Source organism: Alnus glutinosa, chromosome 4, assembly GCF_958979055.1.
Source record: "Alnus glutinosa chromosome 4, dhAlnGlut1.1, whole genome shotgun sequence".
In the NCBI taxonomy this organism is placed as follows: domain Eukaryota; kingdom Viridiplantae; phylum Streptophyta; class Magnoliopsida; order Fagales; family Betulaceae; genus Alnus; species Alnus glutinosa.
In genome coordinates this window covers 1,950,895-2,021,407 of record NC_084889.1, presented here as the reverse complement: position 1 = coordinate 2,021,407, position 70,513 = coordinate 1,950,895, and the positions used below count along the sequence as shown (strand labels likewise).

Genomic DNA, 70,513 nt, shown 5'->3' with positions numbered 1-70,513 from the left:
CAAGGGGTGGCTGGGCCACCCCCGGCCACCCCCAATGGCCTGGGGAAGGCCACCCCTAGATCTACTAGGGGTGGCCGCGCGCCACCCCCGCGGCCATTGGGGGTGGTGCGCGGCCACCCCCATTGGCAAGCTTGGCCTGCCCTTTTTTCTTGTTCTTTTTTGTTTTTTTGTTTTTTAAAAAATAAGTTTATTTATTTATTTATTAATAAATTTATATTTTTTTATTAAGATGGATACGTGTCGCCATGTTATTGGCGACACGTGGCGCTGACGTGTAGGGCTAACAGATTCCGTCAAACTGGTGGACGGAAAATCGACCAGGGAGTAAAACGTAATTATTGTAATCCACAATGACCTCCCATGCACTTTTTAAACCATATGGAGTGAAAAATAATTATGGCATACCACATAGATCAACAATACAATTATTCCTAATAAATATTGCTTTAGACTTTTCAATAAAGATTAACATATATGTTTATTATTGTTATCATCATCATCTCAGATGGTCTTGCCCAGTATCTTAACTTGAAAACCACATTAAAGAAAAGCACAACATGAAAGTTCGTGAGTACGTTTCTAGTCATTATAGCTCTCATAATTGGTTGCTTAATTTAAGGATACTTACTGCTTTGCCCGTATTAACTTTTTTTAAAAAAAAATTATTTTATTAATGTTAGCTTAATTATTAATCCTCTGTTATTAAAAAGAAATGAAAATCTTCATCGGGAGAGTTTGGTGGCTCCAAAAAGTCCTGACCAGAAATCTATATATATATATATATATATATATATATATATGGATAATTACACTTTACCCCGATTTTATCTACGGGGTGATGATTTACCCCCGAATGTACCAAAATTGTTAGATGACCCTCTCGAACTTGTCAACGTGTAGCAAGTTATACCTTCCGTCCACTCACCCGTCTGTTTGGACGAAAAGTCGATAACGTGCGTTGCAGGTGACCTTTTAACCAAAAATCATTACAAAATTGCCCACCTATTAAACTCAGCGTTTCGGTAGCCGTTCACGTGAAAATCGTCTTCAAGCTTTCTATGATAGGTGGAATGGTACGGTTTTAGGTATCTCAAAGTCGTGTTCAGACTTTCTAGCCCCTTGACCAGGCTCTTACTGCACAAGAACTCCTCTGCGTACATCTTCTCCACCGTCCGATCACCATCGTGCAAGAAAACGTGAGTCTTACCGGATCCCTTCCTGTTCCTTGCCATCACAGTCGCCGAGAGTATCACACTTATCCGACCTAGCGCCTCCGCGAAGTACCCACGCGGCGCATCGATCATGATCAGGTCCCACTCCCTCTCGTGAACCTCTTTGGGCAGGTTGTCTAGGGCCAACACGCATCGAGTGTTGCCATGGAGTATCGCATTCCACGGCGAACACTGCCCCATTCTATACTCTGTAACTTACTAGGTGGAATGAGTACGAAAGCTTAATAGGTGGAATGAGTATGAAAGTTTGATTGGAATGAGTACGAAAGCTTAATAGGTGGAATGACTGCAGAGTGGTTCCATATAGAAGCCGAGCAGCAGGGCCTCGATGTGGCCTAGACCGACGATATCCAGTCCTTCCTCATCAACTCGCTCTCCGAGATGCCCAAGAGATCCAGTAGAGGACAAAGAGATTCAGCTCATTTAACCCAAGCAAAGAATCAACCCAAAACAAAGCAGGAGAACCTGCAATGTGGGCTTGAACAAAGAAGAGGAAGAGAAGAGCCCAGAAGCCCTAGGGTATATAGGTAGTTGCTACGTGGCAGTTGACTACCTCATGCACCTTAAAGAACATAACTATGTGGCATTTGATGATGATAAAATCAAATTTACCAAAGTTGGCCAATAAGTATTGTTCCAGGTTGCACCAAGCAATGATAACAAGTGTCAATTCTTCTCCAACACAGCAGTAGGTTCAAATTTGAACTCTCCCAACATTGTTACCACCACTGTGAGCCTAATTGAGTATGAGCATGTTCTTCTAATACCCAGGTTTGGGACTACTTATCACATAGAGGTGATCATGAGAGTTTTTGGCTTGCTCCTTCAATGGCTAAGGAAGTAGCAAATCCTTAAAGAAGTGTTGTACTCTTCGTTGAAACAATGATGGCGTTGGAAAGAAAAAGAGGATGAGAAGGTTGAAGCGAAGCTGGCCCAGGAAAAGGGTGTTGCTGTCACTGAAGTCGAGAGAAACATGCAAGGGACTGGGTATTCGAAGGGCCGAGCTGGGGGCGGAAGACTTGGACCGGACCCAGAGTTTTTTCTCTTGTTAAAACATGCAAATTGAATGTGCACAAGGAGGAGAAGAATCTAGAAGTTACAGAGTATAGAAATGGGCACGAAAGCTTAATAGGTGGAATGAGTACAAAAGTTTGATTGGAATGAGTTACGAGTCCTTCATGAAGATCAACCAAACCCAACAACATTGGTTCATATCACAAATCTCAGAAGTCAGGGTTGAACAAGGACCTCTGTTGTGGTTGGTTTGAACAGAGGTAGATTAATGGGTAGTGAAAAACAACCATGGAGACGTACTCTGACTTGGCAAACTTGAAAGCGAGGCAGAGGCATCCAAAAAGAACGGAGACCCAGGAGTAGGCATCGCAGAACGTGTCCAGTTCCGAGTAAAAGCTTAAACCCCACATCTGCTTCCTTAATCCAATATATCATGCTCGAGTTGCTATAGTAATTTGGCAGTTCTTTTTTCACCAAATCTATGGACTAAAGATATTAATGGACGAAGGGCTTGACAGTGTCTTCGTTAAAACCTTGATGGGTTCCAACATGTACATTTGAGTAACTTCATGTGAGATCAACTGCAACACTCGGGTCACTATGGATAACTCGCTCTTAGTGCTATTCGCATATGCATTTGCCAGTGGGCTTGACACATCACAAGCAAGAACAAGAAGGACGTTTTTTTTTTCCTTTTCATTCCGCCGATTCACGTCAGCCCACTGCCCACTCCTCAATTTCTCCGGTGGCTATATTGGTTGCTGGTACCTCGCAGAGGAAGAAGACGTTCTACCAAGAATGAAGATGCATGCTGCGCGGGGGGTTTGAACCAGATATTTGGTGGGTTTGAACCATATAAAGGTTGATGGGGACAAGGGTATTTTGGGAATGATTTATGCTTAAAACGTCACGTGCAACACATGTGAACGAATTTCCATCCAAATTGACAGGTGAGTGGACATATAGTATTTATTGCCACACGTTGACAAGTTCGGGTGGGTCATCTAACAATTTTGGTACATTGGGGAGTAAATCATCATCCCGTGGATAAAACAAATGGGGTAAAGCGTAATTATCCCATATATATATATATTTAGGGGAATACTAGACATCTCAATTTTTTTTTTCAAAAGTTTGTTCTCAAATGATGTGTCACAATCTCATGGAATAATGATACATTATTTGGAAACCAACTTTTAGAAAAAAAATAAAATAAATAAATATTTGAGATGTCTAGCATTTCTCGTATATTTATATCTATTGAAACTGATTACACGGTATTAATAAAGTTGATGCCACGTAATCAATTTGTCATGTCATAGGTACGATGGAAGTGTTACGTGTTGAAAGAATAAAGTTTTTTTATTATATTTAAGGGAAACTTAATTCATAAAACCTTCTTGAACTTTCCGATTTAAAACTATTTTCAAAGTTTAAAAACTCTCAATTTCACATTTTAATCTTTGAATTTGTTGCAATGTCCTCCCTCGATTAAGTTTTTCTATTAAATCCTAATAGATGCTGAATAATTACTAAAATATCCTCACTTTGTTTTTTTCTTTTCATTTAAAAAAACGGGTTAACCTGTGGGTCTGGGGTGACTTTCCATTTAAATAACCGCAACCGGTTGTGGTTAACCGGTAATCGGTTTTCATAAATTGTTGATTTTTTTTAGTTTTTTTTTAAAAAAAAAATAAAAAAAAATAAAATCAATATTAGAGAATCTTTTATAGTTGATTAGAATTATTTATAGTTGAATCACATAATCTTTTTGAAATATACATACATAATTAATCGATTAATCTTTTCTAATGCTTCATGTTCACCCTCTACCGCCTCCCCGAACTTAAATCCCCTAGGGGCAAGAGTCAAGGACTCCCTACAGAAGAAAGGGGCCACTATGTAGGGCGGCAAGAGTAAGAATAAAAAAAGTTCCTCTCCTGGAAGGGGTAGGAAAGGATAATCTCCTTTGTTGAGTTGTGTTCTCTCTCCTTTTGTAGTTCCCATATATTTTGGTTGTTGGAACATTAGGGGTCATTGCCATAATGGACCCCATGAAACAGAGAGAAGCGAGGAAACTAATCAAAGAGCGGGCGACCGCGTGACAGTTAGTACTAAAAGAGGATGAGAAGAGAATTAGGTCAAAAACTCATAATTAAGTTATATATTTTTAATTATTTACATTTTTTCATTTGTAATATATATATAAACCGGTTACCTGATTATTAACCGATTTCCTAAAATCCTATAACCGGTAACTGCAATTGGAGTATCCGGTTATCCGGTTGCGGTTATTTCTGATTTTTTGATTATCCGATTAGTAGTTGTTGGGGATTTTCAATTATTAGCAGTTAATAACTGTCCCGCTTGTACACCCCTAGTGGTGACATAGCGTGGGTCGCAGCATGACCCACCAGGTGACCCAGCAATGATTGCTGAGACCAAGGTTGGGTTAACTTAAAAAAATTAATGATTTTTAATTTGAAATTAAAGGTAAATTTGAAATTTAATCAAAATTTCAGGGACATAAAAGGTCATTTCATCCCTTTTGCCATCTGATTTAACGTCAAACCCTAACGTATGTGGGACATTGAATCAAATTTGACATTTGAGGGGTAAAATTGAGAGTTTTTTTTTAACCTCGAGGAGACAGTTTTAAATCAAGTGAAAGTTTTAGGAGGTTTTGTAAAGTTTCTCATTATATTTAAGAAAAATAAAATAATGTAAATACAAAAAAAAAAAAAAAAAAAAAAAATGTGGCCAACTACCCCCAAAACGAGGGTGGTCAAACCACCTTCTAAAATCCTATCAAGGGTGATCGGATCACCCCTTCTTAGTATTTTGAGGGGCGGTGAAACCACCTCCAAGATGGGAAGGGTGGTTAGACACTTAGACCAAGATGCTTTTCGCTACTAATTCAATCTATTTGTACTGATCGAAAAGCCTCTCAAATGGAGGTGAGCGAAGAACACTAGAAAATAAAAGATTCATCGCATTGCACTGAATCAATGATTCTATTATTGGGTAGTCGAACCACCCCCTCAAAGACTTTGGGATGGCCTGACCTCCCTCTGGGTTCTTTAAGGATGGTCCAACCACCATAAAACCCTTTTTCAATTTAATTTTTTGTGAATATAATAAAATGTTTTATAATATGTGGCACTTGTGACATGGCAAACTAATTCGTACCATTGATTTTATAAATGTCATGTAATCAGTTTTCAAAAGAAGAATCGACTTAAAAAATGCAAATTACCCAATGAATGAATTGTCAATATTTTTTTAAAAACTGATAGAGTACATTAAAATCGCAAGAAAGCAAGGGATTAAATCTGAATTTTCCCTATTATGTTTGTTCAGAAGTGAATGTGGCCATAGCTTGCATGAACCATTAATGGATTATTCTAGGTTTTTTGTTTTAACGGAATACACAAAAGTATATATCTCCGCGAACAAGATTCACTATATTTTAAGTGAAATTGAGAGAAGTTATTTAATGGTTTAAGTTTTGAGTAATTATATATGTTTAACTCTATGTCTTCTTTGTGTCCTTTTAAAATTGACGTGATTTTTAAAATTTTTATTAGATCAAAATTCAATGGTAATTTTACACACACACACATATATTATTAAAATTGCCTATCTTTATTTTACTTGGAAGGGAGATGATCTTTATGGTAGGAAAGAAATAAAAAATTAATCGGCCCATAAATTATCCACCCTTTTTTCTTTGCATTTGAATCCTCTTCATTTAGTAAAATTTTAGAAATATGAATATAAAAAGACAACTATATTCTTAAAAATCCACAAACCGAAGAGTCTTGTCCATTTTCTTTGGGCAAAGAATAAGAGAAATAGAGAATCCGGACCGGGCATGACTTTTGTGCAAAATTTACAGAAAAGAGCGATAAATTCCGTCGACCCGTCAAATGACTCAAATCTGTTGATCCAAAAGTTCAGACTTTAGATGCATGCGCGGTTAAGGCTGTTTTAAATGGGGGAGGCCTCATGCCCTTACACTAAGACCCTTCTCCTTTTCATACGTCCTCAGGGATCAACATGGTTTTTGGATCAACGCTCTTGATTTATCTAACAGGCCCTGCATTTGTGGCCCACATACAAAAGGTAGAGTCCTTGGCTCCTTGCCATGGCCCATGCCTCGTTGTAATTGTATGCCCATTCTTTTTTTTCCTTTTTTCTTTTTTTAATTTTTATTTTATTTTTGAAAAAAGAAAAAGAAAAAAGATTCATCTAGTTACCATTGATTTAGGGGATAAACTAGACACTTGATCCCAAATATAGTTTATAATTTTGTTTTGATTTTTTTTTTTTCAATAAAGTGGCGATTCATCACATTTCTTATGATATTTTATTGGGCATTTTATTCATATGAACTTTATTCTAATTTTCACATAATAAATAATTCAAATCTTTATATATATATATATATATATACTTTAAGAAACAAAATTTATAAATCAAAAAACACTTTCAAAACCATTATCAAACACGATTTTTAAAAAATTTCAAGATAACTTATGGATAGAAAGGTCTTACTATAATTTTAATTAGATAATTCAAATGTTGATATCTTAATTTTTATGATTTTGAAAAGGTTTTAAAATTTTTTTTAATTCATTTTAAACTATTTATAAAAATAATATTTATATTTTACTCCAAAGCACCTTTATCCCGCCTCGTCGTACTACAAGCTTAAATACCCACTGTTCTGTCCTGGCGTTTCCACAACACCTCCTCACCACTGAGAACCAGTTTACTCAACTACGAGTCCCGTGCGTTTCAAAGCTCGCTCCCTGCGCGTGGGTCTAAGATTCCAATTCTTCTTCTCAACACAAACATTCACTGTTTCCCACTCCACTGCGTACAAAGTAAAGTTCTCAGTGTCTCTCACACATTTTTCACACTGCTCAGGTGCTTCAATCTCTCTCTCTCTCTCTCTCTCTCTCTCTCTCTCTCTCGCTGAAATTGTGCTTTCTCTCTCTTTGGGAAGAGATGGGTGAAGGAAAGGGCTCGACCCTGGTGCACCTTCTGGTGGTGGTTCTAAGCTTGTTAGCCTTTGGGTTCGCCATTGCTGCTGAGAGACGAAGAAGCACAGTAAGCAAAGATTTCAACTTTACTTTCAATTGTTACACCTCTTGTGCTGTAATCGCAGTTGGGTTTCTTCTCATTTTTACATTGATCTCTTTCCCAGTAAATTATTTGCCTTTTTTTTTCCCTGAATGGGTAAATGATTTGTTGGGTTTCTGTGATTTGTTCAAATAATAGAGATCTGTGTGTTTGTGGATGTGTTTGTTTAGTTTTTTGGTTCCTAATATTTCTGAATTAGGATTTAGTGTCTCATTTTCCTTTAGGAATTCGTCTGTTGCTGGGTAGCAAAAAGGTAGCTTTTCGTTTCGACGGAATGTTCTCTGAATTTTTTTTTGGATGAATGATTGTTCTCTGATTCTGGGGTTTACTGTCACCACAAAAACATGTGACTAGTTGAGCGATTGAATCTTACAGTGGGTTACGTAGTGACAATAGCCAGTGCTTGATGCAACATTGTTAGCTACTAAAACGTAAGCTCAAAGATAGTATAATCTCTCACACATCTGTCAACTGTCATTGAGAGAGGTCTTTGTATATTAACAATTTCATACACGTGCAGCAACAGGTGCTTTACGAGTGATAAGATACAATTTCAAATTTAAATGTTATCTATGATTTAATCCTTAGATGTTTGACTTATCGTGGGTTCTTGGCTGTTCAAGCTTATCCCTTTCTTTCTGTTGGTTCCATTCCTGAGTTGAAGACACACACTCGATCATGCGATCTGTCCATCCTACTACATTCACTGGGGGGTGGGGTTGTCGAATTTTCGTTGCTTTGATCCAGAATTTTCCTCTGTTCATGGTTATCACAAACTGTCTTAAGAGCTACAAACCCATTGGGGTAAGATTTTGGGTTAAGGTGGTATCCCCACATGTGGTATCAAGCCCTTACAAAGGACTACTCAGCGTGTTAATTCTCAACTTGCATAAATCCAAGATCCTTGTAATTGATTGAGATTCTCCAAATAAGAGGTCTTTCCTACTCTTAGCTTGCTCCTACTAAATTTGAATTCCTTTCAATCCGGCATTTCATTTCTGAAATCATCCTCACATTAGCTCACTAAAAGTTAATTGATTAGTTCATACGTTATTTCGTCCCTTGATTTATGCAAGCTCCATTGAAGTTTAGGTGTATTCTGTTGTACCGTGGATTTCCTGCAACAACGGGGCAAGAGCTAGAAATATGTTATTGCAAGAAAAGCATGCTTCTTTTTATTATTATTCATCTACTCAAGAGACTTATACTTGGAGTGCTTATGATTCTTTAGTAACCAAATGAAATTTCATGTGAAACGTATGTATTTAGTTTGGTAATGATGTGGTTCATTGGGACATTATCTTCATCATGTTGGTGCATGACTGGGAGGTGGACTCAATGTCTTCTTTCTTCAATGTCTTGTCTTCAGCTAGGGTGGGTTGGGGACGAACTGATAAGGTATATTGTATGCCCTCGAAAAGAAGAACTTTGAGGTTAAATATTTTTACAAGGTTCTTCTTCCCAACGTTGATTACTCCTTCCATTGGAAGAGCATTTGGATGTCTAAGGCTCCTTTTAGGTTGGCTTTTTCTTTTTCACTTGGACAACATCCTTGGGGAAAATTCTCACATTGGACAATTTCCGCAAGCGTCACATCATAGTGATAGATTGGTGTTGTATGTGTAAAAGCAGTAGGGAAACTCCAAATATTCTTCTTTATTGTGATGTTGCGAGATATTTATGAAATATGGTATTTAAGATGTTTGGACTAGAGTTGGTTATGCCTAGATGGGTGGTGGATTTCATGGCGTGTTAGAAAAGAAGGGTTGGTCAAAATGATATCGATATTGTTTGGAATTTAATCCCTTCCTTCTTAATGTGGTGCATATAGAGAGAGAAAAGAACACTTGAAGCTTCGAGGATCGCAAGAAAACGAGCTTGGATCTACATATTTGTTTTCTTAATTTCCTTTTTGAGTGGATCTCTGTTAACGCCCTTCTTATTGTCTCTACTCTGCATATTTTTGTACTTTTTTTTCTAGTTCTGGATTTTCTGAGTGTTTTTCTCTTGTTCTTCCTGTGTACTTACTTAGGTTGCGCCCCTTGCGCTTTCCAAAAAATATTTAACTTGGTATAGTGTAACAACTCAAGGAAAGTGCTAGCCATATCTATGCTGTTACTCCAAAAAAGACTAGTCGAGTTACAATAAGGCTCCTTAGAAATCACTTAAAAAGTTCAGTATCAACTAGTAACCCATGAGCATCTTTTTTTCTTGGATGAATAAAACCCTTTATAAAACCAAACAAAGCTTTACAACACTTCAGTCAAAACTGGAATCAAAATCCCAGCAGGGATAACAACCAAACCCCAACAACTCCCAAAACAAAACCCCAAAAAAACAAGAGGCAGAACTCAAACAAGAACCAAATGCAGAACAGCAACCAGTTCAAACAACCAGCTCAACCCAAACAGCCTACAAGGAAAATCTGGCTATTAATTTCACTTTAACCCCCCAACGTATCTTAGAAAGGATCCCGTCTTCGGTCTTAGGAGCCCGGCCATGAAGAAGGGCATTCCGATTCAACCACAAATTATACACTGCAGCAGCAAAACAAAGTCTCCTAGCCGTGGCTTGCAGCTGCTTACCTTTCATGCACCTTAAACTCCATTGAACAATCGAATCTCAAGAAATTGGGATATCAATCATCCTACACTCAGCCATAAGAGACCTCCAGATTCTTCTACTAAAGCTACACTCAAAAGAATAAGTGGTCACGGGACTCTTGGCTAGCATGGCAGAAGAGGCATGGACTGTCCCCACTATAGTCCCACCCGCAGAGTTTTTCCTTAGTAGACAAAGCATCATGGAAAGCAAGCCAAAGAATAAAAGCATGTCTAGGAATAGCAGCAAAAAACCAGACAATTTCATGCCAAACAACCTCCGGTTTCTTAACCCTAGGCCTCTCCCAAGTTTCAGCACTAGAAAAAACACCACTCTTAGTGTCCCAGACCGGTTGATCAACCTCACCACGATCAATTTTAGGCAACCGGCTTTGAATATCAGCAATAGCCTCCGATCTAGCAGGAGGCCAGGACCAATCCCTACTCTTGATAATAGAAGACAGCATAGGACCAATAGAAGGACCAGCATCATACACAATTCTATAACCAAAAGTATCAATCAATCTACCTGTTGGATGCCAGTAATCATGCCAAAGGAAAATGCTACTCCCATCGCCAATCTTGAACTTAAGGAACTGCTTGGCAAGACTCCTAAGATTCAGGATTTTCCTCCAACTCTAAGGACAATATTGAGGGATGGGAACCTCCCAAAAGCTCCGCCCTTTCAACCGGTTGTGCTGAATCCAAGCAACCCAAAGAGAACCAGCACGAGAGAAGAGATTCCAAACATGGTTTAGCATAGAAACCTGATTCCAAATAGCCAATCTTTTAAGCCCAAGACCTCCCTCCTTCTTAGGCACACAAACTTTCTCCCAAGCCACTTTAGCCCGAGCCTTCTCATCCTTCCCATTCCATAAAAAACTTTCTAGAGTGTAACAATCTTCCCTACTCAAATCCCTAGTATTCTCGTTAGGGCCTATCTCATGCAGCCCAAAGAAGCGGTAGCCACATCTATGCTATTACTCCAAAAAATCTAGTCAAGTTACAATGTAGCTCCATAGAATAATTTATAAAGCTAACCTTACTTAGCAAGCAACCAATGTGAGATTTAACACTAATGTGAATCTTTATAACCCATCCACTAAATGTAGGGAATTCATTTTCCCAAAGCGGGACTAACTTGATGGGGTGTCACACCTAGGTCTAGACCTAGCAAAGGTAGCTAATTTTCCAGCAAAGCAAAATCAAGGTGAAGCATCAACTTCACCAATAGCCAGATGTTGCATTTCGGATTTGTGCTTCCATAGTTTCTGGCCAAAACTTCAAGATCTGGTATTTGTTTGTTTGATGGTTTGTACTTACTAACTGTAGACCTCATAATAATGATTCTCAAGTGTGGGGACGCATTGCCATATTGCCATGTTCTATAAATATCTTAATACGTATAGACATCTATTTGCTTATTTCCATCCTAGTGATTCATGGAAGTATGTGTCAAATGGTAGCATAATAGCATCATAACTTCAAATCGAATTTGCAGTTGATGGCAACATTTTATACTTATGACAGGTGCAACAATGTACTGGATATGGAGTTGTTTGTAAAACTTTTTATTCAGTGATACCAAAGCAAGTAACTGAGCATTTCTGGGATGGGTAGTTATTTAAACATTAAGTAGGGACTAGTCTTTTGAGCATTTGCGAGTGAAGAGTGGAAGCATGTTGGCATCTGCACATATTCATACATACTAGCAACAAACTAAATTTTGCCCAATGTGCTTAAGCACTGCAACTTTAGCTTACATTTCAATTATTATCTACAACTTCTTACTTGCAGTTTAGCAATGCGTACGCACAAACTATGCTTTGTCGGACAATATTGTTAATTTCTTGCTGATTTTTTTGACACTTCTGAATACTACATGCCTATTCATTTAGCTAAGATGCGGCATTAAGACGATTTTTCCCTTCGAAACAGGGCCATACGGTACCAGATCCTCGAACAAATGAAACTTATTGTGTTTACAACTCAGATGTTGCAACTGGTTATGGGGTGGGTTCTTTCTTGTTCCTTCTTTCAAGTGAATCTCTACTTATGGGCGTGACAAAGTGCATGTGTTTTGGGAGACCTTTAGCCCCTGGTGGGGACCGAGCCTGGTCTATTATTTATTTTGTCTCCTCATGGTGAGAATTCTGGTTTACCTAGTTAACACTTGCTCTCTTATTCTAGTAACACCTGATTTAAAAGCATCATCTTTTCAGTTGCTTCTGGACTATTTGGCTAATGTGTTTTGTGGCTGATACAATCTCTCTCTCTGGATTATAGTTCCTTGGAGGAGTTTTGACTTTTAACTCCTCTATTCCTGCCATTATGATAAATCGCTGGAGCGTACTTCTCCGATTCACATGATGTTCTAATTGCATATTATGCATCTCCAGGGTGACTTTTCTGGTTGCGGAAGCATGTCTAATTGCAGGGGCGACGAAGAATGCTTACCACACTAAGTATCGGTCAATGATTTATGCTCAGAACTTCTCATGTGAAACATTGCGGAAAGGCGTCTTCATTGCTGCTGCAGTGTTTGTGGTTGCATCAATGATTCTCAACGTGTATTACTACATGTACTTCACCAAGGCAACTACTACTCCAGTGGCCCATAAAGCAAATCGAGCAAGCTCAACTGTTGGAATGACTGGATACGCATAGAACATCATGTAATGAGACCAAATAGCGTCTAAGTTTTGCATGGTGATGTTGTATACGTGTTCCATTGCCTCTCTGATTGTTATACGCTATTTGACTGAACATTGTGCGTATCTAGTGATAGATGTGCTGTTATGGGTCCTAGTTTTGCTGAATGCATGGTTCAGAGAATCAGAAATATATCATGTCTTCTAGAACTGCGTTTTCAGCTTCCTGATGATTAAGTAAATGGATTTATATCCAAAATGTCAAGGAATAAATCATTTTCCTCATATAAAACTGCAAAGGTTTTACTGTCAGAACATGTTATTCTGAGTTGTTTAGTTGTAGAATTTGGTTTAGCATTGAGTTGGTATAAAATGCAGGTTCAATAGATGGCTGGAAATGGAGATTTGAAGACTTCGATCACTAATTGGGTTGCAATTCGATCGAGTGAGCCAGTGCGATCAATCCTTTGAATATATGTAGCATATTGATCTTGAAAAAGTGAGGAAGAGAGTTGAGGTAATGGGTGAAGAAGGGCAGAGAGAATGAGGATAAAGGATAAAGGATAAAGGATAAAGGAGAAAGAAAAGGGAAAGAGAAAGAGAAAGGAGGCCAATGGAGGAATAAGTGAAGGAGAAAAAAGCAACAGGTAATAAAATAAAGAACAGCAAGAGAGGATAAAAGGGTGGTGGTAGAAAAAGGCAAAATGGAATAGTTAAAAGGCAATCGAGATGATCGAATACAAAGTCCAAGTAGAAGCTGAAAGTTTTTCACTTTATTGCCGGCGGAGGATCAGGATTCAGAGTCGAGTGGGGATCCTTTTTCTTTTTCAGGGACACACCAAAACAAAACAAACTTTCTGATGCTCTTTATGCGACCCGGAGAATAGCAGTTCCAACTTCCAACTCCGAGGTCGGTCACAAACGTTAACGATTTTCCTTGTAACAGCGAATGGCCTCACGTGGACTACTCTCTCTTATAGATTTTTATTTTTTTATTGAGAAATATTATAAGCACTCACACTCACGTACTTTCAAATTTACATTCTTTGACGTGATATTAAAATTATGATTTAACGATCCATTTAAAATTTAATTGAAATTTTTAGTGTCACGTCGTTTAGTAAGCATTTGGGAGGGTATAAGTTGGAGCATTTGTAGCATTTTTCTTTTCAAATTATAGCATTCATATGGCCTCGTTAAATTTTAGTTAAATGATTTTTTTTTCTTTTTTAGTATTTTAGTTACTCACATTTTCAAAGCATTTAGATCATGTTTAGGATTACGTTGAAAAATAGAGTTTTTCTTTATGGAAAAGGCTTGAAAAAGTTTTTTTTTTTTTTGAAAAAAAAAAAAATCATTTTCAAGCTTCTCCCAAAATACATTTTTAAGCATTTTTTGGAGCAAAATACTCGGAGAGTATCTCTAACAGCATGGCTAAAATACCAAATTCTGTAAAATTTAGTTAATAAGGGCTTAAAATCCACTCTAACAGATTATCTTCAAAGAGTAATTCTACATATTATAAAAACACCACACAAATATTTATCAAAATTGAGGTGGCAAGGTTTTAGTAACTCTTTGATCAGCTTTATAAAATATTTTTTGAATTTTTGTGTAGTATGTAACCATTTTTTTTTTTTTGTTTTACGTAGGAGTAGCTTATACGCTAACATCTCCCTTTCACATCAACAAGTTTTTTTTTTTTTTTTAACTGATTATCGAGGGGTGTTGTAGCCGTTCTCATATGAATGGCTGACCCATCCCTTGGGGATAAAGGAGTGGTGGGTCACCCCAAGTGAACTTCAAGGAGTGATCACATCATCTTTAATACCATCGAAGAGGTCCCAACCACCTTTAATAAGGAAAATTTGCTGGTTACGACCGATTGGCCAGATTTAAGAATCTGCGCCCCCATCGCGTGGTGGTCGGAGATGATATGGACCACCAAATTTAACAACTTTGTGAAAATGATATTTTATTGACTAACATTGCCGTATCAATTACTATTTACTCTATTGGCATAATCGCTAATACTCTATGATTTTTTAAAATACTCTTATGATTTTTATTTTTTTATTTATTTTTTTGCCTGAAATTACCCAACGCGGAAGGCATATCCCTAATGAATTCGAGGCTTGAGTGAGACACGGGGAGTTACCGTACGAACAACAAAATTGATTGTTCTTTGTTTTTAGTCGGGTCGGATTTTCATATTGAAATGACATTTCGTTTAATGGGTGTCCCCTCCCTCTCGTAAATTTACAAGGACACTGATTTGACAATGCTGTTTGCTTTTTTATATTCAGAACTTTGTATTGTTTGGCCGTTTCATCTCAAATTTAATCCCAAACGAGGCAAGCAGATCCAACTGCATGTTCTGTGGAGTAAAATAATTCCATTCCCCCCATAGGATCCTACTTCAAATCAAATCTTGAGATATCATTTCATTGCTTATAAATTAGATTTTGTAATAAAGTATTTTTACCATTTTGAGTTGCTGAAGGAGTACATTGCAATTACAATACTAAATTAGTAGAATGCATTAATCAAATTGAAAGATTTTGAAATATTGTAAATTGAGTAATAGATCGAGGAAAATAAATTCTATTTCTTCATAAAATTTTAACACCCTCCAATCACATGTTAACAAATTGTAAAAAAAAAAATCATAAAAAAGTTGTAAGTATAGTATTTTTCAAAAATTAAAAAAAACAATGCCATTTTATAGGGGTGTAAATCTGGCTGGTAACCAGTAAACTGGTTTGGTACCTGGTTGGAAATAACCGGTAACTGGCTACCATGAATCGATTATCGGTTTTAGCATTTTAATATACCTGGTTATAATCGAAAAACCGAAAAATGGAGCATATGTATTAGGCATCTTTGTAAATTGGAAATTAACCTTGAAACACATGTATCACTAATTGTTAAGGCCGAAAATCACTTAACAATTAGTGATTAGTAATTTTCAATAACTAACTACTCTAAAGTTGGTTATCGATTTTAGCTAATAATCAAGAATCGGCTCCGAATTTTTACCCAGCAATAGAAGTAGCAAGTAATTTCATTAGTCTTCATCTATAAAAATGTATGATGTTGTATAAATTGAGTAATCAGAATCATTCAAAAATAAAATTATATTGTAAATTGCTTTGTTTTGTAAAACTTTAAATACAAAACATTTAAATATATTTTTATCTTTATGTCACGTCAAAATACGTTTTCAATTAAAAAATAAAAAATTCCTTTCAAAACACATCAACAAGCATAACTATTTTTATTTTTTTTTTCTTTGTTGTTTTGTTGTTTATTGGTGCAAGCAGAAGGATCCAGGTTCTGGCCTGTGGGAATGGCGGATGTCGGTGGTCTCCGGTGGAGTTGTGCTTTAATTCTAGATCTATAAGCCTCGGCTGGGTGTTCGTTGACAGGAGCTCTTATTTTGTGGTCGTCGGCCTCATCTGGTTTCGGTAGTCACTCGATGGAGCTGTACAGTTCCTTCCTGGAGCGGCGCGTGGCCAGCACGCGCAGGGGAGTGTCCTCCCTAGATTAGCGCGTGGCCAGCACGCGTAGGGGAGTGTCCTCCCTAGATTAGCGCGTGTGGGTCACGGTTTGCATATCCGGCTTCGTTTTGTGTCGATCCGGGCTTTTGGACGTCGTTCGATGCTGGAAGGGTTCCCGGAGTAGGTGCGTGCTTTTCATGGCCTGTGCTCCGGTGGCGGTTCTCATGGTGCTGTTTTTTGGTTTCTTCTGTTTGTATTTGTACATCCGTTTCTTTGTTTACAGTCTACCCTTTGGGTAGCTGCTTCAAGTTTGGATTTTTCGGACTTTGTAGATGGAGTTTCTTTAGCTTCATTTACTGCTTTGGCCTACGGCCTTGTGGTTGCCTTCGGGCAGTGATTTCAGCTTGTATTCTCTTTTGAGGTTTCTTTTATGCAATGAAGGTTTATGGAGATTGTTAAAAAAAAAGTTAATGTATAAACTGCTTGAATGTTTTTCCTTTTCACCAACCAAAAAGGATCCCACGTTTATGCCACATTACTTTAAAAATCTATCTATCCCATCATGCCTTCGAATAAGTGTCATCTAACAACCTCAAACTCTCTTTAAATATATTAATTAATCCTTTTCATCAACCAGAAAAGATCCCTTACGTTTATGTCATACTATTTTTATTATACGACGCTACCAATCATAAATCAACCCTTATATCAATCTTTATTTTAAAAAATAAAATATAATTACTGATTAACAATACCAAATCAATAAAATAAAATATAGTATATAAAAATTTTCTATTAAGGATTTGTCCTTCCATCCCATGAACATGCCTTTGAATAAGTATCATAGATGCCCATCAAAGAATTACACATGCAATGGCTCTCACAAATTCACACCAATGATTTGAATTTTGGAACTCGAACTCGGTCAATGGCCTCCCATTATATTAAAATTATTAATTAAAGATTAGGCATTAGAAAATCACAACTCTTTCAGACTGCATCCAAAAATAGATACCTATATCGTACGGGTTGCTTCATATATATACGTTTCCCTGTTACGGACGTCAACATGCACAACGTGTCCAACACCGGCGCGAGATTCCCGGCCGGCCTCCTCGGCCATCCCCTGTTTGTTTCCCTTTCATGTCTTAATCTTAATTAATTCAAAAGCCGGACATTGCATGTTAGTCCACACATGCCATTGGCGCGTTGTTTTGACCATCTTTGCTGGGTGGGCCCGCGTCCTTTGTTAATAAATTCAAGGAATACACCTCAGTCCTCTCAAAGGCAGATAAGATAATCCTAGACTCGCGTACGAGGCGCGTTGATTTTCCTTCCCCCACCTCCTTAACCGTGTCACCGACATGAAGAAGCTTTCTTCAAAAAATTAAAAAAGACATGAAGAAGCTCGTGCTTGTGTTTCGTAGGCAATGGCAGTTCAGTAACTCCACAGAAACCAAGGGGCCAAAGTAGAGACAATGCTCTTCAAGCTTAGTTAGGGGTTCTATAGGTCCCAAGGCTAATTTTATTAAAAAAATTCAAATTTATGTTTATTATTTTAACATTAATCAATAACCTTCTAAAGGTAATAAATGCTCAAATTTTAAAGATTTTAAGTTATTTTATTAAAAATAATTTTAAAATTTTAAGAATCTTATCAAAAAATTATTTTAAGAAACCTACAAATTCATAATTTAGTACTATATAATGTAGGGAATGTGGACTTTGGTCATTTATTAAAGTAATAATTAAATGATTTAATTAATATTTTCTATTAAATTAAAATTTTAAGAGAAATGGTAATTTTGCTCAATCCATCAACCTACCAAGACAAGAGCATCTAAACAGCTCCACTGAATTCTTCCTAAGCCACGTCAATATCGTCCCCACGACTCTTGGCATGAGGCAAAATATATGAAGGGGATCGTGGGGCGTGTAAAATATTTGCACTAGGAAAATCTCTAATGAAAGCCGTGACAGACGATTATGGCAAAATTTGTTATAAAAAAGGTAGACATTGGGTAAAAAATGAATTTTGTCTCATTCCTTTTGACCTTTATCTTACTTTCCTAACTGTCATTTTCTTTGATTCATATTGACTTAAGTATTGAAGTTATCTATTGTGGGCTCGTTCTAACAAGCTCTTTTGCTAATTTCTCCTCTCATTTCAAACGTTTATGATCATTATCTCGACACATAGTCAATTGTTCTAGCATATAAAAACATATAGTAGCGGTCGAGTTTTACATTGGGATTAGGATCATTTTTTCATTTCAAATGAAATGAGTATGAGTCATTTAATTGTCACATGGTAAATATGTATGTTATATTGTCCAAAAAAGGACCATATTCATTTACACAATGCCGACTCAATAGAATTTGAGACCTAAAGTTATAAATTTAAGTGATGCATTTCATCTATTTAAATATTTATATTAATTTTTTACTTTATATATATTTTTTATTTAAAAATTGTTCTTCCGGCTTTTTGCCTTGAATTTTTTTTTTCCAAATGACATGTTGAATTCATCTATGTTGCAAGACTTCAAATTTTAAAGGATGACATATTGTGTGTTGAGCTACATATAATTTTTTATTTTTTATTTACAAGTAATTTAATTTGCACAAAATGAAATTTACTTTATTCTAAACATTATTTAATGAACGAATTTAACTTACATGCTGGTTTTAAGTCCTGGAGAAATTATGAGTTTAGTTATTGCTTCAAAACTAGTGTTATTGATGTGACTTTTCAATATCTTAAGATTCAATTTGTTGAAATTATTTTTTTTCGATTTGGCTTAAGTACTAAAAAAAAAATATTACAACATATCAATTGAAGTTTTTTCAATGGTTCAAATTAATATAAAGTTCTCAATAAGAAAGAGAGAATGAAATTAAATATGAACAATTGAAAATAATACAACACATATACTCTAATTTTTTTTTATATTAATTAATAAAAACTTAATTATACTAATGTTATTTGAAACCTTATTTCACTAGGGTGCGACGTCGGCCTAATTTTTCTAGGCAATAAGCCAACCGTGCCTTTACATTGATAGTGTTATTTATTAGTTTGTATTTCTTATCAACAGATTTCATTTGCATTGGTTTTAAAAAAAAAAAAAGCAAAAAAAAAAATATTAATTAATATTATATCCAACTGTAGTATAGATAAAAGATGCATTAAATATACAAAACATTTTGCTTCCCGTGTGTGTCTATATATATATATATATATATATATAAAGAAAAAACACAAAAACTGCAATAAGATGTAATTACATTTGAGTAAATGTGTAACTTAGACAGCAACTTTGTCGATTGTAATCACGTGGGCCACAGTGTGGGGTCTGGGGCTCCATCTATCACACTCTCTCCCCATGCCCATGATAGCCGTCACTTGTTTGCTCTCATAAGTCATAGCTTGGAGAGAGAGGGAGAGAGATAAACACGGTAAACAGCCTGAAGCCTCATTTTGTCAAGACCGCCAGCGAAATCTCTTGAGAAGAGGGCATCAAAGGCATTTGAAGAAAAGAAAAAGGCTCTTTTGATAGGTTTATGCGCGTCTCCTTGCAATGTCTTTTGCTGGCAGCAGGAGACTCATGTCCTCTACTACGGCGGTGCTGTTGATCGTCTCGGTGTTACAGATTTGGGTCTGTTGTGAGTACCCATGCCATGCCCGGGCAATTCGGATACTGCCGGGAAATGGAATGCCGGCGAACGTCATAGAGGAAAGCCGCCAGCTGGGAAGTATAGATAAGAAAAGCAAGGAGGAGCTGTTCCGCAAGTATTTCAATGCAACTCCTTTTGGTCTCAACAAAACTGACAGTGGATTTGAGGAGAGTAAACGAAGAGTACCCAGTTGCCCAGATCCTCTCCACAACTAGTAGAATTTTCGTCTTCACTCTCTGTTTTTTTTTTTTTAAAAAAAAAGAGATTTTGTTGAATGTCATCCAAAATACCCTCGTTTTTCTCACCATTTTTGTGCAAGTAGTTTGATGGTTTCGTAGTTTATGGGGGAAAACCGGGGGTATTTTGGTATTTTAATTCCTTTGATCTTTTGAATGGAGGAGGAGGATATCCAAGAAAATGGACGATGATGATATGTATAGTAGTGGAGAGTCTAACTTTACAGTGACCACAATGGTACTTTCTATTGCTAGAATCTCTGTATGTACTTGCTTTAGATCCTTTTTGGTTTAGCTTTTCTCTTGAGAACAGGAAGAGTAGCAGACAGTAAAATTAGAAGCAGAGATTCATATCTTTTCACTGCAACAGCACAAAGAAGTTGTTTTTATCACTGCTCCTGCGCCTGTATTTCTTGTTGTTGATCTTGTTATTTGATTGGTAGTAATATATTATATTGTTTATACCAGTTTGAATGACAAGTGCAAGATTCGTGGCCAAAGATTTATATATATTGCTATTCTCAAGTATATATGAATATGATCAGCAGAATTCTGAACTTATTGAATGTGCAGTAGCTTTGGTATCTCTTCAAGTTAATTATACGAGAAATTTGTTGATTTTACTTTCCGAAACTAGTAAATGTGACTGTTCACACCTTCTCTCTCGTCTTTCAAAGCTAGCAAAAACTAATTGAAACATCCCATATGCTGATCCACGTTGATCTGACCATCCCTGCGCTGCCTTCACATATATGGACTTAAATAGTAAGTTTCGTTGACTCGTAATAATAGAATAGTTGATTTAGACATCTCTCTCTCTCTCTCTCTCCGCCCTTAAAATTGCTCACGTTGATGAGGACGGAATTCAACTAGCTAAGCTTTACTCGTGTGCTTAAAATAGATCAATTAACTCCAATAAGTGGAGGCTTAATTTCTTAGCTTATTAACACATTAAAAAAATGGTGCAGAGAGAGTATGGTGAAGATACTGATTCTTAGTTATTTCATGAAGTGGGGTACTTCTGTTTAGAAGAGGACCAAGAGGATTTGATAAACAAAATATCTCCGGGCCAGCCCGGGTTGAAAATGAAGACCCGAGAACTCGCAGCTTGGACCAGTGTAATCATTTTCAAACCACGAGCCCAGATCGGGCCATAAGAACTAACGTGCTAGTACAACAGCTGCTTTAATTACAATTCAAAACGTGGAGCAGGAGATAGCAGCCGTAGCTTGCCAGCAGGCGAAGAATCGAAGTGATGCTCAGCCATGGCCATACCCTATCAGTATGCAGCACCTGACCAAGACCATACCCCATTAATAGGCATTTCACATAAGGGAAGACAACATGCAACTAATTTAGGTACATTAGTATGATCATTTTCACTATGTACAATTCTTGTAACAATTTTTTTCCGAACTTAAAGCATCGAAGATTTCTCAGGCCGACATCGATCCCTCACACGTCTCCAATCGATCTTACTGATTTTTGCAGGTGTCCGTTGCTCAAGATTGACAATACCATCAACTGCAAGATTCATCGATCTATAGTTTAATTAACACAAGAAATGTACCTTTTAAACAGTTTAAAAGTGGTTGAATGTTAGATGGAGTTTACTCCTTGTTCGTTTTTGCAAAATGGGAAACTTTTTACAGTGTACAATTTATTGCTTTCTCCAGGCTCCAGTAACGTTTTTGTCTGGATATAAAAAGGGTGAGAGAAAACAAAATACTATTGAGTGCAGAGAGAGAAAAGGGAGGTGGAATAAGTGAGAATTTGATAGGTTTAATATATTAGGGTTTTGTTGTTTGTATTTAGTTAAAAACTGAGTCTCGTATTCCGGTCATTTGGGCGTTTGTAAGGATGGAGAAACAAGCAGCGAAACCTATGTGAGAAAGCGCCACGTATTGTGCGGCGAGGAAGATGTGAAAAGCTGCCGGTGATTCGCAGCCCACTTACTTTGTCTGCTAGCATTTTGGATTTGGAATCAAATTGACTCTCCCCCTTCATTCTCTTCATAAGGACAATTTAGCTAAACCAATGCTTACATATTTATTACTTCTGTTTTTTTTTTAATTTAAATATATACATACATACATATATAAGTGAGATTGCATTAATTAAGAAAAACAATAGAAAAGGAGGGGTGAATTTTGAGGTAGTCTAGTGAATGGGCTGTACTACTATAACTACAAGTGGACTAGCTAGGTAGTCCTTTAAACAAAGTGCAACTATTCAACTAAGAAAGTGTGTAACAATAAAATGTACTTTGAGTTTTGATTTTTCTCACATTTTATAGTGGCACTTTGTCCTTAGTTATTGATTGGTAAGTCAATAATTTTATAACTACTATGCTCCATCATATCTGGAGTTTGTTTGCCCAAGCTGGGTCTCTTTGGGTTGCTTGGATGGAATCTAATTGGCTTAAAGGTAGAAGTTTTTGACAAATTCCAGTTCCTAAGAGTTGTTCTTGGAGCTGGAAAAAACTTCTGCATCTTAGAGAAGTTGCCAAGGAGTTGTTGAGTTTCAAAGTGGGAACGGGCCATAACATTTCTCTTTGGTTTGATGCATGGCACCTGGATGGTAGACTGATTGATAATTATGGTTTTCGGGCTGCTTATGATTCTGGCCTTAGTCGGAATGCTTGTGTCTCCACTGTTCTACACGAAGGTTCCTGGAATTGGCCCCCTGCTAGATCAGGTGATCTGGTGGCTATTCAGGTTAGACTTCCGGATGTTAAAATTGGAGAAGCGGATGTTGCTGTTTGGAAGTCCAAGAGTGGTGTTTACTCTTGTGGAGAAACTTGGCATTTTCTTAGACCTAAGTTTCCTTAGGTCCCTTGGTGGAAGGTTGTATGGCATCCCATGGCTATTCCTCGACATGCTTTCATATTGTGGCTGGTTTTTAGACAGGCCATTGCGACTAAGGAGAAAATGTGTGGCTGGGCATTTATGGGGCATACCTTATGTAGGTTCTGTTTTCATGTGCAAGAATCGATTGATCATCTTTTTTTCCAATGTGGCTTTAGTCGCCATATTTGGCGAAACCTTATGGCGGATTGCTCAAGTCCTAGTCCTATTGTTAGCTGGGATGATATTGTGTTGTGGGCTTGTAGTCTTAAGGGTAAGGGGCTGCACACCACTCTTTGTAAGCTTGGTTTGGCTGCAGCTGTTTATCACATTTGGAGGTTGCAAAATGAGTTTTGTTTTGGAAATTCCCCCTTGACAGAGGAAGCCTTGGTTGCTCGGATCAAATGGGATGTTAGGACTAAGGTGTTGACCCGAAAATTCAAGAGATCTCCTCTTGATAGGCAGCTTTCGGCTTTATGGATGTTATAGCCTTGCTGTAGTTTGACTCAGTTGGTGCTTGTTTTTTTGGTTGTTTTGATGTAAGGTGTTTTGTGGGACTTCTCCTTTTTCTTGAGGTGTAATTGTTTTGTGTTTGGTTATAAAAGCTTTGATTCATCCAAAAAAAAAAAAAAAAAAAAAGTCAATAATTAGGAGGATTTTTATTTCTTATGCAAGTCATTTCTTTTTCGACATAAATTTTCTACAAATTAATTTGTAGTAAGAGTGACGTGTCATTTAAACATGTGAAAAGCATATGTTTTTTTTTATTAATGCTATTAAAAAATCATATGAGAACCACATGATATTAAAACAACATGTAATTCTCACATGCTAAGAGACACATGTATGTCAATATTATATATATGTTATATAAAATTTCTTACAAACCAGTTTGTAGAAATTTTTTATCCTTTCCGTTTGGGGCGTATGCAAGCGGAGAGTTCCAGTGCGTATGTTGCTTGGTGAGTCCAAGTCTTGGGCTTGGGTCGGATCTGCTTCTGGGCAAATGGGCCTTCGGTTGGGCCCAGTAAGCCTTTTCTACATTATGGATATTTTAAGGTGAGATTTAGACTTTATATGCTTACAGCTTACATATAATTGTAAGGGATCGCAGTTAAAACTATAGCAAAAACTCTGTAGTGGATTACCATAGTCTCATTTACATAATTGGGATGAATTATCAATTCCACATGACCATATATTCACCAAAGAGTTTCAAAAATGAGACGTTACTGGTCATGTGGGTAATTGACAATTCATCACAATTATGTAAACTGGTTTGGAGTTTTTAAAATATAGCCTGAGACGAAGGTAGACAGCAATATTCCTCGTCTATTAATTGCTTGTCAAGGAAGCACATGGCTTGGTGGCTGGGCCAGCGTAGAGACTAACGAACCACCCTTGCGGTCCACTAATGATTGATTGATTGCTTTGGATTGAACCCTACCTGAAATTTGATACTCATTATTATTAGATAAACATAGAATTCAGAAGACGGGTTTTTTCTTATTATTCATATGATCAGATCGATCACCTTAATAATTTATTTATACTTGGAAGTTAAACTAATCCAATTCAATTATAAGCATATTATTTTTCAGTTTTATCTTTGGGTAGTTCAGTTGGTCACTTCTTGTTGTTGAGTTTGATCTTGAGATGACTTTTTGGATTTATCCTTGGATGAGTTGGACATGGTGGTGACCGAAGAAAGGGGGACAGTGAACACTCCCAACAAAGTACCCAATTAAACAGTTGTTGGCCCTTGCGATAAGAAATGATTTGAGCTCTCTTGTTGCTTCTATAGTGTTAATAACTTTTTGACAATTAATTAAGATTAATTGGTAAAAAAAATAAAAAAATAAAAAATTGAGAAACATATTTATCGGTGAAATGTAATAAACATTTGTCCTAAAAATATAATCTGTTTAATTAAATACCAATAAAAATTCAAAATTAAGTGTCACATTAGTAATTCTTATTAACACAAAATATTAAAAAATGAGTAGCATTAATTTCCTGCCCATAGATAAGATAGCTCGTGCTTGCTGATTTGGTTGTATTGCCTCTGGATGCGGACTTTTCTCAAATACATTCGTTGTAATTCTCTATCGCTCGGCAGCGTAGAACCGAGCTTGAAACCCCAAGAAAAGAACCCTACATATATAACGAGAGTACTTTAATGTTTTTTTGTTCTTTACGAGTGCAGACAGAGGAAAAGACAGCACTTGGGTCTTTTAGGCCCAATGCTAGTCTAATGTTTTGGTTTTTTTCTTGCATGCTTAGAGTAGACCAAGACTCAAATTCTCAATCACACGTGCATATTGAAGAGGTCGACCAACAGATGAAGTCTCAAAAACAACCTCAACAGACGCAGCATTTGAACGTGGATAAGGAAGTAAAAGCCATGCCAGGACACAAAGGAAGATTGTAGCATTACTCCTTGGGATAATATATGCAACTGAAATGATGACATAACAATATTGCACAGATATACACACAAATATTTATACGGAAAAATACACATATTAACTCTATTTAATTAAATCCTATCAAAATTTTAAAATACCCATATGTTTATTTTTTAAAAATAAAATTATAAATTTTTTCAAAGATTCATACATGGATATTTTTATAAATTCTATTAAATTCTAACCAACACCTAAATCCTAGCATTTCTTTCTTTCTTTCTTTTTTCCTTAAAAAAAATGGTATTTTGAAAATTTTGATAAGATTTAACGGAAAATCTTAACAGAGAACTCCTAATTGAGACTTTTTAAAAAATAAATACCTTAAATTGAGACGTTTTGAAGTTCAGATACATCTGTCAAAAAATATGAAAGTTTGGTACCCTTAAGTAAAATTATTTCTAAATTTTTTGTAGGTTTTAATTAGATTCATCTATCACTTGAACATCAAAGGCAATCGGTTTGTCATCTGCCGTGTGTTTCTCATTTAACACATCGGTATTTAAAAATCTCAATACCGATGTTACCTCAGCAAATGCCATGTCATCCATTAAAAAGAAAAAACAAAATCATATAATTTCTGCTACAAATCTTCTATTTTTTTTTTTTTTTTTTTTTTACCCGTGCTACAATATCTTCTAGATTATGTAATAAATGAGCTAAATCTCATTTTGCCTCGGACGCTGTTCTTTATGTATTTAGACCATTTGGTGCATGAAATACGAATTGATCGAGCTTCCGCACACGAAGAATCTACCATGACAAAGTCGGGTTTCCATTTTTTATTTTTTATTTTTTATTTTATTTTATTTTTTTTCTTTGAATTAAATTCCTTCGGCTTCGGACTCCCGCAAACAGGGAACACAAATTTGTCAAATTAGGAAGGTTTTTACAAATTACAGCTAGCTTACAAGCATACGCGGTGAGCAGAGCGTCGTATTTCATTTGGAATGCACTTATGACCCCTCCCCGGCCCACCCCAAAAAAAAAATAAAAAATCAACCCTTTTGGTTGTGTAAATTTACAATCACGCTACTCTTTCTTTTTGTTTGTTATGCTCGGTTTGTTTAACGTAAAATATTTTTTGTTGTAAAATATTTTTTAGAAAAGTATTTTTCGCAAAAAGTATTTTTCTGTATTTGGCACGTAAATCGCAAATATTTTTATATTTTCATTTAATCATATTAATTTATAAATCAATTTTCCTTCACACCATAAAAATATTAATGTAAAATAATATAAAAATCATCCGTGACGAAATTCCATAACTGACCAACAGGATTTCGGTTACTGTTGCCGGATTCCGACGATAAAGGCAAGAATCCGGACAATTTCATCGAAATTTGAGCTGGATGAATTCTTGCGAAGGTAGTCGGAATCCGGCCAGAACGATTGGAAGCCGACTATTCTGGCCGGAATCCGGTCGTTCTATATTCTAATAAGTAATGATATGTATTCTAATGAGTAACGATGATGAGAATGATGAGAAGTTGATTGCCTGACCAATCTCGGACTAAGAATGCTTATGAGAGAGAGATTGGAGGTAAGTTTGGAGACTTGTAGAATAGTTCAGAATGCGTGTGCACACACACACGGACAAAATATTGTCTTCCCTAACATGTATATATGTAGAGTGTTTCTTCTTCTTACATGAGTACTTTAGCGAGGTGTCATGATCCATTGATGGGGGTAGGACTTGGCTAGGCGTGGCATTTGATTAACATCCTCTAGTGAGGTATGTTCTTTGCCAAGTGTTGGTCACTGGTGTGCTACGACCTTGGCAGGGTAGTGACATTGAATTTCACACTTCATGCGACCATTATCAGGTGTGCTGCATGTAGTGCTACGTACGTTTAAGTTGGTAGTATTAAGGATGGTGCCTGATTCCTTGCCAAGATCGAATATTGGTACAGGTGGAATGAGGTGGCAAAGTGATTATTCCTAATTACAACGCGCTTACCTTCGTTCTTTGATATACGTATGGCCGGCCCGTGAGCTTTTGTAGTTCGGCTCTAATTGCTTGGCCCTCATAGGTCTTTTCAGCTTGGGTCCAGTCGGGTGGATGCAGGTATATCATTATCCAATTATTTATATGATTGAAAGACTTGTAAAACTTCAATTTTTAATTCACCATGCATATACTATCGATCCTGATCAGTATTAATATTGTTCTTTTCTTTTTCATATATAGGGAATACTCAGTATATATTGTTCGGTATATATAATCCGGTGATTTGAACCTATTTTGATGTGTTTATTAAGTCCCTTAATTAGAAGAAGGCCATTTGGATACTGTGGAAAACAAGAAGATCAGGTACACTTGCAGAAAGGGCAGATTTGTAATAACAAAGCTGCATGTGGGGTTGTTGTTAAATGAAGAGAAAGCCAAAAACAATAAAAGCGGTTTTACAGAAAACCTACCAAAAAGGAATAACATGGAAATTAATTAAGGAAACCACAGCGTTCACCTCTGAGATTCTAATATCAACCTGACCTACCGACTACCACTGCTCTTAAATACTCCCCTCTCCAACTCTCCGCATCCCAACATCTAATCACTCTTTCTGAAGAGAAGCAATAGCTGGCCATGAGGATGAGCTGCAATGGCTGCAGGGTTCTTCGCAAAGGCTGCAGCGATGACTGCACCATTAGGCCCTGCCTTCAATGGATCAAGTCCCCTGATTCCCAAGCCAATGCCACTCTCTTCCTCGCCAAATCTTATGGCCGTGCCGGCCTCCTCAACCTCGTCAATGTCGGCCCCCAACACCTCCGCCCTGGTAATAAATTAGCATTTTTGTACGTACATGCATGTATTCACTATTAGTTAGCAACTTGGTTAATTAATTAATTAGCATTTGTGTTAATCGGTATTGTTCGGATTGGTTTCAGCTATATTCAAGTCACTGTTATATGAAGCTTGCGGTCGGATTGTTAATCCAATCTATGGCGCAGTGGGGTTACTCTGGTCCGGGAACTGGGCCAAGTGCCAAGGCGCCGTTGAAGCTGTCCTCGCAGGGTCACCGATCGTGGGTGGTGATGAGGCTCATCTCAAAGCCTGCGACATACGCGGCGTGCCCAAGGAGGACTCCATCTCCGCCGCTTCTCGTGAACTTCACAGGGTTAAAACCCGGGCAGGGTTCAAGCGGTCCGTTATCAGGTCCAAGCCCCAAGTTGGCTCGGTGGTTTCAGAGCATGTCAACGCGGGGCAGAGTAGTCATGACTCGTGGCTGGGAAATGGGTATATTAGCCAAGAAAACGAGAGCATGTTATCGGTTGAGACCGTGGAGGCCTCCCCGGCGAACCGCTCCAAACGTGAGCCGGTTTGGGAATTTCACAGCCAAATTGAAGATGGTGAGGTTGGCTTGGAACTGACTCTTGGGTTGGCGCCAGTTCACGCCCACTAGCATGCACGGCTGAGGGATCGAGTGACTAAAGTCCTGTCAATTTCTTTGGGACCGACCACCTACTGTGACTGTGCTGAGGTTAATCGGCGGCTCAGAAGTCGGAAAGTTTTCTAAGTGGACTTATAGCTTTAGGTTTCTTTATCTTTCAAATTTAATGGGAAGAAAAGAGACTTTTGGCTTAATTGATCATTTTAATTTGTCTCAGTCTTGTTTGCTTTTCTTTGAGTTTTTGTTAATGTAATTTGAAGTGAGTTTTGTGCGTATGCATAGAATACAACAAGAGATATATATACACACATGCAAATGGTTTCTGGAGAAAACACGCTGTTTTCATATCTTCACCCTAAAGAGGGAGAAGATATCATGATGAAAACAATTCCTCGGAGATCTCTCTGTTGGTCTCTTCCTCCAGCTTCTTCTGTTGTGGGAAGTGATATATGAACGTATAGATTGTGTGAATTGAAGGATACTGCCAAACAAGCACTCATTAATGTTTTCGTTGGCATGAGTAGCCCACGCGGCAAGCATCAGGTAGTGAGGTAATTCCACGTAGAGAAGTGGCAATGGCAATGCAGATGTTTCAACAGCTGCCATTCATGCACGACCCTCGGACTTTGTGAGCTTTCAGGTTTCATTGCATGTATTCCCTTAAAGTTCAGGGCTACATATGATTAAGATCTTGTACAATTTCAAAGATTTCAAATTATGAAATTTAAGTCGTTTTTAAGCATTAAAATACTTTAAAAATACCACATATAATAAAAGTGGCATATTACAGTTAAAAAGTTAATTAAGAGCAGGAGTCGTGATCTGGCCAGGAATTCATGAACTTTGGGAGTGTATTGCAAACATATATAACTTCTAATTTTATAAAGGCATGCAGTAATATTGGACAACATACGAAATAAGTACAAATAGGTCATTTATCAATTGATATATGTAAGTTTAGACAGGTTTTACCCTGAATCTCAAGTGATAAAAGTGTAGCTAGGGAGCAATCAGGATACATTCGAGATCGAGTAAGAGTTAAATTCAAATAAACAAGTATCTTCGCCAACTCGCCCAGCCGGGATTGGTTTGAATAAGCTCGACTCAAATTTGGTTCATTTAATATGTGTATATATATATATATAACCTAGCCAGCCATTTGTTGATACAAAATTATATTTATATATATATATATATCAAGTGGAAAAGTCAATAATGGGAGAGTTAGATGGTATATATGAAAAGAGTGTTCCATTCTCAATGTCATACCTTTCTATTGGGTATTGGCCCATGTAGTGGGTTCTTAGACATTGGTGGGCCTTTCTATTGTGTGAGACTCTTTATTAATTGGGCCCCTAAATTATTTATATGCAAAATAAGATTAAACAAATTGATCTTAAACTTTTATTGCACAAATCAATTCGGCTTGATAATATTCCTTTTTATTAAAGGGGACCCCACGTGCATGTCAACCACGAGCAACAGAGACAAAAGGCCGAGTCTGTAGTTAATGTATGGGCCAGTCGTCTCATGGTCATATCCCATCTGTCCTTTTTTGTGACGATAGTTATAACTTTCATTAATAAAGAAGGGTACATAAGACCACCATATTTTTGTACATAACACACCATTGTAAATACTCATACACTAAATCACAAAAGACTCTTAACCATTACAGACAGTTGATAAAAATAAAACCTAACCAAATAGAATGATGCATCGACGTTAACATAAAATTTTTTTTGAACAGAGAGTCGATCACACATTCTGAGCTAAAATCAATAATTAAGTTGATTACAACAGAGCAAATTGCCACATAAACAAACAACAATACAAACAAATAAAACAAAGTAGGAAGCACAACCACAAATCCACCTTCGGAAAAGCCACTGTCTCCTTAGGCACCCAACAGCAAGACGTACACCATTAAGTACCGGGCATCACCCACTACGGCAAAAATAGACGGTGCGTGACCGTCACGCGCAACGAAATAAAGACAAATAAAATGGGCGCATGTTGGCTATGCGCCGAGCACAGAGAAACACCATGGCTGTAGAAGGTGAACCCGAACAAGAAGACAACGTCGAAAACGGCTGAGGGATCTGGCCTCAAAATAGGAGGAAAATAATCACACAGCCAAATCTCACTCCGTCGACACAACCAGAAATGGCCACTCCTCTTCAGCACATCTAGAGAGATCCTTCCTGCCAGTAAACCACAAAAACAACAAACAAAACAACACAACACTCCATAGTTCTAAAAAGGACTAGGAGACTAAACAACCAATACCGGATCTTGTTTGGCGGGACAAAACTCCACAACTCTAATAGCTAGGATACTCTAGCCTCCACTAGGAATAACTCAAGGAGGAAACAAAACCCTCCATTACCCCTAAAGGCTTGGAGAAGAACCAAAACCAGGAGGAGGGAGGCATCAAACCCCCCCCTCCCCCGGCCAACAGAAACCACAGTGGAGACGAGCGAAAAGAGCGCTCCCATCTGTCCTTCTGAATTGTTCTTTTTCCAAACAACTTGTTGGATATTTGTGGGAGAACTTTGCATCGTCTTTCCGAATAGCCTTTTCCATGGAACTTTGCATTATCTATTTTGTTCCCTATGGAACATTTTTTTTATTTCTTTTCATGACCAAAGCTATGATTGTCGGTTCTCGTGTTTTTATCGAATTTATTTACCTTAGTACTTGTTGGGCCAAAATATTGTCTTCGTGTGAATTAAATTAATTAATAAACCAAATAACAAGTCAAAGAAAAATCACACATTAGTAATTAATCAAACACCAATTAAGAAAGCAACACATAAGAACACGTCAAATTTATGCTCAAAACTTGACTTCGATCATAACAATTAAATTGAAAAAATACAACTCTCTTAGCTTATAAATATAATTAATCGCACGACAAGCCACCCTAACTGGTGAAACTAATACTGCATAATATCTCCAGTCTTAATACTTCAACTTCCTATAATTATTGTACTCAACATTACATGATCAACATCTCCATCTCACTTTGATGCCAACGTGGAGAAAAGTAGTATAGTCACGGAGCTCATGTAGTACTTAACTAGTGGGAATCCTCTTCTTTTAGTGTTGTGGGGTAGATTGGGACCTGACACAAATTCAGACCCAGATGGGCAACCCTACGACAATCTGCTATTTTTGCATGTATTTTCCATTTGCTAACTGAGAAATAAACAAATCCATGGAGAAAGAAAGAGACAGAGATTCATGAATGAGAAATATCAATTTATTGATTGGATCCTTATACACATTCCAGTTTATTAGCGAGTGCAAAGCAAACTGGCTATGTAGGCCGGTTACAGTTACTTGGCGAGTAAAGGAAAAGCAGGTCCTGCAAAGGATGTCCTCTTTACGAACCTCCCTTTCATTCGAGGCCTCTTCTCCGCATTCAACTTCCGAACCTCGTATCTTATTTTCTTTGAGAAGAGCCGCGTTCTTCGTTTTTCTCTGTACCTCGATACTCTTGCTTCTCTCCCCCCGTCAGCCATTGCCGGGCTTCCCCCAGTTCCCCCAAAATCTCCGTATGGATGATGAAGTCCAGTGCCCTGAAAGAGTCGCACAAGTATCTAGTTGTTAGTGTCAACATTTTGATATTAAACGGACAAGTACCAAGCAGCGAGAGAATCACTGGCAGAATTTGCCACGAACATGTGTGTATATATATATATGTATGTACGTATAGGCATGAATTCAGAGAAAACGTACCAGGCAGTCTGGCCAACATTCATCAGGGTCAAAATCCGGACGTTCACCGGAGGCCCACGGAGACCCTTGGCTAGCCCATGCCGTGATGACGGCCTCATAATCCAGATTCAACAATATCTTCTTCTTCTTCTTCTTCTTTGCATCGTCTGCTGCTAGTCCCCCACCATTAATCTTATTAGCCACCACCTTCTCATCTTCGTTCTCACACGTGGCAGGAGAATCGTAGTCAAAGCTCAATTCAAACGGTTCCCTCATCATATCAATCTCAGTATCATCGACCCGGCACGCCGCCGTAACAGCTTCCATACCATCTTCTTCCTCAAGCTTGACCCTTCCACTGCTCAAAGAACCCTCCTCCTCTAATTTACAATCCATTAGCCCCAACCCTTCCATACCAAAACACTCATTCTCAAACCCCCTACCCAGTAAGCTCTCGACATCAGCAGCAAACTCAGCAAGATCCATGTCAGATGGAAGACACCCATGTAAGTTATCCACATCATGACCATAATTATTACCCAACGAGACCTTAGACTCGCTTCCATTAATAGCACTAGTTTGTCCCTCTGCAACCGCTTCATCTTTCGAAGTCGCGGTACTCGAGCATAGCTCAGCAAGAAATGGATCGAATATCGGGACCCTATAAAGAAGCTGCTCCTCCTTTTCTTCGTACGACGTCGTCTCGTCCGCACCGACTTCCGGCACTAGAGAAAATGGGTTTCTTACAGACTCTACTTCGGATTTCGGTGTTTGATGATTCACGGGCTTTCCGTGTCGTGGCGTCCGCGCTTTTCTAGTGAACCCTCGGTGCCATGATGGTTCGGAATCTCCATCCAAGGATTTGAGCGATGCCGTTTTCAAGCGAACCCTGTCATGTCTACGCGCTAATGGGTTAGCTGAGTGAACAGACAAGTCACAAGCTTCGCATAAGAAAGCATCGTCGGCGGCACAGTACCACCGAGCCCGTTTTCGTATACAGCTGTCGCAGGCTCTAGCCGTCTTGCCGCCGACGGCGTTTGCCAAACTCTTGTCACAAATCATCACCAGCACAAAAGAGTCAGAAAAAAAATGTGTTGGGAGTGAGTGAGATGAAATGGTGCAATTATTTCGTTGTAGGGTGGGGGATGACCCACAGGCAGCGCTTTTGCAGTAGTATTTAACAGGCAGGGGCTCTGGTGTGGGATTGCACTTTTGGGTCCACAACAAGGCCTTATCTGGTTTCTAATTGGTCGAAGTTGGAAAGTCTCATCCTAATCTATGTCTTCTCATTGGCTGCCTCGCTAATCAAAGGGATTTCTTGCGGGGGCCAAATTCTCAAAAGGATGAGCATGAGCGCGAGCGCTAGCGCTAGCTTGATTGATTCCGTATCTCACACGCCCATTTGTCCACTTTTTTCCTCACTAAAATTTCGAAGGAGACCCATTTGTTGCTTTATATCGCTACTCCATTGTCCACGTTTGAAGTTTAGAGTCGCGGGTGCGGTCCCCAATATTCTCCATCTCTATCCCTCCCTCTCTCCTTGTCTATTTAACTTTTGGCTCTTCTCCGATAAGTAATTTTCTTGTAGGGTTTGAAGGCACTCCATCGAATCTTTCCACATAAAAAAGGCCTCCGGGGTGGTCAGACCGCCCCTGGCCTCCACTTTTTGTTGGGGTGGCCGACAACTCCGACCCATGTTTTGTAACTTTTTTTTTTTTGCCTAAACTAGTTTTTTTTTTTTTTTTTTTTAAAAGAAAAAAGAAAAGGAAAATAATGATTTTTTCGATAAGTATTTTTAAAAAAAATTATATTTTGAACAAAATATGGTACAATATTTCCTGTCAAAAAAAATTGATATTTCTGTTGTCACCTAAGGAAGAAAATGGATGGTCACGGATTAATTCAAATGAAAGTTGGAAAATAAGCCACGTTGTATAGCTATATTAGCACCATTTGTTCAGGTCTTTGTTCCAAAGTCACGATATGAGATTTTCTTTCCAATTAAGGCCATGTATGATAGAGTGAAATGATGATTATTTAGGAATAAGAACGTGTATTATTCGGAATAGTAATACTATTTATCATTTTCTTAGCTATACTATAATGATGTGGAATGGTTAATTCATTATTGATTTTTTTTTCTTCTTTAATTAAGATTGATCTGAGAGTAGATATATTGCACATATCACATCAGTTGAAAATGCTAAATAGCACATAAATTGAGCATGCCACATCAGTTAGGAATGTTAGAAGAATGCTAGGAGAATGCTAGATAACATATCTAATGCTAAAAACTACATTTCTATCTCACAATGCTAATGTGACAGTCCTAATTCCAATCAATGGGATTCTTTTTTAGTTAGAACTGGTCCAAATGTTAATTAAGACTGCTAGTTTATCACGTTAATATTGTAGGATAAAAGTGTAATTTATAACATTACTCATTCCTAATAAAAACTATGATTTGGGTCAGCTCATAATAATTCAACAATTCCTATAACGGTCAATATTTCTCTTTAAAGTGTTTGAATAAAAAGAACTAAAACACTAGCCAATATGAAATATGTATGATAAATAGGTGTGAAGCGTGGTTAGCATTACTCTATAAGAAATTTGGGCCAAATATAACTCAATTCCCGGTAACAATAATAATAATAATAAAAGAAAAAGGTGATTCATGTGTTATCACCAAACGAAGTAATATGAATTTCATTTTTAGTTCATTGTATTGTTAGTAATACCCGTGCCAATCCTTAAGAATAATCATTCCAATGAACCAAATATATAGCCTTTGTTGAAAAAAGAATTTAAAAAATCATAACGTACAAATAGATCTGAACAATCCCTATGCCACCAAACTTAGGGTGTATGGCAAACATTTGTGATTGTGAAATTTTTGTAGTAAAAAACTTGAATAGTAGTAAAAAGTGATTGATGTGATATAAAATATATAAAAATTTGAAATTGTTTTATAGAAAAGTAAAAATGTTTTGTTTTCTAGTGAATTTTTTTATTTGAATATTAATAAAAAATTTATTGATGTGATATAAAAAGCGGGAAAAAAAGAAAAGAAATAATGTTTTAGATTTGATTTTTTTGGTAGAAGTGAAAAAAAAAAATAGAAAGAGAGTTGGAAATGTTTATCAAACACCCCCTTAGATTTTCCAAATCCCATTAGAATTAATTGACTCTTATATCGATCATGATTTGTTTATTTTCATTGCCGAGAAAATGTCATTTTGGATTTTATTTCTGAAGTCTCTATGCCTCATCTCAATTGCATGACTCTAGCTAGGCAAGTTGTTCAATTTTCTGTCTTCTTTGACGTGTCTGTTGGCATTAAATTATAATAGACATTCCGATCATTAGGTAAGAGTTTTGGACCGATTAAAAGTCAGGATCCTATCCGTTCTAATCAAAATGGCAAGAAATTATTTCATAATTTATATTAGATTTTATATTTTTAATTGTACGTACGTGTATAAAATAAAAGTGAAAATGAATTAAAGGCAGGAGCTTGACAAATAAAAAAGAAAAAGAAAAGCATTTATTAGGTACCCATGAGCATTCTGGAAGAATGATATTATAGTAGATAAAGCTGTTGTGGTGGAGACCCCATCATTTCCTGTCACAAACCCATTAAGAAAATTTTGGAAGCTTTCATATGAAATATTTTTGACATATCCCTCGGCCTGAAAGGTACTGACCAGCCGTAGCCATCCACCTCTCCCCCCGCCCATCTCTCTCTATCTCTCCAATCTCTATTAGTATAATTTCGAATCTCATTCTTAAAATTCGTTAAAAACTTCTTTTTCACATTATTTCCAATAAATCTGCTATTGGATGACTTTTCCATTATTTTATAGTTAAGAAAAATGAAAAAAATAGTTCATTATCTTTATAGATTTTTCACGATTGGACTAGACAGTAGGTATTTACAAAATAAGAGAAAAAGCAGCCATCAGAATAGCGGCCGGAGAGCCTCTCATAATTAAATCAGTAAAAAAATCATCATAATAACAAGAGCCGGAGAGAGTTATAAACAATGACAAAGACAAGAGAGAGGTGGGCGGTGGGGGCGGTGGCCCCCCCTCAACTCTTAAGAAAAAAAAAAATTAAGGTAAAACAAAAAAAAAAAATTAAGGTATTTTTTTTTTAGATGAATCAAATTAAGGTTTTTTTTTTTTTTTTTTTGCCTATTGACCCTATATATATATATATATATATATATATATATATATATTTTTTTTTTTTTTCTTTGGCCCCTTCCCTTTTATCATCTGTTCAACTATTGTCAAAAAAAATTTCTTTAATATTTCATGGGTAGCAATGGACATGCCTGAGAAGGTAACAATGAAAGGATTTTTACAAAGTTGTAGAGGCTTTGTTCAAAGTAAACGAAAATTGTTTAGTCAAGTAATGCATTGGAAGAAGACAAGTGTAGATTTGAGGAGTCACAAGCTTAACTAAGCTCGATTTCTTAAGAATGTGTGGAAAAAATAACTGAAACCTTCTTTATTTTTATTTTTTATTTTCTGAATCTTTGGACAATGGTTTTCTTTACTCTTTCTTTCTTTCTTTTTTTTTTTTTCTAAAAACTCTTTTCACTTTTGCTTATTGATTTTTAATTTGAATGGAATAATAAAAATATCAAAACTGAGTTATGTTTAATTTACTTAAAATTTGCCTTTATATATATACTTTAACCCCTACTTAAAAAAAAAATTTATTTGGCCCTCTCCCATTAAAATGTCTGGCTCCGTCCCTGTTATAAATGTCATGTAGTAGGCTCTTAAACTTTGATAGAGTGAACTTTTTTGTGGGATAAACCTTTTATTAATTGGGCCCATGAGTTATTTATATTGGTATCAAAATTCTTACAATAATTACAAAGTATTGGGTAATCTATATATTGAAGATAAGTACCATAATATAATGTATTCAAATGCCATTCAATCTAAAAACTTAATTTAATGAGTTTTGGTCTAATCATATTATATTAATTTTGTCACTCACACACACACATAAATGTATGATATTAATTTACAAAAAAAAAAAAAAAAAAAAAAAAAGGTATGATATTTAAGGTTTGGAGACTAATTGGAGCATATCAGGAACTGAACTGAACTGAACCGCAGCTTTGAGGGCATCAGGCCAAAACCAACAGAGTAACAGATGGCATGAAATATTGTTATAAGTCAAAGAAAAGAAAATATCAATGTCGAGATATTTTGTTTTGGCAATGATATTTAGTACAATCTCATTCAATTCCAGGATACTTCTTATATAACCTTAATTGTGAGTTTTGATATGACATGCATTAGAAACAAGTTTTAACGTATTGTAATTTTCTAGAAAACTAGATTTTGAGAATTGGATTGATTTTCTCTTTGTCGATTTCCAAAATGATTCAGCATCCACACGTTGGATTGGGCTTCTTCTTTTAAAACCTGTAAAAGAGAGAGAGAGGGGTTGTCAGTAGGCCGTTGATCCTCTGACTGTAGACACTCCGACTCCCAAATCAGTGTTTCTGAACTGAGGGGGGAAAAACAATGTATTGAGGGCGAGGGAGCTCCTTCTAAGGGAAGGAGCCCCCTCTCTAGAGAGTGCAGAGAGAATGAGTTTAGGTTCAGAATAGTTTTATCGAGAGGGAGGAGACCTTATAGGCCTTCTTGGTTTATTCTGGGCCTTTGTGGCCACGGGCCTTCCTTGGGCTCAAATTATGTTGTTGAGCCTCCTTGGGGTCTTAGCAACAATTAGTCTTGTATTTGATTGAGTACTGAAAAAATCCTGACCCACAAATTTATTGAAGAGACTGAACCAAAAAAGAGAGATCCACAAGCAACCCCTCAAAACTAGGACAAGCAAAATGGAGAGAAAATATTTTACAGTTACGATTTTATGTAGTTGCATCTAATTAAGTACACGATGTTACATCATTTAAAATTTTTAAATAACATAATAATATATTCATAAAGTGGCATTATGTAAATTGTTAAATCTGAAAAATAAAATATTAACCATGAAATAACTCGTCTCTATTTCACTTTAAATGAAGAGGATTTTATTCCTAAAATACAAGGACTAAAAATCATACAAACATACAAACATGAGCAAATAATTTTTTTTAAAAAAAAACCCTAGGACCCAGCTAGAGGGCAATTAACAGGATAATCACAAACTCCGTTAAAAGAGAGTTGCTTTTAGATCTAATTCAAAACAATATAACTATAATTTCTATTACTCCTACAAAACAATCTAACATTTATCTCAAGTAATATACTATAGCCAACTATTTGTGGTTGTTACGTTATAAGGTTGCCGTACAACTTTGGTTTTGAAAGACTAATGCTAGAGAGTAGAAACTGCACTTTTATTTTATCACTATTTCACTTTGCTGACGTGATAGTACATATTAACTATTGTTAAAAAACAAAAGAATCATATCTAAAGGCTGATTGACACAACCACATCATGCTGGGATAATAGTAATAAAAAAATATATATATAGGTTTTAGAATTACTCGGTCCTGAGAAAAACTACACCCCTATTCCGCCATCATTTTATTGGACTAATGTAATAATGCCCGTCAATCTTTAAAATTTCTTAACAATAGTTAACCTAAAGGCTGATGTAGCCCTCAAAAGGTGGGCTGGAGGTATAGTATGCAGCCACTAGCCAGAGGGGAAATTGGGCCAAATATTCAGTGAAAGCCCAAAGCAGAATACAACCCAAGAACAATACATGGGCCGAAGCATGAACAAAAAGGCAAGTTTCGTAGACTTGAGGTAAATTCGTCATTCGGAGAAGTTCCATCGGCGTGTAGGGCAGCGAAACGAGAGAGAGACATACACACACACTGTTCCAGTCGGAAATCGGAGGCTCGCCTTGACTGTTCAGCTCTCCATCCCTCCCCTCTTGTAAGTTATCCGACGTCGATTCCATCTTCCATAAGCATTCTGATATTATGGGTTTGGATAAGGCGGTGGTGTAGTTCTAATTGTATTTAAAAGCAAACTGGAAAATCAAACTTCTTGTGGTGATTGTTTTGGTTTATAGAGTGATACAACTCATGATTGGGGTTGTGGTAGGGACTCCAGTATCGTTTTTATTGAACACCAAGACCGTATGGAGGTCTATGCGGATTTGTCTCTGTTAGTGTGTATCTCCTGATTGACCTAGTGTTTGGGTGTACCAGTGTAGGACAGTTTAAGTGTTCGGGTTTGGCATTCGTACCCGGCTAGCAAAAGGTTATTTTTGGCTAGCCCGGATGCACATTTGGGTGAAAATGTAGCTGCATCCGGCTAACTACTTTAGCCAAAAAAAATTGGTGAGCTGCTACAGTGCTCACCAAGCTCACAAATATAAAAAGGAAATACTTTTTGACTCTTGATAAGAAATGAACATGACTTTGGAATGTAGGTGGTTTGAAAAAATGGGTTTCAAAAATAGATAAATATGATTTTTCAGCTAAAATGGAGAGGAAATTTGCTGAGCTAGATGTCAATGCTCTATTAATCCTATGGTTAGCTATGGGTGCGGAGGTTCTCCTCGTTATCCAAAACAAAAAGGAAAATAATTGTTTAGATAATCATTGGGGATTTTCTCATTGACAAAAGATTGTGTTTTGTGAATGGTGGTCGGAAGGTTAATTGGGTTGGTCATGTATGGTCCTCTTCTTTGGAATTTATATTTGAATAGATTACAGTTCCATATACTAGACAATGATTCATTCATTAAGAAAAATTGGGAAAGATGGGGCTTAAGAAATCTGGTGGTCTATGAAAATAAGAAGTTCTTCTTAAATTCTTTGAATCTTGAACTGCATTATGATGACGGTGAGTCAAGTAAGCATGGAATCAATAGAGAAGCAAGGATGTTTCAAGACCTCCTATATATAATCGTATTTGAGCCTTGTTGTTCCTTGGGCATAGGATCAGATTTCATCTTGTGCATTTCTTAAAGAGTAGCTTCGATTATATGGAAAATGATCCTTATCCTGTAGGTGACGATGACATTGTATATGCAGGAACTCGAGTATGGCAGGAAGAAATCGTATGCCTCGTCATCCTGAAAATTTCCGTGGTTCACGTGATGGTCTTCGGCCTGTTGTAAGCCGTGGACCAGGACCCCTGCCTTTTCACCCTGCAGCTTTGAAAGAGGAACTTGAAATGCAAAATAGAGAAATGAAGGGGATAATTGCAGAGAATCGGGTTGTTATTGATGACAATACACTTCTTCAAAGAGAATTAAGGGCTGCGAAAGATGAGATTCACAGATTGGGGCAGGTCATACCCAAACTCCAGGCTGAGAAGGAGGATCAGGCCAGGGAGTTGATCGAGAGAGGATTAAAGCTGGAAGCTGATCTTCGTGCTTCTGAGCCTCTGAGAGCAGAGGTTACGCAGTTAAGAGCCGAAGTTCAGAAATTGAATGCTCTAAGACAGGATTTGTCTGCCCAAGTCCAAAGACTCACACAGGACGTTAACCATGCACAAGCTGAGAATCAGCAACTGATTGACATGAGGGGTGATATTGATGGGATGCACAACGAGCTTATTGAGGCCAGGTTTGAAATAGAATTCCTGACATAATCAGTTTTATATGTTGCACTCTATTGCTGCTCACTTTTTATGCATTATCTGTGAAGGGGGTTTTTTGATAATGGATATGGGGACCATTACAAAAAAAAATTCTGATACTACCAAAAAAGTTACTTTTCTGTACGGTTAAATTGATCATGTGACACTTTTAGGAGGGCTTATGAGTATGAGAAGAGAGCCAAGGAAGAACAAATTGAACAGAAGCAAGCAATGGAAGAAAACCTTATTTCCATGGCTCGTGAAATAGAGAGGCTGCGAGCAGAGCAGCTGAATGCAGAGAGGATAACACGAGGACTAGGTGAACTCTCTCACTCTCATTATTTTTATTGATATAATAGTATCACTGGCCCGAATGTTGGGTTATTGTAATGTGCTAAAACTCTGGAAAGCAAATTGGTTTGAAGCCTCTCTTATATTTGTCTAGGTGGCAGAGGTTATGGGATGTTGGATGGAGGCCTTGAATCGAGATATCCAAGTGGTGCATTTGGCGATGGCTATGGTGGTGGTTGGGGACATTATGATAAGCGTGACCGGCGAAGTGACCTTCTTCGACGTTGACCTTTCACAAAGGTGTCTTGAGGTACTCTGGTGTTGGGTTTGCATGTAATGGTCTTGATTTCTTAGTGACTGAGCACATGGAGGTCTTCTAGGTGAGAGGGAGGAAGAATACAATTAGGCTCAAGAAGAATGGTTCTCTCTCACTTAACTGGTTTAGATTTTGTCCCCAGCCTTCTGGCTTCTAGCAACACTTTTGGTTACTTGACTGGAATTGAGTTGATGTGTTATTGTTATAATTGCCGGTGGTACACAGATCTGTTTGATGATTGGTCCAAAAAACTGAAATCAGGTATATGCAGACTGCGGGAATACCATGTTGTATTATGCCTCGCCTAGGGCGAGTTACTGGCTTACTGCATAGGTTTATCCATGTCAATGTCTAATCCGCACGCATCCATGGTTTTTTTTTGCCATAAACTACCCACCCCACCCCCCCCCCCCCCAAAATAAAAAGGGGATTTAAACCATGAACTTGGCTTCTTTACTGCCTTTGTTCATTCCTGTGTTTTTCCGCTCAGGGGTGCCCATAGGCACGCACGTTAGAGATAATTTTTGCCTTGATAAATCAGGGTTTTGAGATTTCGTTTCTAGATGGTGATGGAGTCACTTTTCCTTTCGATTTTATAGTATGGTTTCTGAATCGCAGGCTATATTCTTAGTTTCTAACACGAGTAATATTTTGTAATTTTGTTTAAAATTGCACTTTTTGCCTGCAAAATTGGAAAGTCCAATAGGCTTGAAAGTGTAATTTTTTTTTTTTATTGTGTTTTTTCAAATTCAAAATTGTCATTTTTTAACTGCACTCTCAAACTTGACACTTTTCTCAATGATGTTTAAAACCGGGCGTTTGGCAAAGGCCAAATGCAACGCACTCTAAATCTTGAAGGGTTTACAAAGAAAGTCCTGTAATTTAAGACAAAAGTCTCAATCATCATCCAACAAACCCCGAAAGTGCAAAATTGAAATTGATTAAAAGTAAATGGATTTGTTCACGGTAGACGGTAGTTAATTTTGCAAATAGCGATAATGAAACATCCCTATGCAAAATTGACGGCATTCATGTTCTTAGATGAAGATATCCCTCCTCTCCCTTTCTAAATGAGTAAAATTCTGTGGGTTAAGATAGATTGAATGGGCAGCAACTTAAAGAAGCGTAGTTTCTTGGTGAAAAGTTCAAACGATGAAATCAGTAATCAACAATCCTCTTTGCTTACGACCTTTCTTTTAAAACCTTTGAAATGGCTTGAATGGTGGAAGGTGTTGTCCGACAGCAGCCTCCGATGAGTTTAGCTCCGGCATCACGCCATCTTGTTGCAAACAATTCAAATTTGTCATCGCCAAAACACTTAGATGGCTGTCAATCAAACCACAACACAAAATTGGTTAATACATAAAAATTTAGGATGTGAATAGTCGTGCGTGCAAAATAAGAGTAATGCTACTCTTTATACCAATTTCACACCAGTTAAAGTGGCGTGTTTTAAGTGATTTTTCATGTCAGTTAATTTTCTATTTTTTTTTCTAAAAAATGGCCACTTATAAAACACTTCATCAACTGGTGTGAAACGGTATGAAAAGTAGCATTATTCATGAAAGAGAAAGCATAACAATCTTAACTCACCAGCCATCTCTTAGCTCTGCCATCCCATACCTCGCCACTATTGGGGTAAACAACTATTGCCTTCTTGGTTAACTGGAGACCAAATTTTGTACTTCAATCACTGAGAGTACAAAATCAAATGCTTTGTGTCTGTGTAAATCAATTGGTAATTGTATAAAGTTAAGCAATTACCTCCTTAAATTTGGATATAAGGGCTTCAATAAAATGGGGAGGTGCACAGTTTATTCCCACTGCATGTACTTTGTTACTCTTATTTATTATGTCAAGGCACTCCTTAAACCTCTCGCCTGATGGGGCATTCTCACCATCTACAGAGCTAAAACAGATCCAAGATGGAACTTGGATGTTTTGTTCTTCAAGCAACTCAACACAGGCCTGTAAATTGTTTTAAAAAAATGAAGATACTGTCAAGCAAAAACACAAAGGGAAAAATTAACAGAAAAAAGGAAGGTTCAACTTTAATGTTACATAAGATTACTATGAAGAACATAATTTTGGTTCGATGTCATATTAAGCGATCACGAAAACTTACAAGTAGAATTTTATTTTCAGAGCAGCCAATAACATATTCAAGTGGAAATGAGATGGTTTACAAGACACTTAAAGAAAATTAAAGAAAAAAAGATTCTCATTTTGGTTTCCTTCTCTAAGACCTGCAGCTTGAAATTATGAAAATATCAGTTCTGATAACTGATAGGATCAATGATGTTAAACTGACATCCTTCCACAACTCATACAATCAAGTACAAGGTCGCTTGAATAGTTAAGGTTGATGATTATATTGTAAGTTGTGTATGATGTTTTCCATGAATTATCAAGGTAATTGTCAAACTTCAAAAGACTGTCCCAAGAGCATTAAACAAGAAACTAGGGATATTTGGTGAATATGTAAGAAAATGATGAATTAAAGAGAGAATTGCACCTGTAAACAAAATATATCACAAAAGAAAGTGCCCAAGAATACTCCTAAAAAATTCCTCCCTCACAGCATTCGATAGGATCGCTAGCAGTTCATAAAGTCATATTCTTGCACATGATTAATGTTCTGAAACTATTATATTATTTACTCAAAGGACTTCAGAGTTCCTTACTGTTCCACACAATGCTTTGCTCAAATAATAGCATCTATTATCCAGAAAGACAAAATTGGTTAAGGAACAAACCTGAGCTTCAATTTTATTGGGAATGGTCTCAAAGGCAAGTAAATCTGGACCTGCTTCCACAAGAACTTGCAATCTGCGGCGGTGGAAATCCTTCAGCTTATCCAAATTCACATCTGGTCCGTAACACCCACTGGAAGCAAAAGACATTTACATATCCAAATAATACTAACTATTTAGAATATGATTATGTGATTAGAACAGTGGAGATCATTAACTATCAGCTTTGTCTATAGACTGTTAACAGGCACCTGTATTCTGAACCATCAGCAAGATAAGCTCCATAGCTTCCAATAGAGGCTGCAACCAACGCCCTGTTATAGCAATGTCCAGGAGTCCTTTCCACAGAGTCCCAGAAACTATCTCGAGCTTCAACAGCCAACTTGACGCTCTTTTCTAGTAACAACTCCCCTTCTTCAAACGACAATCCTCTGGACAGAAATCCGGGAAGGGTGGCCTATAAATATAGAACGAAGAAGTATGGTAAATAGGAGGTGCACTGACTACAGAGAATAGGAGATTACTATGAAATATTTGCTGCAGAAACATTCCAGAGATCAGCTTCAGGGAGATAAAGAATTGATATGCATACTAACAAAGTTCCCTTCCAGCTTGATGCCAACATATTTGATGGAAAAACCCTTACAATGTATCAAATTGTTTGAGAATAAATTAACAATGAACAAGGTTCATTTATTTATTCACATCTTCTTTTTTAAATGAAAAGTGAGGAAAAGGTTGCCTTTCTGGTATTAGACGACACCAACATCCATGTTCAACGAAATCTATGCTATCAATTAACAGAACTTGACAACAATGGCACATAGCAGCTATATAAATATCACACATAGATTCACATTCGCATTATATTTGAGCTAGCAAATATATCTTATGTAAACCGTTCAATAGCTAGAGAATCAAATAACTCTACTTTCTATGACAGCTTGAACAAAATATAATACATGGATCAAACCCAATCAAAGCAAAGGCATTGCACTGGAAAATAAACAAATAAGCAGAGACCTGGTAAGATGAAGTGACCAAAATATCAGCACCAGCCTCCAAGTATTCCAAGTGGACCTAAACACATTTCAACAACCCACCAAAACTTGGTCAAAGTTTCAAAACCAAAAGTATCCCTTTCCCATGAAAGAACGAAAATGGCAGAAAGAGAGAGAGAGAGAGAGAGAGAGAGAGAGAGAGAGAGATACCCGCTTGATGAGATCAGGGTCCTTGATGAGACAGAGAGCGCTCCAGAGAGGGTCGTTGATGACAGCACCGTGTCTCTCAAGCTGCGTAGCGAAGCCTCCGTCCACCACCGCACAACCTCCCGCCTTCTCTATCAGATCCTCCAATGACGCCGGCGTCCCCTTCTCCTTCCCCATCTCTCTCTGTGTAGAGGTTTATGGAGGCAAGCACGTGAGAGAGAGAGAGAGAGAGAGACTTTTGTGGCGCCGGTGGGAAAGGGCAGTATGTTGTGTTGGAGGGTCTATTTGTGAATGTGGACAAAATACCATTCAGGTTCTTTACTTTGTCTTGACTCTTTGGGCCTAAAAGCCTAAAACCCTCTAAACCCTCCTTTGTTTTGGTTTGGTACGATATTGGTGCTTTGGTTTTGGTTGGTAGTTGGTACCAAGTTGTACTTTTGAAATAATTTTCGAAATAATTTTTTTTTTTTTTAATATAATTTTATATTTGTTTTTAGTTTTGAATCCGGAAAAAAAGGTTCGTTTGGTAATGTTTTTTTAGGGTGGTTTTTGTTGTTTATTTAAAAAATTATTCTGATGTAACATAATTATGAAAAGTTTTAAATGTTTTATAAATATTTTATATTTTAAGTTATTTATTAATATTTTTATTTTAAAAACAGAAAAAAAAATAAAATAAAATAAAAATATTCGAAGCCGAAGTTTCTTGGCAAAGGAAAAGAAAAAGGGATGATTGAGGCCCTAATGATGTCTTTATATGAGCAGAGCTAGGCCCAAACTTGTCCATGAGGTGTCCTCAACTATGCAAAGCCTAACCAATTGATCATTCCAATTCACAAGTGACAAAATGGGATCAAGACCCCAAAACAAAGAAGTAAAGAAAAAAAGATTTCAAATGTGAAGTGTGCTAAAATATTAATTAAATAATTAATTTTTTTTTTTTTTATCTAATTATGAAATAAGTCATGATATTTTTTTTAAAAAAAAAGTACATCTACAAGAAATTACAAAAAATAAAGGGGCTAGACAACTCAACAAAGAGTCCTAAATTAGCCTCATTAGTGATAATAAACAGAAATTAAAAAGAAATACATCAAATAAATGACGCGGCTTTGAATCCGCCCCCTTATTGAAATTAGTCGTGATTTAAAAATAGGTTAGCTCAAATCATGATAAGGACTGCATTCATTCGCAAGTAAAATATAAAGTAACTCCTTTTCTCTGAAACTTCCTTTTATGAAGTCTTAGCTGCCCTCCTTGCCATTCGGTTGGCCGCTTCTTTTGGTTGTGGCTCCATTTTTCTTGAAGGGATTCACTCTTTTTCATCTTGACTATTAACAAAGGCTACATTTTTTTGGACTGGCCGAGTGTCCCTATTATTGAAAATTATCGTCAGCAGCTCAACCACTTAAGGTGTTTGAACCGCTTCTAAGGTTTCTAAATTTGTCAACTTTGAATATATTTGATTGTAAAATGGGCCGCTCCCTACTAACTAGTTAGTGTTTAAAAGTATTTTTAAAAACTCTTATTTTCTAGCTTTTTAAAAAAATTAAGAGTGGCAATGACCATCCTTTTATGTATTATTTTGTCCCCCTTTTCCCTTTCCCGAATCGGAGAAAAAAAATAATAATAAGACGATGCTTCCAAGGAAAGGGAAACGGGGTAGCTGTGGAAAGGGAAATGGGGTTTGGTGAGAATAGAAATGCATTGACATGGTTGCTGTCTACTCCACCGAAGTAATGCCACGTAGCCCGTGTTCCATCTCTGCGCAGCATCCTACAACTACAAATTGGAGATAGTCTTGCTACTATTTATATCCTTAATTAATTGATATTTTAACGATGTCTCTTTGTTTAAAATGTGTGGTAATTTGTAAATATATTTATAAAATTATATAAGTCAATATTAACTCAACACATTTAATTAAACGAGTTAATTTTTTTAATAATCATACTCCACTAATTTAGTATTAAGTTTATGTGTGGTGTCCAAGGATAATATCAAAAAATGAGATTTTATAGGCCCGCCCCCCATTTGAAGTGGTGTTGTACACTTGTTGTGGTAGTGTTGTAAATCTATTATTTTTCTTTTAAAAAATGCTAAAAATATAAGAAGTGCACAACTAATACACACTAAGAATCCTTCACAGAAATAAATATTTCCTTTTTGGGATAGCCATTAGTGGTGTCCTTTAACAAGTCGATATAGAGATGTGGCAGTGGTAGGGATCTTTTGTCCAAGGGTGGTTGGACAAATCAGCTACCACAACGGCGATGATGGCAACTTTCAGTAAACTCTAACGGTGGCTCTGATGGCAACGGAAAATGAATTGAGAGAGAGAGAGGGAGTACATGCGAGAAAGAGAAGCACAAACTCAAAAAATAGTTTACGATTTTATTTTTATTTTTATTTTTATTTAAAAAAAAAAAAAGAAACAATTTTACAAGGATTAAAGAAGTTTTTCCTGGTCAAACGAAAAAAAATGTTTTTTGTTCAACCACGATTTTCAGTTATATAAAACACCAAGAAATAAAGAAAACGTTTTTTAGAAAACATTTTATGTCGAAACAAACTGAGCCTTAAACCTACAAAATGTGCTACTATTTGAGAAATGCTTGACATCCTAACATTTTTTTTCAAAATTTGGTTTCAACCTAATGTGTTACAATCTTATGAGATTGTAGCACATTTTTCAAAATGATAGATCTCATGAGATTGTGACACGTCATGTTAAAACTAAATTCTGAAAAAAAAAATAAAAATAAAAAAAAAAAAAAATTTGGATCCCTAGCTTTCCTCGCACTCTTTTGGGCTTGAGATCCACCTTTCCTAGCCCAAGTTTGACGTAAGCCTCTTGGCGGTGAAGCTCTTCCAAGTTTCAGCCTTCAGGGGGCCTCTCAAACTGGCGTTGCAAAAGCGTATTATATATGGATCGAATATGGGCCAGGTACTGGCAACTAATAAATCGATTTTGAACGACAAAAATAGCAAATTAAAAATCATTTTCAAATTTCAAAAAATTCAGTGCCTCTTTGATTATTTAATGAATAATCAATTATCTCATTTGGTTGTCATTTTATCAAGTTTTAAGTTTAAACAATTTTTCTCTTATTTTAACTTTGATTAACTATATTCTATCTTCAGACTAAAAAATAAATAAATAACTAATTTCTGAGATTTAATTCATATGAGAAATCCAAACCAAGCAGACAATAAACAAATATAAAAAATGATCTAAAACCAATTTTTAAGACATGAAGCACAAGGCAAACCCCCCTCCCCTAATTTTTACAGGTGTCAGAATATATGAAAAATATAATATATTTTTTAATATATTTCATATTGAGTCATGCAACATATCATTCATTTGTCCTCATTTTATCCCTCCAAAATTGATGTGGCTCTTAAAATCACCATTGGATCAAAATCCAATAATGATCTATCATAAATTCAATGGTGATTCTAAGAGTCGCATCAATTTTAAGAGGACAAAGGGATGATATGTAGCATTATTCTTCCATATTAGGTCATTATCAAAATATTTTCCAATCCTTATGGGAATTGTAATCAATAAGGACCTTGTGTGGCGTTAATTGTAGCTTTTAATTGTGAATATGATCAATTAGGACACGACTTTATAAAATTAACGGCTTCCTTAATTTTATTATTATTATTTTTATATCTTCTATTTTCACTTCTTAAAATAAGAATATTAACAAATAGCTAAAACAAAAAAAGAAAAAAAAATAGTTTTCATATTTACGTAATATCAAAATACATTTTTTCATGATCACATTAAAAAAAAAAAAAATTAACAAAGATAACCACATTTTTATTTTCATTTTCATTTTCCAAATCAATTATTTATGCATTTACTTTAGTAGGCCCAGTTAGTTGTTGTAAAACTCATAGTTGGATATATAATATACCTTCGCAGCTATGGTGGAAGCCTGAAAGGTCATTCCTTCTGCCTAGCACAGGTCATTTTCCTTGAAGTTATTTTATCGATCAAGTTCTACTAAAGTTTCATGTAGGTCGTTAATTAACCTTATGGTTTTATATTTATTATTTTGTCGTAACCTTACCATGGTCGATCCATGAATATATTTTCCTTATTGTCTGCCATGCAAATGTCCAGGAGGGGACCCCTTATTAAATTTCAATAAAGTTGTGTTTTCAAATTAAATTTCTAATTTCCTCTTGCAAACAACTTGCATGCATATATGAGTTACTCACGTATCTGCTCAATTCCAGTTTTCTTATAAACTGGCCGGGGGTTGATATATATATATATAATCCATTTTATTCCACTTTTACATGTATTTAAAATGCATGTGATTTTTTTTTATATATATATTAAAAATGTAAATGCATTTTAGACATAAGTCGGCTTAATTTTAGAAGATAACCGTCCCTATATAATACAAGGCTTTAAGGTTGTGAGTATGGGAATTTGCGCTTCAATTATTCATCCAAAAAAAAAAAAATTTGCGCTTCAATTAGTCATGGCGGTTGTGCAACTGAGAAAGGAGAGGAGCAAACCAAATATGAAGATAGAAAATAACTGCATGTACGGTGCTCTACGGTGGCCGGTTTTTGAGGGGGTGCTTCCAGGGATGGCGCGTGGACTCCACGCACCGTCTCTCCGGCGACAGAATTCTTCCCGACGGTGGATCTGTTGTTTGGGTGTTTTTTGTTTTGTTTGTATATTCTAGTTGTCTATTTTCACGGTCTGTCTTTATAATACTCAATTGCTACTGAATTATTTGTTGGCTTTGGTAGCTAGATCAGTCACTTTTTCTGTATTAGAGTGTGCTTAAATGTTAAGAGTGGTGCAAACGGTGTCCATGTAATATTTGTGTATTGTTTAGACAGTTGTTTCAAGTCAGAGCTTTTTCTGACTTAGAGTGTAGGGAGTTTTGGTTCTCTATTCTCTGTATTGCCTTCAGGCTTTTTTCACCAATATATGGTAGCGCATGCTATCTGTTAAAAAAAAAAAAATAGAAGAGAGAGAAAGAAAATAATTGGATGTACTAGAGTCTTCTTCTAAGATATTATTTGGGCAAATGGGGGACAGGGCTATTAAAAAGGACGTACTTCTCCATCGTTGAGGTGGCAAGGGACAATGGATGTGACTTGAGAAAATAAAATCGTCTCATCAGATCAAGAGCCAACCCAGGCTAAAGAGTAAAGAGGAGTGAGAGTGACAAATGGAAATATCATAATTTACTTTTCTTTATTTTTCTTTTCTTTTTTTTTTTTTTTTTTTTTTCTATAAGGAAAAATGTAATCATTTCATTAATACACCCAAAGGATAACATAAATACAACCGGACTGAGTCAAATTCAGACTAATACGGGGACTCAGAACAATACAAATATCCCATCTTAGTTACCCCATAACTCAGATCATACCGACAGTTGTTACAAATAAACTTAGTTAACAAAAAGGTGTCTTTGCATTAACATATGAACCTATACTTGCACTATGGAGTTAGTCACAAACAGTCTATGCTAAGAAGCAATGACCAGGCTAAATTTAACACAGAGCAAATGTAAAGACCAAGAAATTAAATAAGGCATTTGAAATTTAATAAATGATATTTATTAAATAAGATGGGACTAGTAATAAGTTCTAAGCAGATAATCTTATATGATTGAAATAAAAATGAGTCTAATATAAAATAATGAAAGTTATAATAATAGAATGCTATTAATGGGCCTTTAGGAAATAATAAGTAATTAATTGTTTTGATGAAATATGGTTAGATTAAATGTAGGGTCAAACATTAATTGTCAAAAGATAGGATCTTTAAATTAGTGGGGTCCTGATGTAAATAATAAAATGTGGGGCTTTAAAAATAAAAGACAATAACCCCTTGCCACGTGTTGGTATACGATTGGGCGGGATAGGATAACATTATCCTATTTTCTCCCTTCTCAACCACACACGTTAGCCCCTCTCCCGATTCATCTTTCTTTCATTTTCTTATCTTATTTCTCTTCTCTTCCGGCTTCTCCCCAACGCACCCCCTCTCTCTTCTTCTCTTTTCCTTTTCCTTCTCTTTTCTTCCTTCTCCCTCCTCTGTAGCCGCACACAGCAGCCCCTCCCTATTTCTCTCTTCCCCTTCTTCACACAAGTTGAGAGAGAGTAGACCGAGACTGAGAGAGTGAGACACGGAGATGGAGAGACCTGTGTGAGGACCCGATCGGTGGGTCAGCGACGGCGGAACCAAACGATGCCGGCGACGCGAGTTCTGGCCCATTCTACCGGTGGGGACTCTGGTGGTACTTAGGACCTGATTTCCGGCGGAACCCATGTACTTGGACCCGCGACCCGTGAGCCGAACCCGAGAACCCGTGTGACCCGATCTTTCGGTGGTGAAGTCCGATGCGATTTCCGACAGCCAGAGCTGAAATCCGGCAGTCCTAGTAGCGGTTTCCGGCGAGTCGTGACCTGCATGTGAGCGAAACTCGTGCAGCCCAAAACCTGTGACCCGCTGAACCCATGTGGAGACCCGATTCTCCATGTGTGTTTTCCGGCGGAAACAATGACGATTTCCGGTGGATTCTTGAGGAAAATCCCCAAGGTATATAAATCCTATAATTTTGTGGATTAATTTGTGGATTGTTGAATTAGGGTTTGATAATTTTGGGGGTTCTCTATGATTGTGTCGGCAGTCGCTATGGGTATTGAATTGAGTGTTGTGGATTTAGATTCGATTAGTGACGATTTTGTGGGTTTAGGCGATTGAGTATTATGCTGTTTTGATGAGTGTTGCGTATGGAATTTCAGTGTGTGTACCATGGAGATTTTGGGTATTTTGTAGTATTGTTTCCCTTGTTGGTCGTGTGGGCTGAATTGGATTTTGTGGGTCTAGTATAGGTGATAACCGAATAGGTTATTTTGATGGCCTTCTTGTGGATGGCCGTGTATGGGTTGATTAGTGTAATTTTGATGGGTTGTTTAGAGGTTAAATATTATGGGTGTTTGGGTAAGATAGCTACTGATTTGGAGTAGTTTATATGGGCTGTCTTTGATGAGTGTATTTTGTTGTTGAAGATTGAATTTAAGGGTTAGATTGATATTGAATTTAGGTTGATTTAGGATTGGGCTAAAACCTTAATTCTAATGTTGTTGAAGTGTAGGTAAGAATCCCTAAGTTTGATGGGTTGAATTAATTTGGAGCTTCTAGATGTTTAAAACTCTAAATTGTTAATTAGTGGATTAATTATATTTAGAATGTTAATTAATCCTAAATTATCTATGGCTTTCATGAAAAATAGGTATTTATGGGGTTAGGTCCTAATGTCAATAATTTGTATAAATTAGAGATTTTAATTGTAAACCTAAGAGTGTTACTATGTATAGGTCTAGTTAATTAATGGTTGGATTCCTTGTTATGCTTGTATGGGTATGTTGATTAAGAAGTGGTATTAGACTTTGGTGAACATTGGGTTATGGGGGTATTCCCACTTGTGGGAGAAGTTGGTCTTAATATGTAAAATGATGATTTTGAGTATATGTTAGATAAAGTTGAATCGATTAAAGTTGGATTCTTTACAACGGATCATTTGGGATAGTTATTCAAGCTTTGATTCTTTGGCTTAGTTTAATTATGTAGAGTTGATGATGTTGGGCTTAGGCGTTCACTTGGAGCCTTGGAATATGGTTATGGCTCTATAACCTAATTCCTTAAGTGTTTATATAACAAAATAATAAATAGTTAAAGATGGAGATGACAAGGGATTTGTAATTTAATCCAATTAAGTCCTAAACCTAAACTACTCGGATGGTTAGAGACTAATATGAGTAAAAGTATTAAGTGTAACGGTTAAGACTAGAAGAACAAGAGTTGTAAATTATCTTAATAATCTTAAGTCAATAAGTGTATATATATATATATATATATATGTGGTAGGAATGCATAAATAGGCTCTGGGTTCATTTAGTAATATAATTAGATAATTAGTGTTTGTCTATGTATTATAAAATACTTAAGTGTGTTATAAAGTTATGCTTAGCTTGATAAGCATTGTACGTGTACGTGTATGTGTGTATACATAAACATAAATATGCATGTAAATGTGTTAAGTATATGTGGTTAACAATGACAATAAGATATAATAATAATAAATAAACAAGATAGGACACAAACCTATAACGAACGACTAACTTAATAATAGCTTAAGGTGTTTAGCTAGCTTTAGAAGTGAGTGAGGCGACGGGTGAGCACACGGGTAGCTTTTGTGTCATAGAGTATAGAGTTCAATAGCATAGTCTAATGCTACTAATGTTTGCAGGCTTGTGTCGTGATTGGAGATGTAGACTTGTTCTCCAATGTAGAGTTCGAGTAATTGGAATCCAGTGGAAGTTCGAGTCAGGAGTCTAATGCAGCCAAGGTGGGTATTCTACTCACTGAGAAAATATATATTTTTATATACGTATTGGATTGATAAAAATATATATATTGTTTATGAAACCGAACCAACCATATGATGAATTATATGCTTTGAGATGATTTGATTAGTTTCGATTATGTTTAAATTATATCAATGATGTTTAAGAAATAGTGCAAGAGAGAAACATATTTAATTGATTTAAAGAGTTAAGTTCTGCGGTTGAGATTTAAATTATGCAAATTGTTGAGAACATGTCAAGTTGAAACTGTTTATGTTTTATGAAATTATGTTTTGAGTTTGAGAACATGTCATGTTGAAACTGTTTAGATTTTATGAAGAAATTATGTTTTGAATGATTTCAAATGGTTGCATAAAATGTTGGATTGTTTAGTTTTAAGAGAACGTGATTTAGCAACTGCATGTTTTCAGCATGATACAGTAATGAAATATATACTGGTCAAGCACGGAACATAGAGCATGTAGTATAGAGCATACATATCAGAGTAACAGTATCAGTAGAGTAACAATATCAGCACATTGAGGCCGTATCAGCAGCACATTGAGGCATGCATATCATGTATAGCATTGTTTAATGAGTGATGTTTTTATGCTATGAGTAGTTTTGCTAGACGTATTGGTATGCATAAGAGTCTTCATGAAAATATCTTATGTATATTTTTATCGGATGGTCACATGTGTTAATAGTATACATTGAACTTGAAAGTACATGGATACATGATTGCCCGGGTGCAAGTAATGGCATGTCTATGAGTAAAAAGGTTGACTGTTCTTGTTCTTCAGGAAAGACGTGTTAGCATGATTGAGTTTTAACTCTAGTGCTCTCATGATCTACTGACGTCAAGGCACGAAGCTGAAATACGATTAGAGATGGTGTGGCGAGTGTTTTGTTGACGGATGTTATCCTAGTATGGAAGAGTAAGATGCCATGTTCCTTGCTTAAGACTTATGTGTATCGTGATATATGTGATGGAGTGATCGTGTGCACATATGTCCAAGCGATCGATGAAAAGTATTATTATAGAGGGGTCTATATGTAGAATCTTCCAAGCGGTAGATTGGAACTTCTACATATGTTCACAGCTATATAGTATGTTTTAAATGTTTTCTGAATAGTCGGTGTTTGCTGCATTAGCTGTTGGTAAATTGTGGCTAATATAGTGCTCGCACGACTAAAAATAAAATAAAGGTTGGTTCTTTGTGAAAACTCAGTTAGTCTTATACCACTGAGGTCTTAGTATGTTTCATGCTAAGGCGGTGAACTCATTCTTTCACCTATGCGGATGTGGATACCACCACAACCGTGTAGATGATGTTTCTTTGGCTACAGGTATTTCGGTATAGTTGATGAATTAGTAGCAATGTGCTTGGGATATTATGACTGAAGCTTGCCGCGACGGTTGTAATTGTCGGACCACGGGCTGTCCACTATTTGATAGGTTTGGTATGGCTTGTGACGTTTGTGTCACTTATTCTTTGTTAAACCATATTGATATGTAAGTATAATGTTAATAAGACTCAAACAGATAGATGTTAAATGGCTCTTCGTTGTAATTAATTTGTGATAGATGTATAAGTTATAATTTCCGCTATTCAGATGTATGTTTTCCGCTGCATAGATAGATATGTGTTATACTCTGATTATCAGGTACATGTTATGGGGCATGTGCCATATGTTGGCTTTGCGACATATCGTCATGCCACTATGAGGACTCGTTTTACATTTTATTAAAAAAAAAAAAAAAAAAAAAGGGGTCATCACAGCAAACTGTCAAATACAATCTGTATACAAGAACAAGAAAACACCCAAAACAGAAGCTGTCGTCAGAGGAAAGCACCATCGGAGACACGCGCCGGCACCGGAAGATCCCCTGTAGAAGCCAAACAACATAAACCCCCGAACTCCACCAAACACGGTAACAGAGACAGAACGTGGTCATCACGAGCGGCCCAAGGAGTGAAAAACACCCTGGCGCGTGATGACCACGCGCCATTCACTGATGAGCTTTTCGACCATAGCAAACAGTGGCAGAACCGGAGGATGACGGCGAGCAAGACTGGGGGACGCATGTCGACCATAGAACTGCGGAATAGAGCAGATCTGGCCTTGAAGAATGATAAAAACTGGAGCATGCCAAATCGTTCCGCCGGCGACACGAGCAGCGGTCTCTTTCCCTCTGGGACCTCTCTGGAGTGTTTTCCTGCCAAAACAAAGGAAACCTAAAAAACTAAAAAATCAAACCACACTCCATAGTCCAAAAGGACTAGGAAGACTAAAACCACCACCGGAATAAGGCCGGGGGGACTCAAAACTCCACTGCCCTAGTGGCTGGGAGACTCTAGTCTCCACTGGAGCAACCCAGGGAGGAACAAAAACCTTTCTAGCCTTAAAAGGGCTAAGAGAGGAAACAAATCCGGGAGGAGGGAGGCTTTGGAGCCTCCCTCCTCCGGCAACCCACCACACTGTTTAGAAGAAAAGTTTTCTGGAGAAAAGAGAGAGATGTTCCCCTTCTCCATAACGCTTTTTATAATTTACTTTATTGTGCCCATTGATACGTACCTATTGTGTTTGTCATATAATTATCCACCACCAAATGACCTCTAAGTTTTTGTTTTCTATTAAGAATATGTTTTGAATTGCGATTTTGTAGACAATAAGTGCGATTTTAAACTAAATCGCAAAACATAAATAGTTTGGAAATTGCGTTTTTAAAAATTACGATTTGAAAACGTAGAAAATTTGCCTTTTCAAATCGCAGCTAATTAATATGGTGTTTTTTTGAAACCGCATATTTTTAAAGGCTAATTTGCGATTTTAAAGGCTAAATTGCGATTTTGCCAAACGCTTAACTGCGTTTTTAAAAATCATTTTTTTTCAAATTGTACATTTTAAAATCGTTATTTTAAATTACAAATTCAAATGGACCCTAACTTACGCTTCCAAATGCACATTTTTTTTGAAGTGTATCATTAAAAATTATCATTTAATTCTAAATTTAATAATAATTTTTAGTTCTAGGTCAGGAAGTGTGAGTAATATTTATCAAAAAGAAAAAAAAAAAAACCAACACAAGTGTTGTTTCTAAAATTTTTGGACACCATTCTTATTGGTTACTAATATTAAGGACTAAACATAAGCATATGGTGTTGCTGTGGTGTAGTGGTTATCACGTTAGTCTTACACACTAAAGGTCCCCAGTTCGATCCTGGGCAGCAACACGTACGTCGGTAGTTTTAATTTTAAAATTCAAGGCAGTTTTTAGAGCAAAGTGGGCTGCGAAAGTCTCATTAATTGGTGGAGTGACGATATGTGGCTGCACGTAGCAAAATTAATATGACCCACAATTTATTTCATCTAAAATAATCAACCGATCGAAAATCATGCATTCTGCAGCTGAAAATTCCTGAGTAATTTTCTGCCCCCACCAACAAAACCTTAAAATTATTACTTTTTTTTTTTTTTTTTAAAAATGACTAAATATAATATTTGTGGTAATTCTAGTATGAAAAGTCCGAATTGCATTGAATCCTTAAAAATATTTGTAAGAGGCTCCTAAATCCGGATGAAGCCTGCCTGTCCGAAATGACGTGAATTCCCGGCAATCCAATAATTCCAAACCCCAAAAGACTATAATTATTAATGCAGTCGTGGAGTTAGTAATGAATTATTTGAAAAATTATTATTCAATGAATGAATTCATTTGTGGCGTTCAATTAATGCTCTCACGGAACACAAGGAGCATTGGGTTCAAGGCAGCTAGCTGATCGATGACCTTTTTCCTTCTACTTCTGATTATTATAATAACTAAATTACGAGTTATTTCAAAAACTCCCCTTTATAAACCTTAAATATTAATATGGTTTGTGCTTTAATTTAATTTGTCGTATATATATACACACACCACCCATATATATATATATATATATATATATATATATATATATTTACAGATGGAAGGGGATGGCACTTTAATTTAATTAATATTAAATTTTTCTTGTTAAATCTTAGCTTCAAATTTACGCATTCACACTTTTGGGACACTTGTAGCCGTAATTAATGTAATATAATATAATATAATTAAGCTTTTTGCTGCATTTATATATGAAGAAGCTCTTTAATTTAATTAATCGCCTCTTTTCTAGTTGGACTCCCTTTCTAGTTAGTGTACGGACCGCACCAATCCAGCAATAGCAACTGGCTTATGAAAAGTACATCGATCGAACGATCACGTCTTCATAAAGCAAAGAAAAAAAAATTAAAAAGAATACAAATTAAAATGGCACTCAGAAAAATTAAATGAATTTTAAATTTCTGTTTTATGTAAAAATGGCGTTCAAAGTTTCACTCTTTTTTAATTTATATATTTCTGTTGAAAATAAATAGCAAAAATTTGAAAATTAAGTGTTTGATGCTCTATTTGTTTTGTTTTGTTCTTTTTTTTAAAGGGTGTTTGGAGCCGATCGATCGTTGAACCGTTTTCTCTGCCAATTAGAGCAAAGACCAAGGTAGTGGTGGCTGGATAATGCCGGCCTTTTATGCTCAGAAAATGGTGGCTTTTCTGTACTAATTAATTAGAGCAAAGGGACCATTGTGGTGCTGGCATGGCTACAAGTATTAATGCCCTTTCTGTTCAGAAAATGATGGCTGCACATACACGTACGCAGGGATATATAATTAAGAATAGCTGATTCAAAAGTTGATGGACATTCCACATCCGCCCAATGGAATGTGGGTCACATGGGTGTAGTATATATATATATATATATATATATATGTAGCATTTCTCCTATTAAAAATGGAGTAATGTTATATACTATACTCTTATTCCACTGCCACTTCAATTCTTAATTTTTTTTTTTTTTTTAAACAATGGCTAATAAGCATTGCCACATCAATTTAAATTTAGTGAGTAATACTAAGTACTACTACACCAATATCCTACTAGGCTGATATGACAGTTCCTATCAACCTTTGATTTTTTTTATTATTATTATTTTTAACAATAGCTAATCCAATAAATTATGGACACTGCCATATCAACCTAGTGAAATTAGAGTATAACATTTAGCATTGCTCTAATTTAATAGATTCGATTGACGAATCTTTCTCTAGGGTTAAAAATTTAATAGACTGAGTTTAAAAATAGGGGAAAAGACACTTTGCCCTCCCTGATTTATCCACGTTGTGGCAATATACCCCCCAATGTACCAAAATTTAGATATGACCCCCCCCCCCCCCCCGGAATTTGCCAACGCTTGGCGAAAAATACAATCCGTCTATTCGCCCGTCTGTTTGGACGGAAAATCGGTCACGTGCAACGCACGTGACCGTTTAATTGAAAAACATTCCCAAAATACCCCTGTCCCCATCACCCTTTATATCCGGTTCAAACCCACCAAATACCCGGTTCAAACCCCCGGAATATAAATAACCTGAAATGCTTCAAACCCACCAAGGACAGTACCCTCAAGTCACGTGTTTCGCCACACCAGGCTCTAGGTTGTCCAAGAACCAGGAGTCCACATCCCATAGGGTCCAATTCTGCGTCGACGAGACGTGCGGGTCGTCAGTCGTGGTCGAGTTTCTCCACGGCAATGTTCTCCGTTGGCGTGGAGATACTTGCCACACCAGGTCCTCAGCTTCAGCTAAAACCCATCACATATCGGCTCCCACTCGTACTTCCAGTCGTAGGCCTTTTCCAGCACGGTCTTGAGCACCTTGCATTTGGTCATGACTAGAAGAAACGCCATGTTCGTGGCAGTCAGATACATGCCATAGTAGGTTCTCAAGCGTATAGCATGGCTTTTCCCTTCGACCAACTCAATGAACCACACGGCCCTCCACGACGAACCGTTGCGGCTCTGGCGGACCTTCTTTTTGTCATCATTGGCAACTAGGTATTTTTTCAGGTGTCTTCCGATTTTCACGGCCTTGGCACGATCAGATATATAGAGGTTAAACTCTAATAATTGGATTTCAGGGATTGTGACATGTGGACTGTATGTTCATACGTGGCTATTGCTGCATGAGAAGATGAACCTTTCATTCTTCTTCTCTTCTTTTCTATCTTCTTCCTCAAATTTCTCTTAGTTTCTTTCTATTCTTCCTAAAGAATCAGCTGTAACAATTCAGAACAGCTGTTACAAGGCTGCTACTATCCTCAAAGAGCACAAAGCTCCAATTGTTGAGTGCCTTGTAAAAGAAATTGCAAAACCAGCTAAAGATTCAGTAACTGAGGCATCAAACTCATTTTGATTTTCATGTTATCACACAAAGAATGTTATCCTGTGAAGTTCTTGGAGAAAACTTGGATCCTCTATTCAACTTTGTTCTATCCAACCGAAATAGAGGACCCTGTTCAAACCTCCTCATCTCAGGCCGTCTGCAAGCCACGTGCGAGCACAGTCTCAAACCCGGGCTCTGAGACACGCCCCTGTACGCGAACCAATCTGCCAGGAACCCATCGCGTATCGGCGTTGGTACGTTGCACCCGAAGTCGCTCAGCAATGGACAGCCCCAACAGTTCACGTTCCGTGGATGAGGGTGGGGGAGCGGGTGTGGGTTCCATGTAAGCAATGAGCGCATAGGTGCGCCCGAACTCGCCGCAGAGGCGACCATGGCAGTAAGCTCGCGGGTGTTGGCTTCCATTTTCCTGCACGATGTTGATCAGAAGGTGGAGAAGATGTACGTGACCAAAGAAAGCTTGAAGACGACTTTCAACTAAACCAATACTGAAACGCAGCGTTTAATAGGGGGCAATTTTGGGAATGACTTATGCTTAAATGGTCACGAGAGTTGCACATGACCGATTTTCCATCTACACAAACGGGCGAGTGGACAGAAAGTATAACTTACCACAAGTTGGCAAGTTCGGGAGTCATCTCTTAATTTTGGTACATTGGAGGGTATATTGCCACAACGTGGATAAATCAGGGGGGGTAAAGTGTCTTTTCCCCTTAAAAATATTTCTCGAACTTTGTGGCTTGTGCCATTACCATGCTTCCATTAATAAAGCTTTGTGCCATTAACCTCTTTTACCGCCATTAACGTACTTTGTGGCTTGTGCCATAACCATACTTCCATGAATTATAAAGCTTTGTGCCATTAACTTACTTCCATTCAAATAGGGCCGGGCATCCATAATGAAGGTGGGGGGATAAGAATGATTTCACATGAAAAATCGGTGGTAGTTGTCCCAATTAATTAACTTTTTCTTGGAGGCCTAGGAACCGACATCTCTAGTTAATAAAAAGCAATGGAACTTGTCACAAGATCATGAAAGATCGATATATATAGAGAGAGATAAATGTTAAAGTATATGGATCTCCTATCAGTTTACACAGCTAGCCAAACCTCATTGAAGGCAAAATGTTAAACAAATCCAGAGTCCTGACGGAGATGGAGGAGTTGAATTATATATATACGTACATCTGCAGAATACAGTAATAGGTCTTATTTCTTAACCTACCGCACATACAGAGGAGTATGTGGAATTCGTATTTGTATTTAAAGTTCACCATTTTTCCTGCGTACGTACAGTACACATGCAGATTGCAGACTGCAGTCAAAAACGACAAAAGGGGCTTTATTTTAATTTCGACACAGCTGAAATCTTTTACACTTTGATAAAATATTGTAGCGAATCCAGTAACAATTTTGTCACTTGCTGCATTTCCCATCAACCTATGCTTGCTTAATTATTTCAAGAACTAATTAAAAACTCTTGTATGCATGACTACTTTTTTTTTTTTTTCTTTTTTAATTTTTTTTTATGTATTATGGTTACATGGATGACTAATTTCGAGTACCCCATCTAAATTAAAGGCAAGAAATGATCAGAGTAGTGACGTCGTGACGAGATACATGAAATTAAGAAGCAAATGCATATCCAGCAGCCTGGTTTTTGAAGCAACGCATATCAAAGACCAGCAGACTAGCCTAGAGCTTCACAATCTCAGGAATATGAACAGGGTATCGATCAATGCAATCAGCCCACGGCCCATCGGTTGGTGCCTTTATGCTTCGGTTGCACTTCCACACTGCACTGTTACACTTGAAACCACTCCCAAACGCTATCTGCCAAACCCTATTCCCCTTCTTCATCCTCCCCTTTGCCTCTATATACCCCAGCTCGTACCACAGCGACGAAGACGACGTGTTCCCGAACCGGTGCAGCGTCATCCTCGAAGCCTCCACGTGCTCCGCCGAGAGCTGCAGGTTCTTCTGCAGTTCGTCAATGACCGCACGGCCGCCGGCGTGGATACAGAAGTGCTCGAAAGCTTGCTTGAAGTCAGGGATATAAGGCTTCCACTTCTTGCTAAAGACTTTTCGGCCAATGAGGGTGAGAAGGAAAAGGAGTTGCTCTGAAGCAGGAAGAACAAGAGGCCCAATGGTTGTGATGTTTGATTTCAAGGCCTCCCCTGCTATGGCCATGAGATCTTTTGACAGAGAAATCCCTACTTTGCCCTCTCTGTCTTCTTCTTCGTAAACACAGCGGTAGGCTTTGTCGTCAGCTCCTTTGTGGGTTCTCACCACGTGTACTAACCGGTATTTGGCTCGCCTTCGCTCTGATCTTCGGTTCGATAGAAGAATAGCAGCTCCACCCATTCGGAAGAGACAATTAGGAAGAAGCATAGCTCTCTCATTTCCTTGGTAATAGTTTGGCGTAATGATCTCTGTGCTCACAACCACAGCATTTGAATTGGGATGAACCTGCCACGATTAAATTCTTCGTTATTATAAGTTTAAATTTTTAAGATAAATAATGATTTTACATAATATGAACAAATATATGTTATAAGTTCAAATTTTGACTTTACAATTCACTCTTTATTTTAATTAAATATTTTATTTGTTGGACCTCGATCACTCATAAAATGAGAATTTGAACCTGCACACATGAAGAATAATACTCGAATATAAATTACATAATTAAATTCATAGCTTATTATCAGATTAAAATTTTGAGATAAATGATGATGTAACGAACTTGAAGAAGATCACGCGCCAAGTCGATGGAGATAAGTCCGGCACTGCAGCCCATCCCAGAGAGGTTAAAGCTCCTTATGTTGCTTCTCAGCTTGTACTTGTTGATCACCATGGCCGATAACGAAGGGGTTGGCGAGAAAAGGCTGCAATTCAAGATAAAAATATCGATGTCTTTAGGCTTAAGCCCCGTCTTCTTGAACAAAGAATCCATGGCCGAGAAAATAACGAGCTCGGCCTCGCCTCTCGCCGCTTCCATGGTTGGTTTGGGTGGGATGTAATGGATCGCAGGAGGCAAACATGTCTCCTCCCCAAGACCAGAGCGCTCGAGGATTCTCATCTGGAACTCAACGCTCTTTGGGTTGTCCTTCAGGTTGAGCCTCGAGTGTTCCATGAAGGTTGCAAAGGGCACCCGGCATGTGACCGGGGGCTTGAAGCAGGCGTAGTCCACGAGGAAGATGGTCCGTGGCTTCGACATGAAGTAAACGGTGGTGATAAAGATGATGAGGAAAGAGGAGCACAGGATTTGCACGAGGTCGACTTGGAGGGACCTCCAAAGGTTCAATATTTCGCCAGGGCCCATCCTGAGAACCTCTATGAAGATCCCAGCCATGATCGGTATTAGCGTGAGTGTGAGAATGTGGTTCACGAGATATTGGTACCCAAGCTTCACATACTTTAGCTTGACGGAGTTGGAAAAGTCCGGCAAGATTGGAGGCATGTTTGCTCTAAGAGAGAGAGAGAGAGAGAAATAGCTAGAGGAGGTTTGGTTGAGATATAACCAGGTGGTGCGAGGAAGGGGGAGGGTGGGGATCGATGATTTAAAGGGCAGTGAGGGAGGCAGATGAGAGGATTAAATGAAGGACTCCACGTCACTCAACGCTCACTTAACATGGTTTTAATATTCATTTAACTCCCCTTACCACTTGGAACCAACCCTGGCCACCAAGGGATTGGAAATGATTTCAAATAAAAGATTAAATTCTAACCATGTATATAAAGCCATTGTTAATACATTTTTTTTTTTTTAAATTCAAATAATATGAAATTATGTATATCATGAAATGTACTAATTTTAAATTCTAATTATAAAATAAATAGTATCATTTTCATTTGAAATGAAGAGGACCTATGCCAATTAACAATACACCGGGATACCCATTGTTTTTGGTGCTCTTTTATGCCAATTTGTGCTTGCTTCCTTTGTCATAGGACCCAATAATGGCCTTCTTGCTTTTTGCTACCCTAAAAAATATGGCAGGAACATCGAAGAGGATAGAATGGTTGGAAAAGATTGACATGCATGGGATCATATCACTACAAAAAAAGAAAAAAAGAGAGAATTATTGATGGTTTTTTTAGAACTGTCTGTAAAAAAAAAAAAAAAAATAAAATAAAATAAAATAAAATAAAATAAAATAAAATTGTGGACGGTTTGAACCAAATCGTTTGTAACTGTTATAGACGGTTTGGTCCCAAACCGTTTGCACATATTGTAAGTTCAATTCTTGCATTCATATGAACACAACTTCAATTCAATTTCTCCCAAAATATTTTTGCCCACAAAACTTTCTGTCTTTCCCTCCTCCCTTCCTCTCCTTGCTCCCTACACCCGACCGAAAAGGAGACCACTAGCTACCAACGCCAACACAACAAAGCAACCATGAAGAACTTAGATCACTAGCTCGATCGGATCGCGTCGTCGAGGAACTCAGAGTTGCGCGTCGTCGACTCACATAGTCATTGCACTCACCGCCCGGCTTCCACTCGCCGATGCGATCCAAGCTCAGCAACATGTCGGAGACCTCGTCCTTCGAGTCGCTGGAGAACTCATAGGGGAAGCTTGCCGAAAACTCCAAGGCGATAGTCACCGTCGAAAGGTTCACGCAGTACTCGCCGCTTCCGTCGCCGAGGGACCGCTAGAAAAGGCCGGAGAACACGAAGTTCCCGTCGCCAGTGACAATGATCAACCGGGCGAGGAGAGAAGACCTTCCGCCGTCGATGACGAATGTGGGGCCGATTGTCGGCGAGGAAGGCCAGAGATCCGATTGGTGGGGACGTAAGATTAAGAGGGAGGAGACCGATGGTGAGGAGGCTAGGGTTTAGATGCTATTAATATTAATAAATAAATAAATGATAATAATATAAAAAAAATGATATTAATATAAATAATAATAATAATTAATGATTCTAGACAGTTTTGCCCAAACTGTCCATAACCCGAATTTCAAACCCATGTTTTTGGATTGTTTTAAACCATTCAGAATAAACCATCTGGACTTTATTCAAAATAATTTTTGACCATTTCTAGACAGTTTGAAATCATTCAAAAATTGCTGATTTTTCATAATGTATATGAGGGATTAGCCTTGAAGAGTAAGAGTATGAAAGAAAAATTACTTAAAATATATTATATTAGTAAATATAAAATAATTATGATAATAAATTAGTGCAAATAGTATTATTAATCAACTTCAAGTCGGTTGAGGAATTATACATCGCATCTTCAAGATAATTGTTATGGAATGTAATTACCTGATGCGTTCCGATCGAATGGATTCAGATTGATACCATCAAAGGGGTCACGTACGTGAAGTTATAATTAATGAGTTGACGTTAGTATTGACTTCTTTCACGAATTTGAAGGCTACCATAAAACTAAAAAACAAAAGTCAGAGTAGACCAATTTTTTTTTTAATCATTTCCTTATCTTGGTATATAAGTTGGGGGTTGGGGAGAGGGTCTTTAATGCAGTGGTGTGATGGTGTCCCAACTAACACGACTCTATATTTTATATTATTTTTTTTTAAAAAAAAATCATTTAAATTTTGTCTACTTTTATCATTTTTACAATCTTTTTCGTAAAGTTAAAAAAGTCTCAATTTAATGTATCAAATTTTAAAAAATTTATAATCTTACCATTTTGTTAAAATTTTTCATTAAATTTTAAGAGTACTCGCAACGAATTTGCTATCCAGCACTTTAAGTTAGAATAGGTAAGAAAAAGCCCAAAAACATCTTCCATCAGCTTACCTAAAAAGAAATCCAAAATGGGTTTGTGTACGGTATCACGCCACATGGCATGATACTGTTGCTAGATGCATAATTTTTTATTAGGAAATGATCCATGCACTCTTAGGCCATCTCCAGCAGAAGCTTCATTTTAACCAAAAAGTCAAATTTGACTATTTTTACCACTTTTTCTTCATCCAACAGAATAGCCATTATAATTTTTTCCTTAACTTCATCAACAGTGAATAGCCACTACTGGCTATTCACTGTTCATCAGTTATTATATTTTATATTATATTTTTTTCTTTCTCTCACCATCTCCTCACTTCAGCCTCTCTCTCTCTCTCGCTCACTTCTCCTCTGCAATCCCGCATGTCCCCCCACTTCCCCGCTTATTAGGGTTCGACGAAGAAGGAAGGAGAAGAATCGGAGAGAAGGAGATCTGAGAAAGGTGGGTCGACCGAGGAGAGGCGCCGATTTTTTCTGGCAAGCAGAGGGGCCGATTGTCGGCGAGCAGGGTGTGAAATTATTTCTGGTGAACCCACCGGTGAGGACTGAGGAGGAGTGATCCGAGAGAGAGAGGGAGGGAGGAGGGAGAGAAAGAAAATAAAACAATAAAAAAATATTAAAAAAATATTATTTAAAGAAAATGAAGTGTGGAATAGAGATTATTGTTGGAGTGATTTTAAGAAAACCAGTGGTTAAAGTAGAGATTGAGGCTTTTTGAATAGCTATTTTAACCATAACTGCTAGAGATGGCCTTAGTGTTTTATCTTAAAGCACATTGAGGTGTGACTCATGCCTTTGGGTAGTGCACTTGTTGTGCACTACAAGTCTTTTTAGCATTTTCCTTTCTTATTACTCATCTTTTCTCTCTCTTTTTTAATCTTTTTTCTCACCTCCTCTTTCCTTGCGCCTTCTACCATGGACGAAAGGAAGTCCAGCTTTCTCATCTTCTCCACCCTAAAGCCATGGACGAAATGAAGGCAAGTGGACCGTGGACACCCATATACCACCAAACCAATTTCTCATATTCTTTACCCTAAAGCCATGAACGAAAAGGAAGACACTGTCCTTCAAATAAGCAGCAAAATCACCCAATTTCATTTTGCAGAACCAAATCACCCAGTATTATACAAGTCCCAGATATTATTCTTCACCCTGATTTATTTCTTTTGCGTTGATTTCCCTAGCCTATTCCCCTTCTTCATCCTCCCCTTCACCATCGTCTGATTTTTGTTTGATAATGTTTTTGATTTTTCATCCGATTTTTGTTTCTATGTGCCGTTTGGTTGTCTGGAAAGAAAGGGAAACTAGAAAAAGTTTGAAGAAGAAGAGAAATTCTAGCTATTTTTGTTATGGTTTTCGTTTGAAAGGTTGAAGAAGAAGTTTTTTTTTTTTAGAAGAAGAAAAAGAACGTTGTCTCTTCTGGTTTCTAGTTGAATAATTTTTTTTTAAAATGATTATTTTAATAAGGGATAATTGCAACGTTGGTCCCTGTGGTATGCCATAATTATTTTTCACTCCCTATGGTTTAAAAAGTGCATGGGTGGTCCTTGTGGTATGCAATAATTACAAATTGATCCCTGACGTCAAATTCTGTTAAAATTTTTAACAGATTCCGTCAAATACCACGTCAGCGCCACTTGTCGCCATCTTATTGGCGACACGTGGCGCTGACATGCACATCTTCATAAAATAATATAAATTTATTAAAAAATAAATAAATATACTTATTTTTTTAAAAAAGAAAAAAAGAAAAAATGGGGCAAGGGGGTTTTTTTTCGTTTTTAAAAAAATAAGTATATTTATTTATTTTTTAATAAATTTATATTATTTTATTAAGATGTGCATGTCAGCGCCACGTGTCGCCAATAAGATGGCGACACGTGGCGCTGACGTGGTATTTGACGGAATCTGTTAAAAATTTTAACAGAATTTGATGCCAGTGATCGATTTGTAATTATTGCATACCATAAGGACCTCCCATGCACTTTTTAAACCATAGGGAGTGAAAAATAATTATGGCATACCACAGGGACCAACGGTACAATTATCCATTTTAATAAAGTAGATAAAATATTGGATAAGCCGTTGGATGGGGTTTTGAAAATTAGTCAGCTATTTTGGCTCAAAATTTTCATAAGCAGTTAGGAATGCTCTAACTTAGCGGTAATAAATTCTCAAAGTTTCCTATTTTTTTTAAACAAAAAAATTTATTATAATTTTATAAAGTTTGAACAGATATAAAGATTATTTTACAATTTCACCATCTGAGTTAACCCTAAACCTTGAAGAGGGGGATGAGATTGTAAAAAAAATAAAAATTTGATACACTAAATTAAAAGTTTTTTAACTTTATATAAGAGATTGCAAAAGTGATAAAAAAAATTTAGAGAGTTAAGTAAAATTTTCTTTTACTTTTATCATAAGAGATATGTGTCGTAATATTATTGGTACTGGCGTAATACTATGATAGTTTTTGCCAAAAGCTTGGGTGAAAGTTGATTGTAGAGACTTATTTGTTAATTTTACTTGTCACTGGGCGTTTCGAATCACTTTTTGTACCATCAATAATTATTGATTTTGCATTTTTTTTTTTCCTCAAATCAATACCTCATGTTTTCTTCCTATATAAATTTGAAGCATGGGTTCCCAATTTCTGGGGCCTATCGTAGAAAAAAAAAAAAATTGCTTAAATTTATTTCCAATTGTTTATGTTTAACTGCTACTTACTTATTTTAACTATGCCCCTCAAATATGATTAAAATATAAAATTCAATCTTGGGCATTTCTTTTTATTTTTACACCCTTTTGTGTTTACTAATAGTTAATTATTTCTACATAACTTAAATCCTAGTGACATTGTTTTTTTTTTCAATATTGATTTTTTATAATCAGTGTAGAGTCAGAAACTTTTCTATTCCATACCTCATGTGTTCTATTATTTCATAGAACGTATGATTTTTATATTTCTATAAAGAAATTCATATTTATTATAAGTATATCACTTACATTTTGTTTTCAAGAGTTTGCGAATTATTTTATTTATTATAAGTATATTATTTTTAAGAGATTGAGTTTGCAATCAACTCTATTTTAATTTCTTGATTAAGCAATGAAAGCTATTAATTCTTTTTTTCTTTAAAAAAGTATGGTTAATGAAAGTATGGTATATATAATATATATATATATACAATTAAACGTCATAAAAATATATATAATGTTTTTTTAAAGATATTGTATATATACAGACTGTATAATATAATATGTTACACAAGGATATCTGATTTACTCTAGTAAAAAAATCACTAGAGCTTCTTCATTGTTTATTTTTTCATAGAAAAATCTCCAGTGATTTTTTCACCGGAGGTAAGCCAAACAATGTGTTTCTATTTTAGGAAAAGATATATATTAGCAAGGTTTTAAAATGAAATATTAGACCACTTATCTTAAGAGCCCTTTGGTACTTCTGATCGCTTTCATTAGACAGAGGTTGTGGGTTCAATCCATTATGTTGGCACATTTCTTGGTTTGATGACGTGTCAGCTCTTGATTGGCTCTTTAATAGCTCGGATACAAGAACTTGCAAAACAGTAAAGAATCGTCGGGGGTTGGCCGACAGAACCTCATCCGATGCTTAAGTCCGTAGAGAATCGCTAGGAAGTGTAAAATAAAATCAATCCTTCTAAATACCTGCTTAGCAATATATTTATGGACTCATTGGATTGGTTGGCGTGTATGGGTGTCCCTAATTTTTTGGAATTACTGACCATCAGGGTATGTGATGAACAATGATCCGGTACAATGTGAATAGTGACTCGGCATGGTGGTCCGACACCCAATATGGCGCAGAGAGGTTATGTGTGCAATACTGACACTGAATCAGGTCTTTGATCTGATTTGACCATAGTAAGTGTTTAGATTAATAAATGCTGAAGACCTTAATCACTAAACCCTCCATACCTGTCAAGATAGTTGTACTTTGTACTACGAGTCTCGGCGGCATCCTCAATACAATCGTTCGCTTGTATTGAGACCTTATTGCCTCTATGGTTGGCAGTACGCTTCCATCTCGGTGATTGACTCACTTCCTACATTGAGCAGCGCACATACCCGAATGTGAATGTCCGGCCGGTTCATCTCCTACCTGACGGATCCGATCAGGTACAATTTGATCATGAGTTCACTTGGATTTAGAGAATGATAATTTCCCAACACATTATGAGTGTTTCAGTATTCCATGTTACCACCCTTTGCACCTTTTGACCCCATGCACTGTTGTACGATGTCATATGGCTCATTCATTTGAAATTTGACTGAACGGTCCAACTAATATGTATTGTATCCAGTGCAATACCACGAGATCAGATCTCAATTTCTATATTTTTTTTTTTTTAGTTATGAAATTTATTGTTAAGATACTGTACGAAATCTCAATTTTGAAATGTATTTTGTTCGT

General features: G+C 36.9%; 7 protein-coding genes, 2 long non-coding RNA genes and 1 other non-coding gene across 10 annotated transcripts; 7 read left to right on the top strand and 3 right to left on the bottom strand.

Moving 5' to 3' along the window:
- The first annotated feature begins 7,071 nt into the window (after positions 1-7,071).
- On the top strand, positions 7,072-12,855 carry LOC133867461 (uncharacterized). The gene is made up of 3 exons (XM_062304233.1): positions 7,072-7,361; positions 11,933-12,138; positions 12,394-12,855. Exons 1-3 carry the CDS (start codon positions 7,260-7,262, stop codon positions 12,659-12,661), a joined length of 576 nt encoding a protein of 191 aa, XP_062160217.1. The 5' UTR covers positions 7,072-7,259; the 3' UTR covers positions 12,662-12,855.
- A 6,625-nt stretch (positions 12,856-19,480) lies between these two features.
- Positions 19,481-21,987, top strand: LOC133867105 (uncharacterized). Its single transcript, XR_009899992.1, has 3 exons — positions 19,481-20,824; positions 21,028-21,418; positions 21,551-21,987. It is a non-coding gene; the product is annotated as an uncharacterized LOC133867105 (long non-coding RNA).
- A 239-nt stretch (positions 21,988-22,226) lies between these two features.
- On the top strand, positions 22,227-23,394 carry LOC133865610 (uncharacterized). Its single transcript, XM_062302028.1, has 3 exons — positions 22,227-22,233; positions 22,511-22,776; positions 22,906-23,394. The coding sequence occupies exons 1-3, from the start codon at positions 22,227-22,229 to the stop codon at positions 23,392-23,394; spliced, it is 762 nt and encodes a 253-aa protein (XP_062158012.1).
- Positions 23,395-27,957: 4,563 nt separating this feature from the next.
- LOC133865609 (LOB domain-containing protein 42) lies at positions 27,958-28,774 on the top strand. Its single transcript, XM_062302027.1, has 2 exons — positions 27,958-28,147; positions 28,260-28,774. Exons 1-2 carry the CDS (start codon positions 27,958-27,960, stop codon positions 28,772-28,774), a joined length of 705 nt encoding a protein of 234 aa, XP_062158011.1.
- Positions 28,775-32,005: 3,231 nt separating this feature from the next.
- LOC133866713 (zinc finger protein CONSTANS-LIKE 16-like) lies at positions 32,006-33,648 on the bottom strand. The gene is made up of 2 exons (XM_062303333.1): positions 32,507-33,648; positions 32,006-32,346 (listed from the first exon to the last, which is right to left on the bottom strand). Exons 1-2 carry the CDS (start codon positions 33,545-33,547, stop codon positions 32,104-32,106), a joined length of 1,284 nt encoding a protein of 427 aa, XP_062159317.1. The 5' UTR covers positions 33,548-33,648; the 3' UTR covers positions 32,006-32,103.
- A 5,634-nt stretch (positions 33,649-39,282) lies between these two features.
- LOC133867434 (protein FLX-like 3) lies at positions 39,283-42,052 on the top strand. Its single transcript, XM_062304199.1, has 4 exons — positions 39,283-39,406; positions 40,516-41,052; positions 41,239-41,384; positions 41,511-42,052. Exons 2-4 carry the CDS (start codon positions 40,526-40,528, stop codon positions 41,642-41,644), a joined length of 807 nt encoding a protein of 268 aa, XP_062160183.1. The 5' UTR covers positions 39,283-39,406; positions 40,516-40,525; the 3' UTR covers positions 41,645-42,052.
- A 480-nt stretch (positions 42,053-42,532) lies between these two features.
- Positions 42,533-45,956, bottom strand: LOC133866547 (homocysteine S-methyltransferase 1). Its single transcript, XM_062303106.1, has 7 exons — positions 45,637-45,956; positions 45,449-45,505; positions 44,677-44,882; positions 44,429-44,558; positions 43,437-43,640; positions 43,266-43,337; positions 42,533-42,998 (listed from the first exon to the last, which is right to left on the bottom strand). Exons 1-7 carry the CDS (start codon positions 45,808-45,810, stop codon positions 42,855-42,857), a joined length of 987 nt encoding a protein of 328 aa, XP_062159090.1. The 5' UTR covers positions 45,811-45,956; the 3' UTR covers positions 42,533-42,854.
- A 5,693-nt stretch (positions 45,957-51,649) lies between these two features.
- LOC133866911 (uncharacterized) lies at positions 51,650-55,645 on the top strand. The gene is made up of 3 exons (XR_009899945.1): positions 51,650-52,222; positions 53,937-54,035; positions 55,363-55,645. It is a non-coding gene; the product is annotated as an uncharacterized LOC133866911 (long non-coding RNA).
- A 1,554-nt stretch (positions 55,646-57,199) lies between these two features.
- Positions 57,200-57,272, top strand: TRNAV-UAC (transfer RNA valine (anticodon UAC)). Its single transcript has one exon. It is a non-coding gene; the product is annotated as a tRNA-Val (tRNA).
- A 4,341-nt stretch (positions 57,273-61,613) lies between these two features.
- LOC133867431 (3-ketoacyl-CoA synthase 6) lies at positions 61,614-63,833 on the bottom strand. The gene is made up of 2 exons (XM_062304194.1): positions 63,044-63,833; positions 61,614-62,766 (listed from the first exon to the last, which is right to left on the bottom strand). Exons 1-2 carry the CDS (start codon positions 63,758-63,760, stop codon positions 61,993-61,995), a joined length of 1,491 nt encoding a protein of 496 aa, XP_062160178.1. The 5' UTR covers positions 63,761-63,833; the 3' UTR covers positions 61,614-61,992.
- Between the last annotated feature and the right edge of the window lie 6,680 nt (positions 63,834-70,513).

Excerpts from the sequence above, each read along its gene's own strand:
- LOC133867461 (XM_062304233.1), top strand. The coding sequence starts at position 7,260 with ATGGGTGAAGGAAAGGGCTCGACCCTGGTGCACCTTCTGGTGGTGGTT. Across the intron at positions 7,362-11,932 it reads CTGAGAGACGAAGAAGCACA|GGCCATACGGTACCAGATCC; the intron begins GTAAGCAAAGAT and ends CCTTCGAAACAG. Across the intron at positions 12,139-12,393 it reads ATTTATTTTGTCTCCTCATG|GGTGACTTTTCTGGTTGCGG; the intron begins GTGAGAATTCTG and ends ATGCATCTCCAG.
- LOC133865610 (XM_062302028.1), top strand. Across the intron at positions 22,777-22,905 it reads GTGATCTGGTGGCTATTCAG|GTTGTATGGCATCCCATGGC; the intron begins GTTAGACTTCCG and ends CCTTGGTGGAAG.
- LOC133865609 (XM_062302027.1), top strand. The coding sequence starts at position 27,958 with ATGAGGATGAGCTGCAATGGCTGCAGGGTTCTTCGCAAAGGCTGCAGC. Across the intron at positions 28,148-28,259 it reads CCCCCAACACCTCCGCCCTG|CTATATTCAAGTCACTGTTA; the intron begins GTAATAAATTAG and ends GATTGGTTTCAG.
- LOC133866713 (XM_062303333.1), bottom strand. The coding sequence starts at position 33,547 with ATGATTTGTGACAAGAGTTTGGCAAACGCCGTCGGCGGCAAGACGGCT. Across the intron at positions 32,347-32,506 it reads AATGTTGGCCAGACTGCCTG|GGCACTGGACTTCATCATCC; the intron begins GTACGTTTTCTC and ends CGACTCTTTCAG.
- LOC133867434 (XM_062304199.1), top strand. The coding sequence starts at position 40,526 with ATGGCAGGAAGAAATCGTATGCCTCGTCATCCTGAAAATTTCCGTGGT. Across the intron at positions 41,053-41,238 it reads AACGAGCTTATTGAGGCCAG|GAGGGCTTATGAGTATGAGA; the intron begins GTTTGAAATAGA and ends TGACACTTTTAG. Across the intron at positions 41,385-41,510 it reads GAGGATAACACGAGGACTAG|GTGGCAGAGGTTATGGGATG; the intron begins GTGAACTCTCTC and ends ATATTTGTCTAG.
- LOC133866547 (XM_062303106.1), bottom strand. The coding sequence starts at position 45,810 with ATGGGGAAGGAGAAGGGGACGCCGGCGTCATTGGAGGATCTGATAGAG. Across the intron at positions 44,883-45,448 it reads TGGTCACTTCATCTTACCAG|GCCACCCTTCCCGGATTTCT; the intron begins GTCTCTGCTTAT and ends CTATATTTATAG. Across the intron at positions 44,559-44,676 it reads GCTGATGGTTCAGAATACAG|TGGGTGTTACGGACCAGATG; the intron begins GTGCCTGTTAAC and ends TTTTGCTTCCAG.
- LOC133867431 (XM_062304194.1), bottom strand. The coding sequence starts at position 63,760 with ATGCCTCCAATCTTGCCGGACTTTTCCAACTCCGTCAAGCTAAAGTAT. Across the intron at positions 62,767-63,043 it reads TGGCGCGTGATCTTCTTCAA|GTTCATCCCAATTCAAATGC; the intron begins GTTCGTTACATC and ends TAATCGTGGCAG.